Here is a 72,089-nt window from a genome sequence, read left to right on the forward strand (position 1 = left end):
ATTGATCTGATGATTTTAAGCAAAGAACCTAGAATAGTAAAAATAATTTTAAAGGAACAAAATTATAAGACTTAACACTACCTGATTTTAAGACTCAATATAAAATTAGTAAGTTTACTATAGAGCTAGTAATCAAGACAGTGTGATATTGGCATAAGAAAAACATAAATATCAATGGAACAAATAGGGACTCCAGTAATAGGCCAATTCTAATATTGATTTTTGACAGTGTAACAGTAACTCAATGTGAAAAGATCATCTTTTCAACAAATGGTACTGGAATAACCGAATACCTGTATGGTTAAAAAAAAAGAAAAGAAAAGAAAACTTGACATTTATCTCAACACCATTAACAAAAAATATAAGCGGATGGTAGACTTAAATGTAAGAGTTAAATAATGAAAGTTCTAGAAGAAAAATAAGAGAAAATCTTTTTGATCTTGGGTTAGGCAAAATTGTATACATTTACCAAAACTCACAAATTTTAAAATGAGTACATTTTATTGTATATAAGTTATACTGCAATAGGTTTGTTTTAAAAAGTACCATCGCATTCTTAATATTCAGAATTAGATACAAGATGCTTTTATTCTGCAGTAAGCATGGCAATACATACAAGTTCATTTACTTGAAGAAAAATGTATATAAAACACGTATCAAGCACTGTGCTGCAGTGGAACAAGAACAGGTCTTTTAATCCAGATACATCTGGGAACAAAACTTAGTTCCTCTATTTTTGATCGGACTAATAGCTGATCCTCTATTTCCTCATCTCTAAGGCATATTTTGTGGTATGGCCTTGTGAGTCCCAGGGGAAGCACAGTTACAAAGCACCTGACATTATCCTCTATGTAGTCACATAATTACCGTGAGGTTTCCTAGAAATACTCATATGGAAGCAATATTTTGCATAGTCAGCTTACTGGGTAAAGACACAGTTTATGGATTATTATTCTTCAGATGTGCCATCAGAAACCCAGATTGTTCTTCAGTAGTCATTCAGTTTATCTCTCTGGCAAAATTAAAGATAACTTTGCAATGGCATCATTAGGACCCCATTTGACAAAAAAAAAAAAATCCTCTCTGATGAATAGCCTTTAGCTCATGAGTATTTAAGAAGACAGAATATGATTACCTGAATATGATTACCTGTATCTACTAATGCCAATACTAATTACATAACATTGTCATCTAACCAACCACTGATGGCCCTACTAGCCTCAATTCATTACCACTCCCTGTATTCACAGCCTTTGTTATATGACTTTTGACCTCTTCTTATCAAAAGGTATATCTTCCCACTTTTTGAGTCTGAGCATGACCATGTGACTTCCTTTGGTCAATGAAAGTCTAGAAGACATTATATTTAAAAGCAGTACCTCATTCTGCTTTTCTGCTTCTGCTATCATCATAAAAGCCTCAGTGAACCTACAGATGGATGAGAAATACCTAAGAGTTCATTTCCACTGCTATTCCATCCTGGCGGGTCTCGATCAGCTGACAGGCAGCTGACGCCCCAGTGTGCAAACACAATCCTGACCAATGAAGGTCCCCAGCCAACAACTCTACACATTGTGAAAACCATACAAGGTGGTTGTGTGCCATTGAGGTTTCATGAGTGTTTGTTACCTGGAAACTATCCAAATGTCCATCAACAGGTAAATCATAAACAAAATGTGGTATATTGATACAATGAAATCCTATTCAGCAATAAAAGGGAATAAGGGGAAGGGATTAAAAAGTACAAGCTTCCCCCCCAAAAGTAGTGAGTCATTGCTTTTTTCGTACTTAAGATTAACCTGAACACAGTCAACTTGAAGCTTTTTCCAAAAATATTCTTTCATCCCTGAAGTGTGTCCCATCTTAATTTTGTTTTGAGAAAATAAAATTAATCTTTATCAATAAGAAATAATGGCCCACATTTATTAATAAAGGCATTTGAAATTAACACTGAAGAAGAACAAATTAATAGGTCACTGATAACAGTCAATTCTTGCCTTTCTGTCTTTTTAGGCAGTTTTATAATACTTTGTGGTTCAAAACCGCTTTGTTTTTCAACATTGTAAGGTTGCCTGGTATATTCTAGATGAATTTAGAACTGCCATTATGTTCTGATACTTATTTTTCCTGTGCATTTTATGCTTTGGGGTTTGTTCAATTTTAAGATAGGTTTGAGAAGAATTTAAGACTGTAGCAAATGAAGGAAGAAATGTGGCCTAAAAACCCAGCTAATGAGATACTAGTCATGGGTGAAAAAAGGTTCCCTGTTCTGAGATGTAAGACTCTCCCAAGAAAGAATTAACATTTCCACACTCACTCTTGCAGTGCACTTTCCTTACCTCTGGCCTTTTTCTCACACCATCTCACAAAGGTAGACCTGTCTCCTCTTTTCAAAGAAATACATTGTAAAGTTTTGTCACATACAAAATAGTCACACCCAGATTACACAGATGCTTGGGAAACAGCAGGCATAAGAATCTAGAATTGGACTTCCTAAATTTAAAATCCAAGCTCTGTCACTTACTAGTTATATGAATCACTTGCTAGTTGTATGAACTTGGACATGTCATTTAACCTCTTTCAACTACAAAGAAATAACCTGTAAAAAGAGAAAATAATCATAAAATCATATTGTTAGCTTCATCAGGTTGTTGGGGGAATTAACTTTATGCAAAATTCTTAGGATAGTGTCGAGTTCATCACAAACTGTGATAGGTGTCAGCTTCCGCTCTGATAATTGCACAGTGCTCTGCCAAAGCTTTTGCTCTCTATCTTTCACAAGCATGTGGCAAGACAGGGCTATTTACTTTGCAGGAAAGCAATTAGGTAATATGCAAAAAAAATTTAAGTGCATATATTATGTATGCACATACACAATAGTGCATTCTATAGTAGTTTTTTAGGATATACCCTAAAAGAACAGCAATAAGGATTGTTTAAACAAATAATGATATGTCAATTTGATGGAATAATATGCACCCATCTAAAATTAAATTGTAAGGAGTTATATATTTTAGAAACTCTCCACCTCAGATCACTTGATGACTTATGTTATTAAATAGTATGAAGAGAACAATTCCATTTCAATATGTATATAGGAAAATGACTGGAAAGACAAATACTGGTTAATAAGTGGTGAGATCTTTGTACTTCCTGTATTTCCCAGATTTTCAATAATGAACACATATTACTTTTATAATACTGTTATTTATTTACCCATTTATATTTTAAATTTTATTCAAAAGATACCTGCTACAATTTCCCTATACTTCATGTAAAACCAATTACATTCCATTGTACAAATTTTATTTGTCTAGCTTCCAAAAAAATCTTCAAATCATTCTAAAAATATTTTCATTACTAAAAACCTAATAAGTAAAAGATTCACAGATTTTTATGACTTTTACTTCTTTTATGAACAACCAGCACCAAGACTTAGCCCCCAGACCTTCAGGGAGTTAGAAATGTGCTGTGAACACAAGGGTTTATTTTTCAAATTCATGGAGGAGTTGATCAGAGTTCTTTTATTTTATTTCTTAGTTCCAAGATCTAGAATAAATTTTTGTAACATCAGCCATATTATTTTCTCCAATTTATAAATCTTTCAAGTCTTTTATAGACATACAAGAACAATGGGAATTATAAAATTGATCATTATACATAATGACTAAGTCTTTAGGTTGAATAGGGTAAGTAAAGAAATTTGACTGGAAAATTAAGAGGACTGAGAAGATTAAGGAAAGTCAAGGGTCTCACTACGTTACATTGCAATTGGTATGTTATTATTCTGCTATCTCACTATTCTGTGTTGATTAAAGACCAGAAATAAACCAACACCATAATACTGTTCTCACGTATTTTCTGTTTGAGCAGAAGTGCTAGAAGACTTCTGAGAAGACTCAAGCATTCAAGATTTATAACTCAATTCCTCCAACTGGGGAAGTTTAAGTAAATAGTCAAACTTGTATTTGTTTCTTTCAGCTATAATGGAGAACTGTACCACCTCAGATCAAGCATAGTAATAAGCCAGTTAAGTGATATCACTGCAGACAATTTTATCAAGCTTCTGCCCTATTCAAACAGCTATAGATCAAGGTTCATATCGCATTGCAAAAAGCACCTGACCATAATGAATGCTGCAAGTGAAAAGAAAACAGCCAGGCAAGGTTAGAAATTCTGTGTTTGTCATCTTGTAGCAATTAGTGATAAATCACAGGCGATAAATCCTCTCTTAGAACTGTTACTAAGAAAAATTTCTGCTGGCTGTTTACTGATCTTATTTTTATTTTGTTCATTATTTTTTAAGTTGGTTTGATTACTGCTAGAGTGGCAACTCATCAGGACAGTAATATATATTGTATTCTGCTGCTTCTCTGCATGCACACCTCACTAATGGCTTCCTAAATCCACAGGGATAAAGGAGGTAAATGGAGGATAAAAGTAATTTTTTTCCTAATTTATAGCCCTTAGCTAGCAGAGGCTGAGCTCCATTGATCTTCCTTAATCGCTTGGGAAGAATGCTCAATAAAAACTTACCCTCCTCTTTACTTAAATAATAACAATTGCTTTAATTAGCAAACATTGTAAGTACTCTTCTATTTATTTATCAGATACTCATACCCTCTCTGATTCCCACAAATTTGGTATTGATAGATAACCTGCGCAATGTTTAATGATCTCAGTTATCCTAGTAAAAAGGGTCAAATACAAAAATCTTCTGCATCTTAATGACATGTTAAATTAAATGGGATATTGCTCCCAGAAATAGAATTATATACATTCTGTACTCTAAGTACTAAACTCACACTCTGAAAATGATAACTGTTACAGACATTCCGTCTCTCTCCTTTAGACAAATGTTTGTTTTTAAGGGAAAACAACTGGACACTTAAGTATTCTGCTTCAATAAGACTCGTGACACTTTGTAAAAGCTAATTTGAAATGGTGGGGAAAATATTGCCTCAGTTTTCATCTATTCACTGTCTGTGTGACAATGTACAAGTCCCTTAACCTCACTGGGTCTCAATTTCTGCATCTCATTATTTGCTTAAAGGTAGCAGGACAGACTAAATGATGGTATCTTGAGGTATCATCTAACTCTAGAAGTCCTAGTATACAAACCCTGAGATTGTAATTCAGGGTCAAGAGAATAATAAAGTGACCTATAAATTTGTGCAATCATTTCCAGAGCAGTATCATTTTTATCTCATTTGAACCTCACAACCTCCTATGTGACAAACAAGCTACTTTAGCCAGATAAAGAAACTGAGCTTCAAAGAGATTAATGCCTTCAACAAGATCAGAGCCCTAATAATATGAGCCAATACAAACAACTGGGTCTTCTGACTTATCGCCTAATGCTCTTTCCCCTGTACCACAACCCAAATTTCTGAAATTGCATTTTTAAGTGAACTGTTAGCTTTTGGAAAAAGCATCTCTTTCTAATTTTATTTGGCAGACTTGAGTCTATAAACCTTAAAATGAAATTGAATGGTACAGGAATATGAAACTGGGTTTATGAGAGATGTCAAAGAAAAATTTCCCCAGATTTCATATATCTCTTTAAATAATCCACAAATACAGAAGGTCCTTATGCAGGTAACTGAAAGTAAGGTGCATAAATTGAAGTACAAAGTTAAAGCTTTAAAATCCTCTTCTCTTTGCCACCTTTGGTCTCTATTATCTGGAAAGATGCTTCATGGGTATAGCAATACTATAAGAAGAGCCAGCTGGCCAATTTCAAACCAGTTAAGACATCTGGTGCCGAAGGGAGGAACTAGTCCAAGAAATAACCAACTAAAATAAATATGTAAGAAAATAATATGGAATGTAGATAAGAAGTCATCTGTTTTTTACTGCCCAGTTCAAATCTTATGTCCTTACATATTCTCATGGCTTCTCAAGCTTTCATTAGACTCCTTCCCCTCGGGCCTCTCCACTGTGTACTGTCTCTCCTACACAGGGTGAAACCTGACTACCTTTGAACTGCCCTAACTGTGAACAACACCTGGCTTTGGAAGGTGTTCCTTCCAAAATGAGCTTACTTGCATGGTTCTCATTTTTCCCCTTGCTACCAGAGATATATCCCAGCATCTGTGCTAAATTAAGAGGAAAATGGGTTTCTACCACCCAATTAGAATTTAGGACTATCTTCTCCCAGTAGCATTTAAATTCTATGGCAGCTTTAACCCAACTAATTATAACAGTTAACTAGCTTTTCGAGACTGGATTATTATGGCCATACAATATCTTTTTCCATGAGGAAAAGCATTCTCATGACTATCTCTCAAATAATCTTGAAACATACACTATTTATAAACTAGAAGCAGTCCACATTCCAACTTGCACTGTTCACTAAAATTAGATCATCCCTAATCACACTGTAACAATCCATTTGGGCATGAGAACTACTGCTCTATTCTACTAAGCTTTCCACAATGCTTATCCAAGTCCTGAGTCTACAGCATATACTCAAAAAAATGCTGCTGATTGATCAAAAAGCAAAGTTCTGGCAAATATAAATAGGGACATAGGGACTAGTTTCCGTCATTGAAAGGGGCTCAGCAGGGAGAAGATTAAAGATGACAGGGTGAGAGGTGAGACAGAGGCTGCCTCCTAAAACCATATATAATATGAAAACATAATTAATATGACTAATCCTGAAAGAGCAACAGGAAAGAGGACTGCGTCAAACTGCATATACCTGGAGAAAAGAATAAACCTCATGGAACAGGGTAATGTTCCAAATCCGTAGCCCAGCAAGAACCAAGACCTTCCCCACACCAGCTCAGTGGCAGGAGGAAGAGAAATGGAGTGGGGAGGGAGGTGGAGGCCTGGGACTGCTGAATACCTAACTCCGGAGATCTGCTCTGGAAGCACAAACCTACAATTCATGGTGCTTTCATGGTACTCTCGTGATTGGGGGTTGAAAAGCTAAAACAGGCAGAATACCTAGAAAGACAGAAATTCCAGCTGCTTGTGGAAAGCAGGGATCCATATCTGGCTGCTCTGGGACAAAAGAAAGGCAGGGAGTCTGAGAGACTTCCTAACAGCAAGAGGGTGGCTAAAGGGGCAAGGATTGCATAGAGCTTACTGCTTAGGAAAAAGGACAGGTAGGCAAAATTGTCCAGATGCACTCTGTCCTGCAGGGTGGGAACTTTCTCCATCTTCAGGCACTCCAGCTCTCTAGCTGGCTACACAGCATAAGACCCCCTCCGTGATATGCAGCCTACAGCACCTTTCTCCCGACCAGCCCCACCTGGCTCACAAAATGGCAAACGCTACCCTGGCATTAGGCCAGCCAGAGGGAAGCCCTGTCTGCAGCAACTACAAACACAAAACATAGAGGCTTATACCTGTGTGCTCAACCCAATGATTCTAACAGTGGGGGCAGACATAGCAGCTAGGAAGGAGGAAACAGCTCTTTCCTTCCCCCAGGCACCAATGCCACTCCCCTGCAACCCCCAACATTGCTTCAGGGCCCAAGCAGCTCCAGAGAGTAGAGCGTCTGGTCACTAGAGGGCACAATATACAAATATGAAACACCAAAGAAACCTGGTTTAAAGTAAAATTATGAATACACCTGAGAAAGATACAAATGAAATCAACCTCATGAATCTTCCTAAAAGGGACTTCAAAATAAAAATCATTAACATGCTCATGGGGGTACAGAAAAATATTCAAGATCTCAGGAATGAATTCTGGTCGCAGATGCAATCGTTGAAGAGCACAGTGGAGGGTATTAAAAGCAGATTGGATACGGTGGAAGAGATGATAAATAAATAGAAATTAGAAAAGAGGAATACAAAGAAGATGAGGCACAGAGAGAAAAAGGATCTCTAAGAATGAAAGAACTGTGTGACCAATGCAAAAGGAACAATATTCACATTATAAGGATACCAGAAGAAGAAGAGAAAAAAGGAAAAGTGTCTTTGAGGAGGTAATTGCTGAAAATTTCCCCAATCTGGGGAAGGAGATAGTCTCTCAGGCCATGGAGGTGCACAGATCTGCCAACACAAGGGACCCAAGGAAGACAACACCAAGACATATAGTAATTAAAATGGCAAAGATCAAAGATAAGGACAGACTATTAAAAGCAGCCAGAGAGAGTAATAAGATCACATACAAAGAAAAGCCCATCAGGCTATCATCAGACTTCTAAACAGAAACCTTCTAGGCCAGAAGGGAGTGGCATGATATCTTTAATGCAGTGAAGCAGAAGGGCCTCAAACTGAGAATATTTTATCTGGCAAGGTTATCATTTAAATTGAAGGAGAGATTAAATAATTTCCAGATAAGCAGAAACTGAGAGAATTTACCTCCCATAAACCATCTCTACAGTGTATTTTGGAGGAACTGCTATAGATGGAAGTGTTCTTAAGGTATAATAATTGTCACCAGAACTGCAGTAAAGAAAGTAGAACAGTTAATTACTGAGCAAATGCAAAATTAAATGAACTATCCATAAAGTCAGTCAAGGGACAAAGAGTACAGAATATGATACCTAATATATAAAGAATGGAGGAGGAAGAAAAAGGAGGGGAAAAAAAGAACCTTCAGATTGTGTTTGTAATAGCATGTTAAGTGAGTTAAGTTAGAATCTTAGATAGTAAGGAAGTTAACCTGGAACCTTTGGTAACCATGAATCTAAAGCCTGCAATGGCAATAAGTAAATATCTATCAATAATCACCCTAAATATAAATGGTCTGAATGTACCAATCAAAAGACATAGTCACTGAATGGATAAAAAAACAAGACCCATCTTTATGCTGCCTACAAGAGTCTCACTTAAAACCCAAAGACATACACAGACTAAAACTGAAGGGATGGAAAAAGTTATTTCATGCAACTAATAGGGAAAAAAGCAGGAGTTGGAGTACTTGTATCAGAAAAAATGGACTCCAAAACAAAAAAAGTCACAAGAGACAAAGAAGGATATTATGTAATGATAAAGCAGTCAATCCAACAGAAAGATATAACCATTATAAATATCTATGCACCAGACACAGGATCACCTGTACATGTGAAACAAATACAACCAGAATTAAAAGGGTAAATAGAATGCAATGCATTCATCTTAGGAGATGTCAACACTCCACTCACTCCAAAGGACAGATCGACCAGACAGAAGATAAGTAAGGAGACAGAACACATTAGAACAGTTGGACCTAACAGACATCTACAGAACTCTACATCCAAAAGCAGTAGAATACACATTCTTCTCAACTTCACATGGAACTTTTTCAAGAATAGATCATACACTAGGCCACAAAAAGAGCCTTGGTAAATTCAAAAAGATTGAAATTGTACCAACCAGTTTCTCAGACCAAAAAAGTATGAAACTAGAAATAAATTATGCAAAGAAAATGAAAAATCCCACAAACACATGGAGGCTTCACAACATGCTCCTAAATAACCAATGGATCAATGGCCAAATAAAAACAGAGATCAAGCAATGTGTGGAGATAAACGACAATAATAATTCAAAACCTCAAAATCTGTGGGCTGCAGCAAAGGCCGTGCTAAGAGGAAAGTATATTGCAATACAGGGCTACCTCAGGAAAGAAGAACAATACCATATGAACAGTCTAAACTCACAGTTAACATAAGTAGAAAAAGAAGAACAAATAAGGCCAAAAGTCAGTAGAAAGAGGGACATAATAAAGATTAGAACAGAAATAAATAAACTCGAGAAGAATAAAACAATAGAGAGAATCATTTAAAGCAAGAGCTAGTTCTTTGAGAAAATAAAAAAAATAGATAAACCTCTAGCCAGACTTATCAAGAAAAAAAGAGAGTCTACACACATAAACAGAATCAGAAATGAGAAAAGAAAAATCACTACGGACACCACAGAAATAAAATTATAAGACAATACTATGAAAAATTACATGCCAACAAACTGGATAACCTGGAAGATATGAACAACTTTCTAGAAAAATACAACCTTCCAAAGCTGACCCAGAAAGAAACAGAAAATCTAAAGAGACCAATTATTAGCAACAAAACTGTATTGGTAATCAAAAAACTACCTGAGAAAAAACACCTGGACCAGCTTACTTCACCACTGAATTTTATCAAACATTTAGTGAAGACCTTATACCCATCTTCCTTAAAATTTTCCAAAGAGTAGAAGAAGAGGGAATATTTCCAAACTCATTCTATGAGGCCAGCATCACACTAATAACAAAACCAGGCAAAGACCCCAACAAAAATAGAAAATTACAGACCAATATCCCTGATGAACATAGATGCAAAAATACTCAACAAAATAATAGCAGACCAAATTCAAAATCACATCAAAAGGATCATCCATCATGATCAAGCAGGATTTATTCCAGGGACATAAGGATGGTACAACAATCCACCACATCAACAAAGAGGACAAAAACCACATGATCATCTCCATAGATGCTGACAAAGAATATGACAAAATTGAACATCCATTCACGACAAAAACTCTCAACAAAATGGGTATAGAGGGCAAGTAACTCAATATAATAAAGGCCATATATGACAAATGCACAACCAACATTATACTTAACAGCAAGAAGCTGAAAGTGTTTCCTTTAAGATCAGGAACAAGACAAGAATGCCCACTCTCCCCACTTCTATTCAACATAGTACTGGAGGTCCTAGCCACAGCAATTAGACAACACAAAGAAATAAAAGGCATCCAGATTGGCAAGGAATAAGTTAAAATGTCCCTGTTTGCAGATGACATGATATTGTACATAAAAAACCCTAAAGAATCCACTCCAAAACTACTAGTTCTAATATCTGAATTCAGCAAAGTTTCAGGATACAAAATTAATACACAAAAATCTGTGGCATTCCTATACACTAATGATGAACTAGCAGACAGAGAAATCAGGAAAATAATTCCATTCACAATTGCATCAAAAAGAATAAAATACCTAGGAATAAACCTAACCAAGGAAGTAAAAGACCTATACTCTGAAAACTACAAGACACTCATGAGAGAAATTAAAGAAGATATCAATAAATGGAAACACATCCCGTGCTCATGGATAGGAAGAATTAATATTGTCAAAATGGCCATCCTGCCTAAGGCAATCCACAAATTGAATGCAGTTCTATTAAAATACTAACAGCATTCTTCAATGAATTAGAGCAAATCATTCTAAAATTCATATGGAACCACAAAAGATCCCAAATAGCCAAAGCAATCCTGAGAAGGAAGAATAAAGCTGGGGGGATTATGTTCCCCAACTTGAAGCTCTACTAAAAAGCCACAGTAATCAAGACAATTCAGCATTGGCACAAGAACAGACCCATAGACCAATGGAACAGACTAGAGAGCCCTGATATAAGCCCAACCACATATGGTAAATTAGTATATGATAAAGGAGAAATGAACATACAATGGGGAAATGACAGCCTCTTCAACAACTGGTGTTGGCAAAACTGGACAGCTACATGCAAGAGAATGAAACTGGATTATTGTTTAACCCCATACACAAAAGTAAACTCAAAATGGATCAAAGACTTGAATATGAGTCATGAAACCATAAAACTCTTAGAAGACAACATAGACAAAAATCTCCTGTATATAAGCATGAACAACTTCTTCCCGAACACAACTTCTTCCTTGATCAATGGAAACAAAAGCAAAAATGAACACATGGGACTACATCAAACAAAAGTTTCTGTATGGCAAAGTACACCATCAACAAAACAAAAGGGCATCCTACAGTATGGGAGAATATATTTGTAAATGACATATCCAACAAGGGATTAACATCCAAAATAAATAAAGAACTCACATGCCTCAACACCCAAAAAGCAAATAACCCAATTAAAAAATGGGCAGAGAATATGAAGAGACAGTTCTCCAAAGAAGAAATTCAGATGCCCAACAGACTCATGAAAAGATGCTCCACATCACTAATCATCAGGGAAATGCAAATTCAAACCACAACGAGATGTCACCTCACACTCGTAAGGATGGCCAACATCGAAAAGACTAAGAACAACAAATGCTGGCAAGGATGCAGAGAAAGGGGAACCCTCCTACACTGGTGGTGGGAATGTAAGCTAGTTCAACCATTGTGGAAAGCAATATGGAGGTTCCTCAAAAAACTAAAAATAGAAATACCATTTGACCCAGGAATCCTACTCCTTGGAATTTACCAATGAATACAACTTCTCAGATTCAAAAAGACATTGCACCCTATGTTTATTGCAGCACTATTCACAATAGCCAAATATGGAAGCAACCTAAGTGTCCATCAGTAGATGAATGGATAAAGAAGAGGTGGTACATATACACAAAGGAATACTCTTCAGCCATAAGAAAGAAAGAAATCCTACCATTTGCAACAACACGGATGGAGCTGGAGGATATTAAGCTCAGTGAAATAAGCCAGGCAGAGAAAGACAAGTGCCAAATGATTTCTCTCATTTGTGGAGTATAACAATGAAGCAAAACTGAAGGAACAAATAGCAGCAGACTCAGAGACTCCAAGAATGAACTAGTGGTTTCCAAAGGGGAGGGGTGTGGGAGAGTGGGTCGGGAGGGAGGAAGATGGGGATTGAGGGTATTATGTTTAGTACACATGGTGTGGGGGATCATAGGAAAAACAGTGTAACACAGAGAAGAAAGCAGTGAATCTGTGGCATCTTACTATGCTGATGGACAGTGACTGTATTGTGGTATTGGCAGGGACTTGATAATATGGTTAAATGTAGTAACCACATTGTTTCTTCATGGGAAACCATAAGGTTATATCAATAATACCTTAAATAAACAAACAAACAAATAAATAAATAGGGACATAGGACAAACATAAATTACAACTGTCCAAAATCATCAATTATACCAGTATATGCTGAAACTCAAGTTATGTAAAATATTTCAAAATACTCTGCTATATATGTTGAGGTCTTGGACTTACTGTTTTAGGAAAGTAAGCAGAAAGGCAAAATGGCATTGAACATATGAAGAAGTAGAAGGATACAAAAGAGAAAAAGAGAGGGAGATAGAAAAAAACGGAGACCTAGAATGACATATGCAGGGAAGACAGAAAAGAAAGGAGAGAAAGCAGTAGGATATTCAGGGACACAGAAAAGTAGAGGGAAACTGGCATTAAAACAAAGCTGAAATCAGTGGTATAAAGGTCGTATCAAAGTGTGGGCAAAGGGTTTGTTTATGTTTATACAGAGGATCAAAGCCTAATTTGGCTACCCAGAAAATGAATTAAGATAACGATATGAAGAAGAACTTCCAACATCAACATCCTCTGGAAGAGTCATTCCAGAAGATGATCATCAAAAAACTTCAACAAAGATCCTGGCACTGTTGCAGTTGTAGCTGCAGTCATCCCACCGGTTCCTGGACTTGCCATTGGAATGCAGAAGGAGATATCTAAGCTGGCCTGTGCATACAGTAAAACAACAAATTTGACTGGATCTATATTGTCGGAACTCAACCAAGAATTAGGAGAAGTGCAAGTTGCAGTGCTCCAAAATCGTGCGACTATAGACTATCTACTATTAAAAGAACATATGGGATGTGAACAGTTCCCAGGAATGTGTTGTTTTAATTTGTCTGATTTTTCTCAAACTATTCAAATTAAGTTAGACAATATCCATCATATTATTGATAAGTTTTCACAAATGCCTAGGGTGCCTAACTGGTTTTCTTGGTTTCACTGGATATGGCTGGTAATTATAGGTCTGCTTTTGTTATGTATCTGTACTCCTATTCTGTTAATGTGTGTATACCATTTAATTAGTAGTTTGTTAAAACCTATACATGCTTATGTTACTCTACAAGAAGTTATGTCAAAGAAATAATCAATCTTCCCATGTTTTCTTCCATCTGCTACTTTTATAGCTTTTCTTCTTCCTTCCTAATTACAGCCCTTTAGTAGAATTCGTGCCTCATATAGAAAATTAACGAGTATCATAATTCTTCCAAGTGGTAAAGATACCTCAAGACAAATGCTGGGCATAGAAGCCACAGGGCATAAATCTGCAAAGTAGTAAAAAGCTAACCTTTTCAAAGAATATTGCTTCTCTCTCACCAACTTTTCATTTCCCTGTATGGCCCCGGAAGATGGCTGGTTAGCCAGAGATGGGTAAGATTCCTCAAGGAAGGAACAACCTAAGACAGGCACAGTCGCAGGGGGGCCATCAGGTGAGAAATTGGGGATCAATAGAGGTAAGGCTTGGAACCTCAACCCCCTGTTTTGAGAGAAATCTTCTGCATCCATGGGTGTTTTGTTGCCCTTGTCTAGCTTGGATTAATACTTAGTCTATAGGCACAGACCTGATAACTACATTTGCCCTCTTACAGCACTAAACTATGTTTTCTACCTTTATCTTGCATCTACCTACCACTTCAGCATTTTATTTAAAAAAAAAATAAGGGAGAAATGTGGGATTCACATATAAATCAAGTATAAAAATCAAACGAATAATCATAATTGACTTGATTGTTTATAGTTCATGATGCATGATAAAAACCGAAAGTTTCTGTGATATGACTGCCCTTGCACTGTTCACCATGTAAGAACTTATTCACTATGTAAGAACTTGTTCACCATGTAAGAACTTGTTTGTTATGCTTCAGAAGATTGGGGACTGTTGAGAATTAGGCTTGGGGTTGATTAATGATTGTGCATTGAGTCCCCTATACAGAATTTTATTGTTGTTAACAACCATTTGATCAATAAATATGAGAGATGCCCTCTCAAATAAATAAATAAATAAATAAAGCTGAAATGCTATGAATAAAAATTACCCAAAGGTAGGCAGTTATTAATTACTCAAAGGAAAATAATCAATTATTTTTTTCAAGTTTTCTGTTTCTAGACATTCTTATTTCAGTTTCCACATTAAAGGGAAAGGAAAGGGGAATAGAGACATATAATTGAGTAAACCTATTTAAAGTGGATTTCTAAAATGTATTTCTCTGGGAAAACAATTAAATAGATCAAGTTGGTATCTATTTCCCCAAACTTCCAGTTAAGTATCCCTTCCACCTTCTTAGAGTCTATGCCTCCACCTCATCTGACATTTTAATGAAATAAAATTATTTTTAGGAAAGGTTATAGATAGCATTCACACTGAAGTGTAAAAGACTAAACCTAGTGTCCAGGGAAAATCATTAGCAATAGTGTATCCAAATAATTTCTTGCCAAAACAGGAACAATTCTGAGAGCAAAAGGAGGTACTATTAATGACTATCTCAGGGAAGCAAATATAAGGCAGGATGGTCTGGAAGAAAGGATACATATGATCATTCCCAAATAGGAGAGAGATTTGGGAAAAAGAGTCCTTCCCTGAGTCTCTAAAACATGAAAGGGTACTGCTTCATGCCTATGGTAAAGTCAACTGTACACCAGAGTCTCATCTGTACCAAATTACTGCACTAATGTATTTTGTCTGTTCTCAGGGAAATCTGGAAGCCACATGACATATATCACTTCAAGTTATGATCCTATCATAATCATTCTAATATGTTCTGTCTCCCTGAATACCTAATGCAATAATCTACAAGGGTGTTGGCATGTAAAGCTACAAATATCTGCCAATTAATTAGTAGTGCAATGGGAAATGCTAACAATTGCCTAATTTGCATTCATATGTGGTTTTTGGTAATCTAAGTCAAGACCTCTTTTATTTTTCCCAATTATATGAAATTAATTTTAGAACTCAAAATATTAATTCTTAAACATAAATATTTCTGGCAAATAGAATTTATGCACTAATATACACACACACACACACACACACAACTCATTATATCTTTGAATGTTAAGTCCACAAACCAACTACATAATCAGCTTGCCAGAAAACAATTTGTTGATAATAAAAATTGGCAAAAAATGTACAATAGAATTAATAATATGATTTACTGAAAATTCAAACTTTATAAAATGTCCATTCCATTCAGTGTACAATTTTCTAAAGTTGTTCCACCCCTCATTTCTTTAGCCCCTTCTGCCCAGAATCACCCACAAAGAAAAGATGAAGTTAGGGCAAAAAACATCCTCTTCTTTCTAGTCATTCATACATGGTGTTCTCTTATTTTAGAGCACAGACTGAAATATTCTCTGTAAACTTTCTCTAAATAAAGAAAGTTACAGGCAATTAATCAAAAAGTCACTATAAAGTATTCTAAATGTCATTGCCAAATGTTCTGTGCATGTCCAACTAGTCCTAGTTTAGGTGTAAAAAATCATCACATTTTATATTTTGAAGAAATTTAGTAGTGATAATATTAAAAATTTTATTAATAGTCAATAACTGATTATTTATTGGAAATATACTCAATGTAGTGACACTGTTATAGGATCTGGGCATATCAGAATGAACTAGACAGCAAAATCCTTCTTCCAGTAGAGTTTATACTGCAACAGGGAAAAAGTTAGAAAGAATTAAGGTGAACATAGTACTGTTCACACTTCTCTGCTGTGCCAAATAGAGAAAAATTTAAGCCATTCTCAATCTATTTAAATCAAGTGATGTAAAATGTCTAGCATGTAATATGGGTAAGTGAATAAGTGAAGAATAATATAAGTGAACAATCATACCTGCTTATATGGATAAGCAAAGGTGGGCAATTGCTCTATTACTGAGATTACAAAGCCACCTGCTTGGATTCACAAGTGTTAAGAGGGGCTCTTCTTAATCTGTGGGGTTTAAGGGGAAACCTAACCTTTTAACACTGAGCTCTTACAATATGCCATGATGCTGTTAAAAACATAATACTTCTGCTAGGCTTTCACAATAAGAAAAGCAATATAAACTACAGAGCATATATATTATTTATCAAATAGCATAAAGATAATAATGCATTCCATACCTATCACTCATTAAGAAACACTCAGATTGTTTAATGCTCTTTGCTTACTCACAATTTCCATCCACACCTATCCCAGAGAACTCATGAAGTAGCACTAAGTTGCGCTCTCAAGACATGGAGTTCTCTTAAGCATTATGTGAGAGAACTTGCATATTGAAATGAGTCCTGAGACATGTCATTAGCAGAGTAGTTTTATAAATTGAGAATCTTTATGAAAATAGGAGCAGTATTCTCTTTAAAGCTAAAAACTAAGTGGATATTATTATAAAGTCACAAATTGAATTTCATTTCATCTTCAAGTGCCAGAGCTATGGCCTAAAGTTGTATATTTTGCTTAGGGCACAAAGGGATCTGGCAGAGGGTATGAATGCAACTGAAATTCAGTCAATGCTCTCTCCTCACTAAACCTCACACTCTGGTGTAGGACTTCATCAAACTCCAGGAAAAGGGTGCCTCTTTTTAATTCATCTTCCTAGAAAAGCTCCCTTTTTATATAATTCTCCCAAAGATTCTGTATAGGGCAAGGGCTACTAGCACTACAGCCTATCAAACAACAGAAGCCAGCAACAACTACACAAAGATTGAACAGACCAAGACTTTTTCTTGCCAATCAAGCAGGGTTAATTTTGAAAATAAAAGTTGAAATTCAGAATTCGTTTCCATAACTGTAAGACTATCAAGAACAACAAATTATTAAAGGTGAAAATGCTCTTTGTAAGAGGAGATGACGGTACTGATCACTTTTGTCATATGTTTTAGAGGAGTTTTCCATATAGCAGCAATGATGGACCACAGAGCCCTCACACATAGTCTATCACCAAGTTCCACTTACGACCAGCAACAGAGAATAGTGTATGACTAAATGGACTGAAAGAATTAAACCATTTATCCTGACCTCAGCAATACTGTGATCTAAACTTTGAACTAATCTAACACCTTTTCCAGTTAGATACGCCTGAAGATATCCTGTTGTTGGTAGCCCTTGTGGGCCTGGGCTCTTAATGACCCTTCTCTGTCCCTGCTCCCAGCAAAATACTGTGCACATTGATTCAATAAATGTTAGTTGAACAAATAAGAGACATTTAGAAATAGACATTTAGTGGTTGTTTATATCCATATAGTAAGCTCAACAGTAAAGGTAATTAAAATCCTATCTGCTGTGGAACATAAACTCATTTTCTCTGATTAGGCTCTCGATTCAGTTCTATAAATATATATTGAATACCTATTAGGTGTAAGGAACTGTGGAATACCATGATAGGTTCATATAGAGTTGCTGCTTTTAAGGTGATGATCGTTTCATGAAGATGATAGAGGTACAAAGGCAGTGTGTATCAACCAGCATGTTGCTATTTTCTACTAATAGGTCAAGAAACCCACAGACAATGGAATCCATTTCAGAATCACCTTAGGAATTTGAGCTGAGCTGCCACAGCATTGAACCAGTGTGAACAGAAAAAGTTTAACATTGGTAAGTGGATTTTTTGAACATTTTTATCCCAGTTTTCCCAAGATCCCAATACCCAATTGTTCTTCCAGAAAAAGGGAGTAAATGCTGTCAGAGTGTCCAAGAAGGAAGTGATGATGGAGACTGATAAAAATGAAAGCTCTTGCAGCAGCAAGCTGAACAAAAAAAACTAGTCAGGGAACCCAGCCTACCGCTCAATAGAACCTGAAGTGCATTACATCCTTCCTGCACCCTGAGTCCTTCCTGTGACCCAGGCCTACTGCCACCCCCATGAGGATTTAAGTACTTTATGCCCAGAAATTGACACTTAACGTTCTAAAACTCAAAAGTATTGTCCTTGTACATCTTATGCCTTTTAGGATGGGTGGGAAGGGAGGGACAAGGGCGGGGAAAAAGAAAGGGGGCATTCCGATTAACATGTATAGTGTGGGGGGGGCACGGGGAGGGCTGTGCAATACAGAGAAGACAAGTAGTGATTTTACTGCATCTTACTACGCTGATGAACAGTGACTGTGAAGGGGTATGTGGGGGGACTTGGTGAAGGGGGAAGCCTAGTAATCATAATGTTCTTCGTGTAATTGTAGATTAATGATACCAAAATTTAAAAAATAAAATAAATTATGTAATGGCCCAATGACATGTCAATATTATGATATGTTTTGAAAAGAAATGAAATAATTTTGAGTAGGAATTGGTTTCAATTTGCCCCTTGTCCAATTTGAATAACAATCATTTAATGAGAACAGTTTATATTATGATATTGGCATATCTCACTATAATCTTGTTTTAATGTGAAAATTGCATTGTGAGATTGATGTTGCCTTTGAATTATACATTCTTAGAATTGTGCATTTGGGTTATCTAACTCTTTGAAACATAAATCAGAATACTACTTAGTCAAACTGAATGAGGCAGTTGGCCAACACTACAATATAGACCAAAAAAAAAAATCAAAGTGTTACTACATTCAGCCATCATTCATAAAATGTAATAGGCATTTCACAGTCTCATATTCTCATCCCAGCAAATGTAATGAAAAAGAAAATGTCACATGATTTATCATTTCTCCTGACAAAAAGTTTAATAGGAAAGAGAGAATGCTGTATTACAATGTAAATCAGTCATTATGTCCTTAGTGCTGTAATTCCATGGCAATCTCACACTGCTGGGTTTAAGATAGCCCAAATCTCCCTTCTCCATAGGCATCTGGCTGGTTTTGAGACAGCCCCAAGAATATGACAAAGCTCAGGAATACAAAAAAGATTTAGAAAAATGACTAGTACAACAAACAACTTGCTTTTAATGATAAATTCTTTAAAGAATAGCTTTTCATAAATTGAAGCCCTGATAGAAAAACTAACTTCCCAAATATCAAGGACAGGCAACACATTGTTTTTTCCTTTAAAATATACAATCCTTAGGATTATAACAATAAAAACAAAATAGAATTGGAAACAATGTGAAGAAAAAACAGTTCACTGTTAAATGAAATGACCTAACAACAGGATACACTCTAAGTTCACTAGGCAGAAGACAGTTCTCACTAGTAGGAAGAAAAGAAGCTCCTCTTGAAAGAGAGAGATCAGAATGCTTTGTCAGTTTTAGACCCTAAAGCTAATAGATCTAGTTTGCTCTCTAACTGGAAGCAGAATAAAGGAAAAATAGTGAGCAACTATAAAAATCAATAAAATAACAGAAAAGATAAAAAATCAAAGAAGTATTGGGCTGTATTTAGGACAGGAATAAAACTGATTAGAAAATGAAATTTATGCTAAAAACATATTCCTAAATTTAATCTTCTTAATTACTTGGGAATTTCAAGATGAAAAATAACATAATGCAATTCAGTTCTTTTAATAGAGGCCCCTAATATAGGAGGCATTAAGCTAACATGATGGCAGCCTCTTCCAAAATGCACGTCAAGAACTGAAAGAGTAAAGCATAATTAATTTGGCTTTCTTCCGCTCCATAAATCCAAGTGTGAACATATGCCTAAGTAACACAAAGACAAAAGACAACTGCTATTCCCAGAGAGATTTACCCTTGATTTGAAGAAATATCTGCAAAGGCATAGAAGACAGCAGGTCTAGTACAAAAGTGGGTGGTAATGAACAGCAATGGGAGAAACAATCATAAGAAATATCCTCAAGACATTCCAATTGTTTTGATTCCTGAACTAACCACTTGATTATGAAAAGAAATGATGATAATCCATTATGTCTCAGGCTTAAAAGTAAAAATATTATACAAAATATAAATCTATACATTCAAAGAAGGAAGTTTTTGAAGGATTTTAAGAACATAAAACTTAACATGTTTTAGGATCAATTACATAAATGGGAACACCAAAACCATAGAAACAAAATAGCATAAACGGTAGGAAAAGAAGAAAGCAGGAAGTTCCCAGCCAGGGATTTGTGGCAGCTGAGAGCCATGTGCTGTGATGTGCAGCAGGGCTGTGGGATTAGGCACAGCTCCTGCAGGGCTGCTGTAAATTATAAACCAGCATATGTGCAAGGGGAAGAAGAAGCTCATTAGTAAACCTTTCAAATATAGATGGGCTCCCAAGAGGTTAGTTTGTACATTATTCACAGAAATAACTTTGACTACACAAAGATTTGTGGAGCATTTCAATTGCCCTGAGATAATTAAGAATTTGTTCAGTGAACAAAAATGGAAACCTTAAAATCATAGTAGCTGAACAAATTATTCCAAAATGGCATCATTTATTTGATAGTAAAATAGGTTTGGACAAAAATTAACAGAAGATTCGATTGTGGTCACTCAAACTGTCTGAAGGAACACAAAATAAAGCACAGGGCCATTGAGTTGTTGTGTTCAATCTAACAAGTACCATATCTGACCAAAATGTGCATTTCTTGGCCTGTAACTTGGAAAATTTCTCACAGTAGGACCCCTATAACTGGTATGATTAGTATTGGCATAATCTGCTAAAATGTTCAATAAGGCAGTTGCATCTGGGCTGTAAGCAGCATACAATTTTATTTATTTATTTATTTCTGTACATGCTTATTTTTATTTTGGTTCATAGTGGTGAAATGCTCTGAGAGATTTCTGGATTCTGTATCTCTCACTTAACATAATTCCATTAGTTTTTTCCCCATATGATAACTTTTTTATTAAGATATCATTGATATACAATCTTACAAAGGTTTCACATGAGCAACATCAAGGTTACAATATTCACCCATATTATCAAGCGCCATCCACAACCCATTGCAGTTACTGGCCATCAGCGTAGTGAGAAGCAGCATACAATTTTAATTTCTGCTCTGTGAACAGAGAGTGGCTAACTCTGGCAAAAATTCTTCTTGTTAAATGTAGCTTTGAGTAAGAAAGTGTCCTTTAAAAGAAGAATGCTGGATGTATGAAATAAAGAATGGCTTTCACTTAAAGCTAGTTCCATTAATGCATCTTAAGTGTATTATTCCTGTGCTGGTGAGGGAAATATTCTTGATGCAGCATCCAGAGAATCCACTTTCACATATATTTAAAGGAGATACACCAAACTCACACACGCAGAGTATTCTATTATGCCAAAGTGCAGCTATATACATGTCAAGAAAAAAAGGAACTTAAGTAGCCAGGACAAGCACACAACTGAAAATCGAATAGGATCAGAAAAGTCAGAGAGCAAATGGTCAGGAGTGAAGTTTTCACATATTCACTTTAAACACTCTCTTACTTTTTTACCCAATCTCTTTAACACTTTTCAATTTTTATTCTGGGAAACGCTTTCAGTAACAAATATACTAATACTATCTCTGAATAAGCCTATTTTTATATCATGATTACTAATTACATTAGCAGGTCATTCTTCTTTCCTCCCAAGGTTTTTTTTTCCCCCGCTTAACCATGTTTCATTTCAGGAGCCAAAGAAGATGTTAGGGGAAAATTCCTGGGGTTAGAGCTCAGATCATTACTCTTCTTCTGACTTCTTTTAGTACCACAAGTGAATTAATCACTGATAGAACCAACATAAGAATTGAGAATAGCACTGGCATTTGATTTCTAAGCCTAAAACCCTATCTGCTTGACTCTAATAACAAATCATCAATGGTATTGATTTTTATAACAGCCACTTGATTACATTCCAAAAATTCCCAAAAGTCCCTTGCTCACTCACATCTAAGGCTAAGTAAGGGTCATTTTGTTAGCATAGTTTGTCATGAACCAAGCAGATCCTAACAAAGTCATTATGGCTTACATTTCAAAAGCTTCTTATATTACTAGTAAGTTCTTTTATGTATCCAAACATAAAAAAATAGTTAAACATATCCTGGAATTTTTCTAGCATGTGCCAATCATAATAACATACTTTCTCCACTTCCTTTCAGTTTAAGATGCATAAATATTCTATTCTAAATGGTGATAAGGCTTAGACCAGCTCAAGGAGGCCCACATTTAATTCCCATAGCTGCAAAGATAATCTCTATTCTTATTCCTCAAAAATATATCTGTGTAATAATTCGCAGTCACAATATAGGTTGGTCACAGGACGGCAGTACAGCACAGAGAATAAATTGTTCTGTGATATCTCACTACATTGATAGATAGTGACCACATAGAGGGGGTGAGGATTTAATAATATGGGTAACTGTTGAACTACTATGTTGTATATTTGAAACCAACTTAAGATTGTATATCAGTGATACTTTAATAAAAAAAACTGCTATGAAAGATTCTAAATATATATAATTTATATTATTTATAATATATATTTATATTATATATATATTTACATGTGTGTGTGTGTGTGTGTGTGTGTGTGTGTGTGTGTGTGTGTAAACAACCCTGATCCCTCACCTGTATTCAAGTCATGTATTTCCAATTGCCAGTTGGTCATCACCAACTACTGTTCCATTTCCTCCAACTCTAGATTCTATTTCCAAATGTATTACCTTCCTTCTTTGAAATGACTACTTCTAAATTAAATAATATATGAAAGTGGGTAGCACAGTTCTGGCATATTAGCCGCTGCTTCCTAAGTGTTAGCTTCTTTTCCTCAAATTCCCTATTTCTATTAGTACCCCACAACTCTGCTAGTCCCTAAGTGTAATATCTCTTACCTTAAACCATTCCCTCTCCTCTATTGTCTATCAAGTCACTATTAAGTCATTTTCCAATTCCTGTATCTATTCTTGACCAGGTTACTTCATACCTGCATTACTGCATTAGCATTCTATAATTTATCTGTATCTAAATTCACTTACTCCCATTCTGTTCCCCAACACCTGCAATTCAACGTTTCTTAGTTCTCAGATTAATCTTGATAAACACCTACATTCGGCCTATTGCTCCCTTTCACAAAACCTACAGCAGATTTGTATGCTATAGAAGTCTCAGTATGCATTCAGAGACAAGACATGTAAATTGAAAGGCATTAGTATTTGCATGAAGGAATTCCTTTCTGGAATTTTTTGGGAAACAAGTTTTGCCAAATCCCAATAAAAATTAGTCAAAAAATCAGAAATATGGAGAAAGTACTACAATTTGCCTGCCAAAATTAAAGTTTAACAATTACATAGAGATATTACTGGTTAGAGGGAAGCACAGCTGTCAAGTTGAAAACAAGACAGAAAATGCTGACACACGGGGAGAAGATTAAGGTCTACATTTCCAGGAACCAGGGCAGGGTCAAGTAGAAGTGTGCATGATCTGTTCAGTCTTGCTTGTAGCTGTTTCCTTGTTAGAAGTGTGTATTCACGGTCCTGTCTACTGCTAATGGTTGGATATTTTGTCAAATAAAATAAATATAAATGATTATAAACAAATCCTATGAGTGAAGTTATAAGTAGTATCAGGTAATGGAAGTAAAATAAGTCCTTAAATTGTCCATTTTGACAGGCGATTCTCAGTACTATAGTTAATATTGCTGAGATCCAAATATTGAACTACTTGATCACTACTTAATAATGTTGGCTGGCATTTTCCAGTGTTTGACTATTTACTATTTTCCTTGTAAATACTCTGACATTAATATTTCTTATTTACTGCACAGCTTTTTAAGAAATTCATAACTATAGAAAAAATATGAAGTATTTTAATAGCTTAGAACTTCAGGAATTCCCAAACATTCCTGAGAATTTCAATTATTTATTCCTGAATCCCAAAGATGAATATCTTTCAGGAATTTAGAAAGACCAAGTAATACATAAACACAATTCTAATAAGTTCAAAGAAAGGAAAAAACAACACAGTAAGACCAAGAAAGTGGCACTACAGTTTGGTTATAAATATTAAAGTGTAAAAGGTTGTATAAATATAGGGGAAGGAGTTAGATGCAGAAAGAAGAGATGCAGCACCATGGCAGTGTAAAACCACAACCTTATCTGGAGAGCAGTGAGTCAAGTCAGATTTGGTTACTGTGTGGAGTACAAAGACAGACTATGGTAGATAAGACTAGAGCAGAAAAAATGTCAAAGGTACATTTTGAAGGATGTTGAATGCTTAAAAACCAAGTGCACTTGGAGCTACAAGATATTATGCTCAGTGAAATAAGTCATGCAGAGAAAGACAAATACCAAATGGTTTCCCTCATTTGTGGAGTATAACAATGAAGCAAAACTGAACGAACAAAATAGCAGCAGAGTCAAGACTCCAAGAAGGGACTAGCAGTTACCCAAGGGGAGGAGTAGGGGAGGGGAGATGGGGAGGGAGGGTGAAGGGATTGAGGGGTATTATGATTAGTTCACGTGGTGTGGGAGGGGGCATCAGGGGAAAACAGTGTTGCACAGAGAAGACAAGTAATGATTCTGTGGGATCTTACTACACTGATGGACAGTGACTGCAATGGGGTATGGTACTCGATAATATGGGTGAATGTAGTAACCACATTGTTTTTCTCGTGAAACCTTCATAAGAGTGTATATCAATGATACCTTAAAAAAAGAACTGTACTTATTTGAAATTGTTTCAGCAAATAGTTGTTGAATGTTTCCTCTTTCCTCCATGATGTCTTTCCCACCGATTTTCATACCTCCATGTTTGAACTTCTATAGAATTTAACCTTTTCACCAGACAATTAAACAGCTGTGAGCCTGTGAGAATCTCAGGGATAGGTTTCAGTGCTCCTTGATGTTATTACCACCTGGGACCAGAAACTTTCTTTCCTGTGGGATTCCTAGGGGAGCCTTATGCACTAAGGAAAACAGCAGGATAGAACTCAAAGTACTATTGTATTTATAGCTGAGCAAGTAGCAGAAAGCCCTCATACATAACTGAATCTAACCTATATCACAGGGACTGGAAGCAAGTTCAGGGGCATCTAAAAAGAGGAAACATAAGTGAACAAGAAACTCAGAGGAGACCCTAGAGAAAGAAAAGAAGAAAAAGAAAGGGAGATTTGTCCACAAGGACATAGGTCCTGCCAAAGTCTATTATTGTGACAAAAAGCACAAGACAACACACAGAACAGAGTCATGCCTCAAAGGCATAAAATTCTGCTCAGTAGCAAACCTGGGTCCACTAATGTTCTGGGCTCTGACCAATTTTGACTCTTCTTCTGTGGGGGACAGAAGCATCTAGTAGAAGAAGGCAGATGATGGGCATATCTATTCTCTGTTAACTTGAAACAAGATTTCTTTACAGCAGCACTAGCACTATTAACATTTTGAAGTCAGATAATTCTTGTGGTAGGGGCTCTCCTGTGCATTGTAGGGTATTTCAGCATCTCTGACTTCTACCTACTTGATGCCAGCAGCATCCCCCGAGTTGTGATGACCAAAAATGTTTCCAGACATAGCCCTAGAGGGCCAAAAATCCCATTTAGTTCAGAACCATTACCTTAAAACAGCCACCACTTAGTCTCAATGACATGACTGCTGGTCACATGTTGGGGGGTCAGCTGACCTGGTGGTTCTGCTTGAACTTGCAGATTCCACTGGGATTGTCTGTTCTCTGTAGCTGGGCTCAGATCTGCATCAGGTAAGTTCATTCTGGTGCCCACACTGAAAGAACAGCAGCTGGATGAGGGAAACTTCATGCGATGGGGCAAAAACACAAGAAGGGAAGCCCAGCCATGCAACCACATTTTAAGTCTTTGCTTGTTTCACATCTGCTGACATCCCATTTTCCAAAGCGAAGCACCAGATCAAGCTTCAACTTAAGGATGGGGAGGTACACTTAGTTAGCAGGGGGAGAGCTTCCATTTACATAGCAATGGCACTGTTACAAGGAGAGGTGAAGAATTAGATGTGGTATCTGGTAATTTACCATGGTGGACCTGCTGAGAAGAGAAGGTCTCTTCCCCACAAGGGCCAGGCCTTAGAATAATTTTCTTGTTCTTCATGACATCAGGCCTGCCAGCTGTTACAAGTGTCTAAATAAAGAGATACATGTTTGTCTATTTCATCCTCAGTGTGTGTCTCCAAGGTTCACACCGCATCAGATGTGAAATGATTCAAAAAGAAAACCATCAGCCATTTTAGCCAAAAAGGATATGACCTGTGTCACAGTGCAGCTGACATAGCCCTGCAGCCCAGTGCAAGCTCTACTGTGGCTCAGACCCCATTTGGACATAACTCTCTGTTGGGAGCCACACAAAGACAACAAGATGGCCACAGTTCATGAGGTTCCTGCTTCACTTCCTGGAGATTAGCTGCGAGCCCGCGCGCGCCAACAAGAAAGCCCGCGCGCGCCAAGAGATACTCTTCTCCCCCTCCTTCCCCATTATCATATACCAATCAGAATGTAACTCGCTGCGCCATCCCTGCTATGCAGCCAATCCCCTGCTTACAAGTATCCTATGGCCCACTCTGCCCCTGAACACTGGTGTATATCTACCCCCGTCTTACAATAAAATTTGAGGGCTTGATCAGAATACTGTCTTGCCTTCGCTCTTCTCTCGTCCCCATTTTCTTTCAGGTCGGATCCCCCTCGTCCCCACAAATAACTAGGTCCCGCTGGACGGGACAAGTGGCGCCCAACGTGGGGCTCGAGGCGCGGATCCTTCACAGGCGGACCCCCGAGTAAGATATCGTCTGGCCAGACCCCTTCTTGATGAAACAATAGGAGACGCCTTTCGCCGCTCACGGAGGTCGTCGTCCCTGGTGAGTACCGGCCGCCTTACAAGAAAATGGGAACTAGATTAAGTAAAAGAAGCGGTCTTCATAAGAGACCTAAAAAGTTCACTTAGGGAGAGAGGAGTTCGAGTTAAAAAGAAAGACTTGGTAAAGTTTTTTATTTTTGTTGATGAAGTCTGTCCGTGGTTTATCATTAATGGCCCCGAAATTCATCCTAAAAAATGGCAGAAAGTAGGTAGAGATTTAAATGATTATCTTATCAAAAACGGCCCTGACTCTGTTCCTGTTTCAGTATTTTCCTATTGGGGTCTCATCAGAGATATTGTTGAAAATACTGACCCTGATAAACGTCAACTCTTGTCAGTGGCAGAATATTGCCTCCGCCCCCTATCTCGGGCGGCCTCAAAATCGTCTCTTTCGAGTGATCCCCCTGCCCCAAAATCGGCTAAATCCCCCTCCCCTAGCCCGACACCATCTTTGCTCGGTGCCCTCCATGATACCCCTCCCAAATGTTGCATTTATCCGCCTCTCCCTCGAGATTCGGACTTTGTCGATACACAAAAGGTTTTTCCAGTCGTGACTAAGAGCCAAAATGGCGAGCCTTTAGATCCGGGAGACGCGGCTGAACTAGAAGACGAAGCGGCCAAGTATCACAACCCAGATTGGCCCCTTGCCGCCCCGTCGCTTAACCCCCCTTCTTACACACCCCCAGTTTTGAAAAGAGCCTCTTACACTCCCTCTATTCAGCCTCCCAATGTTTGCGCCCCGGCCTTTTTGCCCCCGTCGGCCCCTCCGCTACCCCCTCCGGCTCCCGGTCCTGTTAGCCCCCCTACCAGCACTAAAGACCTAATAGCACAGATAGTAGAACAAAGAATAACTTGCCATCTCCAAAAATTAGTTGTCTCCCAACCAGTTCGTCCCGCATTATATTCGCAAAGGGGCCTCTCTAAGAAACCGCTTACAGCCACAAAACCTAAAAAACAACCTAAAAAACTGCTCTTTCCTGTTCTTACCCGGGCCTCCGCCCGCTCTGGCCCCACCTCCACAACACATAGTCCGGAAGAGGGCGATCTTGAAAGCGACGGCGAAGACGCCCCTGCTGCTCAGGAAATAGAAAGTGAGGGAGAGGAGCAGGCTGAGCCAGAGCCGGCCGAGCCTGCTGATGGCCCTAGAGAATTTCACAAAATCCATTTCAAAAGCTTAAAAGAGCTGAACGCGGCCGTTAAAGCTTATGGCCCCAATGCCCCTTTTACCCTTTCTGTTCTTGATTCGCTGTCTCGAAGAGGACATTTACTCCCAGGTGAATGGCTGCGTATAGTCCAGGCTGTGCTTACCCGTGGTCAGTTTTTAACTTGGAAGGCAGATTTTGCTGACCGCTGTCAGACCATCGCTGCTGCCAATGTAAAAGACCCTCATTCCCCAACAGCGTCCTAGACTTTTGATAAGCTTACGGGACAGGGCAGATATATCTCTGAAACCAGGCAGCAGCGCCTTCCCCTTGGTCTTTTATCTCAAGTGAAAGATGCCGCTTTGGGCGCTTGGATATCACTCCCTGCTTCCAGGACTGCTAACACTCCTCTAACTAAGATCACTCAAAGCTCGCAAGAAGACTATAGCGAATTTGTTAGCAGACTGTTAGAGGCCGCCGAAAGGACCCTTGGTTCCGCGGCTGCCAATGATAAGATTGTAAAACAGCTAGCCTATGAAAACGCCAATTCGGCATGTCGAGCCGTCCTCCGCGGTAAGACTCGAGACAAAACTCTTGATGAAATGCTGAGAATGTGTAGAGATGTCGATCCTTTTACATCCAAAGTCCAAGCCCTTTTAGCTGTAGGTGCCGCTGTTCAAACTCCCCCGGCTTCTTATCCTCCTTCCTTCCCCAAGGGCGCACCGCCTATGCGTAACTGCTTTAAATGTGGACAGCCAGGCCATTTCGCTCGCCAATGCCCTACCACAGCTCCTCCTCCTAGAGTTGGGTCAGTCCCCGGTATTTGCCCTCGCTGCCATAAGGGGCGGCACTGGGCCAAAGAGTGCCGTAACAATCCAACAAATCCTTTTTACAGTACCACAAATCCTTTCACCCCCCCTTTTCAGGGAAACGAGCTGAGGGGCCAGCCCCGGGCCCCCCAGCCAATTCCATTTCAGCCGGCCTCGGGGAACAGCCTAGCTGTAGCACTCCCGCCCTCTATCGGGCCACACCCGGGAGTGCAGGACTTGACCTCTGTGCCTCCTCCTCAACAATATTAACGCCTGAAGAGGGAATTACAATTATTTCCACAGGAATTTATGGCCCACCTCCCAAAGATACTTATTTTCTAATTTTAGGGCGAGCTTCCACCACAATAAACGGCCTTATTGTCCACCCTTCCTTAGTTGACAATGACTATACTGGAGAAATAAAAATTCTTGCTAGTGCCCCCCAGTGCCCTGTCAGCATTATGAAAGGTCAGCGCCTTGCGCAGGCGCTCCCCCTCCCTTTAAGTACATCTCACCCTGCTATTCATAAGCAGCGAGGCTCCTCTACCCCAGGTTCTTCAGACTTATATTGGATCCAAGCTATTACTAAAGAACGCCCCACTCTTAAACTTAAGATCCAAGGAAAAGTATTTGAAGGAATTTTAGATTCGGGGGCCGACTCTACGGTCATATCTCAGGCTTCATGGCCCTCCAGCTGGCCCTTACACGCTTCCTTGACCCATCTACAAGGAATTGGGCAGTCAAGAAACACCTTACAGAGCTCACAGTTATTAAACTGGGAAGATGAAGAAGGAAATACCGGATTCATTCAACCCTTCATAGTTCCTGGGTTGCCGGTAAATCTTTGGGGAAGAGATATCCTTTCTCAAATGAAGGTCATCATGTGTAGCCCTAATGAAGTTGTAACACAGCAGATGCTTTCACAGGGTTACCTCCCTGGTCAGGGGTTGGGCAAACTAAAACAGGGAGATCCCAACCCGATACTGGCCACGCCTAAGATAGACCGCTCAGGTTTAGGGTTTGAAAAACATTTTTCGTAAGGGCCGTTGCTCCTCCTGCACTCCAGGCAGACAAGATTACTTGGAAAAGTGATGTTCCTGTCTGGATCGATCAATGGCCCCTTACCACTATAAAATTAAATGCAGCCATAGAGTTAGTGCAAGAACAGCTGGCTGCTGGACATATTGAACCTTCTACATCCCCTTGGAACACCCCAATCTTTGTAATCCAAAAGAAATCAGGCAAGTGGAGGCTCCTACAAGACCTCAGGGCGGTTAATAAGACTATGGTCTCTATGGGCGCATTACAACCGGGAATTCCCTCTCCAATAGCCATCCCTAAAGGGTATGTCAAATTAGTAATTGATCTAAAAGATTGCTTTTTCTCCATACCTTTGCATCCTGATGATTGCAAACGTTTTGCCTTTAGTATACCCATTACCAATTGTGTAAGGCCTTCTCCCCGGTTTCAGTGGAGAGTTCTCCCACAAGGAATGGCCAACAGCCCCACTCTTTGCCAAAAGTTTTTAGCCCAGACTATAGACCCCTTTAGGTTGCTCTTCCCCACTTTGTATATTATCCATTATATAGATGATATTCTTCTTGCCGGTCCTGACCAGCAACAGCTCTATGCGGCCAGTCAACAGCTAGTCACTGCCCTCCGAGATCGAGGACTACAAATTTCCCCAGAAAAAGTCCAGGTCCACCCCCCCCAACTTTTTTTAGGCTTTGAATTATTTTCTAATAAAATCCTCACTCAAAAAATTCAGTTAAAGAGAAGCTCCTTAAACACTCTTAATGATTTTCAGCGTCTGCTAGGAGACATCAACTGGCTCAGGCCTTATTTAAAGCTGACCACCGGAGAGTTAAAGCCCTTGTTTGATGTCCTACGTGGAGACCCTGATCCTTCCTCCCCCCGCTCGCTTTCATCAGAAGCACAAAGGGCATTAACCATTGTAGAGCGGGCTATTTCTGAACAGACCATTAGCTACTTCTCTCCACATCTAAGTTTGTGGCTGCTCATTTTCCCTACCCCCTTCTCCCCTACAGGAGTCCTTTGGCAAAACCATCCACTATTTTGGGTTCATTTGCCAGCCTCCCCCCCTAGAGTCTTAGCTACCTATCCTCAATTAGTTGCTGCCCTCTTACGTTTAGGCCGAGAGGCAGCTCTCAAGTTGTTTGGGAGAGACCCTGAAGTTATAACCCTCCCATACAATACATCTCAATTACAATGGCTTATTCAACATGATGATGATTGGGCAATTAGCTGCACCTCCTTCCAGGGGACAATAGACAATCATTACCCTGCAGACAGATTAGTCCAGTTCCTTCAAAAGACCCCGGTTGTCTTTCCCAAGAAGACTAAAACCACGCCAATTGCTGGGGCCGTAATGGTGTTCTCTGATGGGTCCTCCTCCGGTATAGCCGCTTTCAGTATTAATGGGCAAGTTACTCGAATACAGACAGACCTCTCTTCTGCACAACTTGTTGAACTAACTGCAATAATCAAAGTTTTTGAGCTTTTAATAGATGCCCCCTTTAACCTTTACACTGACAGTGCCTATGTAGCAACCTCTGTTCCCCTATTAGAGACAGTGCCTTACATACGTCCCTCTACAAATGCTTCCCCCCTATTCGCAAAATTGCAAAAATTAATTCTAAACCGCGATGCCCCTTTTTTCATCGGGCACATACGCGCTCACACTGGCCTTCCAGGGCCGCTTGCCAAAGGCAATGACAGAGTTGATCTGGCGACTCAATTAGTAGCCTCTGTCACGTCAGACTCACCCTTGGCTGCAGCCCAACGGGCTCATGAACTACATCATCTCAATGCTCATACTCTTAGACTCAAATTTTCAATCACCCGAGAACAGGCCCGCCAAATAGTTCGGCAATGTCAAGGATGTCTAACTCTCCTCCCAGAGCCTCATAACGGAATCAACCCCCGGGGGTTGGTTCCAGGAGAGATATGGCAAATGGATGTCACTCATTACCCTCCCTTTGGTAAATTAAAATATATCCATGTGTCTATTGACACATGTAGTGGTTTCCTATGTGCATCCTTGCAAACGGGAGAGGCAACTAAAAATGTTATTACCCATGTTCTCTCATGCCTGGCATATCTACCACAACCTAAAATCTTAAAAACTGACAATGGGCCTGGATACGCCAGCTCTAGCTTTAAACAGTTCTGTGCGCAGTTAGGTATTAAGCACATAACAGGAATTCCCTATAATCCCCAAGGCCAAGGCATTGTTGAAAGAGCCCACTTAACCCTTAAAAACATGTTATTCAAACTTCAGTCGGGGGGAGAAGTACTCTATCCGAAAACAGGTAATGCAAAGACACTCCTAAATCATGCACTGTTTGTTCTTAATTTCCTTACTTATGACTCCGCGGGTAAAACCGCTGCTGATCGCCTTTGGCATCCCTCCACGGCAGATAATTATGCACAGGCTATGTGGAGAGATCCGATGACCAACACATGGCACGGGCCTGACCCTGTGCTCATATGGGGGAAAGGACATGCTTGTATATATGATGCTAAGGCACAAAATGCCCGATGGCTCCCAGATAGGCTCATTAAACTCCTAGACACAAATAGAGGCAAAAACAATAATAATTCCAGTCCAGGGCATATTAACCCCTGAGAAGCCTTCCCTTTCTGTTTATTTTCAGGAGGCAAAAATGAAGATTTCTACACTATTGACCCTCGTCATGACCTTTCGCCCCGTTTGGACCCATCAGATTTTCAATTTCACCTGGACAGTCACCAGTGAAGCAGGAGACGTCGTTTTCAGTTCTTCTACCTTAGCAAGTTCCCCCCCATGGCCTGTTCTTGCCCCTGACCTCTGTGACTTGGCCGCTGGAGCTTCTGCAGCCTGGGGGACCCCAGACATTTACTTTCCTTTTTCCACCTCCCCTGAGACCTACCCTGAGGGACAATCTACCACCTCTCCTGGGTGTAACAACACCCCTAGGAGAACCTACCTCAGAGAAACAGAATTTTATGTTTGCCCGGGAGCTCATAGAGATCGAGCCCTTAACTATAAATGTGGATATAGAGACTCCTATTTCTGTGACTCCTGGGGGTGTGAGACTACAGGAGATGCTAGTTGGAAGCCTAGCTCCACCTGGGATTATATAACTGTAAGTAGGGCTTGGAATCCCAAGCCTAACTCAACTGTTACCCCAGAATGTCAAAGCACCCAATCCACAAGGGGGCGATGTACACCGCTCTCCATTGCCTTTACTGACAAGGGAAAAAGGGCCCCTATTGATGGATGGCTCAGGGGACATGAATGGGGGCTAAGGCTTTATGTTTCAGGAAAGGACCCTGGGCTCACTTTTAAAATCAAATTAATTCGATCCATTCCAAACGCCAACAAGCACGTTGTCCTTGGCCCTATTGCCCCTAAGGCAAGAGACCCAAGACCTTCTAACCCTTCTCCCCTGTCTACTAGTACTGTTTTCCAGGCCTTGCTCCCCCCAGTTTTACCCTCTACAGGCGAAATCCTTAAAGGCCTGGCTAATGTGACTGCAGAATCCCTTAACTCCACTGGATATAGCGAGTGCTGGTTATGTTTCTCCCCCGTTCCCCCGTTTTACGAAGGGATAGCAGTTTTAGTAAACACCTCAGCAGACCTCATACTTACCAATGACTCCAGCAAGACTCGCTGGTCAGACCCCTCCCGTTTTTCAGAGACCTCTCCGGGTCTCACATTGACGCAGCTTTCGGGAATAGGCCTCTGTATACATAGCCCCCTCTTGCGTCTACCCCCTCAGCTAATACCCATTTGTAACAGCTCCTTCTCACCCCCGCTGTCCTATGAATTCCTTGTCGCGCCCAACGGTACTTATTTTGCTTGCTCCTTTGGCATAACGCCCTCTGTTAACCCGCGCTTGCTAATATCTAACAATGAATATTGTGTTTTAGTCATGCTCATGCCCAAGATTTCCATACATCCCACCGAAGACCTCCTTCCATATTACTCGGGCTCTACTCGCACTAAGCGTGAGCCAGTAACCGCCATTACCTTATCTGTGATATTAAGATTAAGAGCAGCTGGGGCTGGAACAGGCATTGTCTCCATAATTACTTCTAAACAACAATATTATGCTCTTAGTCAGGCTATTGATAAAGACATACAAAATCTGCAAGAAGGTTTAGACAGCCTGAAAGAATCTGTTGTCTCTCTCTCTGAGGTAGTGCTCCAAAATCGCCGAGGGTTAGACCTCCTTTTCCTGAAAGAAGGAGGCCTCTGCGCTGCTCTTAAAGAAGAATGTTGCTTCTATAAAGACAAAACAGGGTTAGTGCAAGATAGCATTGATAAAGTTAAGAAAAACCTAGAAGCCAGGCAAAAACAAAGAGAAAAGGATGAGGCCTGGTATAAAAACTGGACCTCTGCCACCCCTTGGTTAACTACTCTGATCCCCACCATCCTTGGACCCTTGGCAGGATTCTTCCTTTTAGTGTCTCTTGGCCCTTGGGCCTTAAGAAAACTGACAGTTTTTATTCGAGAGCAGGTTGACCAGCTCGTCAAGCCAGCGGTTGCTGTTCATTATCACAGACTTACAGCCTGTGATGAAGAGTCCGACACCGAGCCAACCAATGCTCCCGGTCTCCGGTTCTCAACTTTACAGGCGCCTCAACCATGGTACCATCGATTCTGGCACCGTACTTAATGTGGCCCATATGCTGGTCGGCCAGAACCAGACATACCCCTAACTATGAGGGTATGGGCATCGAGATGAGTGCGAGACAAAGTACCGCAAGGGAGGGTTCTTCCTAGAACCTCTCTGGTCCTCCCTGAGAATACGCCTGGCTTGCATAGAGGTTGGTATCCATATGTACATAAAGCCTTGATATATTAAGATCAATTTGGCTTTCAGCTCTGCCTCTCCTCCCTAAAAGATACCGAGAGCATTTGCGAAATGTTACCCTGCTGGAGGAGCCAGGCCTCTATTCCCTCACTCGATTAAGGCCCACCTTTCTGAAATAAATAGAAAGGGAGGAGATGTTGGGAGCCACACAAAGACAACAAGATGGCCACAGTTCATGAGGTTCCTGCTTCACTTCCTGGAGATTAGCTGCGAGCCCGCGCGCGCCAACAAGAAAGCCCGCGCGCGCCAAGAGATACTCTTCTCCCCCTCCTTCCCCATTATCATATACCAATCAGAATGTAACTCGCTGCGCCATCCCTGCTATGCAGCCAATCCCCTGCTTACAAGTATCCTATGGCCCACTCTGCCCCTGAACACTGGTGTATATCTACCCCCGTCTTACAATAAAATTTGAGGGCTTGATCAGAATACTGTCTTGCCTTCGCTCTTCTCTCGCCCCCATTTTCTTTCAGGTCGGATCCCCCTCGTCCCCACAAATAACTAGGTCCCGCTGGACGGGACAACTCTCTCATCAGGACAGAGTACAACCTCTCCAATCACCATATCAGAGATAATTCAGGACACACCCTGAAAAACTCCAAGCACATAGATATCAGAGAAAGATAAAGAGATGTAGAGTCACAAAAAAGAAGATAACTAAGAGCGTTTGTACCAATTCGTTAGTGGGACCAAACCTCCTTTGTAGTCTAGTCAGTAAAGACCACATGAGTAAAGACGGATATTTTTTTCTGCAAAGAATAATAAGGGTTCTAATGCAAGCAAAATCTTGGCTCAGATCACCAAAGGGCTTAGAAGATAAGAACAAAAAGAAAAAGAAAAAAAGAAGAGTCTATACACAGCAAAAACAACCTAGTCTCTTCCTCTTTAGACTTTTCTCCTTTTTAATGAGAAAAAATTAGCAGGCTTTACACCAGAGTTCTCAATATCATTTATAGTTTACTGGATATAGTACCACTAAAGTTTACCTATGGAGAAAACTGCAGTGTATTCACTTATTCCCTATTCATTCCTCCATGGTCTTCAAGATGCCTAAACTAAAGAATTCATCCAGGTTTTATTTAAAATGGATCTCTAGATTAGCCAAACTACACACGATTATTTTGGTTATGTGGCAATTGCTGTCTGAGCTTCCTACACATTTCGGCTATTTAATGCCTCTTCTATAGGATTCTCTTGCTCCATACCCTAACATCATCTGATCCCTCTTCTCATCTATAGAACAAAGAGGTGTCTGATCACAAAATACACAGTTGCAAAGGTCCATTTAGGCATTGATTTTACCACTATATTTATTTATTTATTTAGTTTTACATAATTATTTTTTAATGAAGGGTAGTTGACACACAGTATTACATTCGTTTCAGGTGTACAACACAGTGATTCAACATTTATATACATGATAATTCTAGGTACCAGCTATCACCATATCAAGCTGTTACAATATTTTGACTATATTCCTTATGCTATACATTACATCCCGGTTACTTATTTATTTTACAATTGGAAGTGTGTACTTTTTTTTTTTTTTTTGTGAGGGCATCTCTCATATTTATTGATCAAATGGTTGTTAACAACAATAAAATTCTGTATAGGGGAGTCAATGCTCAATGCACAATCATTAATCCACCCCAAGCCTAATTTTCGTCAGTCTCCTATCTTCTGAAGCATAACGAACAAGTTCTTACATGGAGAACAAATTCTTACATAGTGAATAAGTTACATGGTGAACAGTACAAGGACCGTCATCACAGAAACTTTCGGTTTTGCTCATACATTATGAACTATAAACAGTTCAAATATGAATACTCATTTGATTTTTATACTTGATTTATACGTGGATACCACATTTCTCTCTTTATTATTATTATTTTTAATAAAATGTTGAAGTGGTAGGTAGATACAAGATAAAGGTAGAAACCATAGTTTAGTGTTGTAAGAGAGCAAATGTAGATGATCAGGTGTGTGCCTGTAGACTAAGTGTTAATCCAAGCTAGACAAGGGCAGTAAAACATCCACGGATGCAAAAGATTTCTCTCAAAACAGGGGGGGTGAGGTTCTAAGCCTCACCTCTGTTGATCCCCAATTTCTCACCTGATGGGCCCTCTGTGACTGTGCCTGTCTTAGGTTGTTCCTCCCTTGAGGAATCTTACCCGTCTCTGGCTAACCAGTCATCTTCCGGGGCCATACAGGGAAATGTAAAGTTGGTAAGTGAGAGAGAAGCCTTATTGTTTAAAAAGGTTAGCTTTTTACTTTTTTGCATATTAATGCCCTGTGGCTTCTATGCCCAGCATTAGTCTTGAGGTATCTTTATCACTTGGAAGAATTATGATACTCGGTAAATTCGATATGAGGCACGAATTCTATTTAAGGGTTGTAATTAGGAAGGAAGAAGAAAAGCTACAGAAGTAGCAGGCAGAAGAAAACATGAGAAGATTGATTATTTCTTTGACATATCTTCTTGTAGAGTAACTTCAGCATGGATAGGTTTTAAACTACTAATTAAATTGTGCACACACATTAACATAATAGGAATATAGTTACCTAACCAAAGCATACCTGTAATTACCAGCCATCTCCAGTGAAACCAAGAAAACCAGTTAGGCACCTTAGGCATTTGTGAAAACTTATCTATGATATGGTGGATATTGTCCAACTGAACTTGAACAGTCTGAGAGAAATCAGACAAATTAAAACAACCCATTCCTGGGGACTGTTCACATTCCATATGTTCTTTTAACAGTAAATAGTCTGTAGTTGTAAGATTTTGGAGCACTACAATTTGCACTTCTCCTAATTCTTGGTTGAGTTCCGACAGTATAGATCCAGTTATATTTGTTGTTTTACTGTATGCACAGGCCAGCTTAGATATCTCCTTCTTCATTCCCATGGCAAGTCCAGGAACTGGTGGGATGAGTGCATCTACACCTGTAGCAGTGCGTGGATCTTTGTTGGGGTTTTTTGATGATCATCTTCTGGCATGAGTCTTCCCGAGAGTGCTGATGTTGGAAGTTCTTTTTCATATCGTATCTTAGTCCATTTTTGGGGTAGCCAAATTAGGCTTTGATCCTCTGTATAAACACAAACAGACCCTTTGCCTACACTTTTATATGCCCTTTATATCATTGTGTAGAACTCATTGGAGGTCACCACACAGGAAATGCTTTTTTTTTTTTTATAATTAATCTACACTTACGTGACGAATATTTTGTTTACTAGGCTCTCCCCTAAACCAGGTCCCCCCTATATACCCCTTTACAGTCACTGTCCATCAGCATAGCAAGATGTTGTAGAATCATTACTTGTCTTCTCTGTGTTGTACAGCCCTCCACTTTCTCCCACCCCCGATGCATGCTAATCTTAATACCCCCCTTCTTCTTCCCCCCCATCCCTCCCTACCCACCCATCCTCCCCAGTCCCTTTCCCTTTGGTACCTGTTAGTCCATTCTTGAGTTCTGTGATTCTGCTGCTGTTTTGTTCCTTCAGTTTTTCCTTTGTTCTTATATTCCACAGATGAGTGAAATCATTTGGTATTTCTCTTTCTCTGCTTGGCTTGTTTCACTGAGCATAATACCCTCCAGCTCCATCCATGTTGCTGCAAATGGTAGGATTTGCCCTTTTCTTATGGCTGAGTAGTATTCCATTGTGTATATGTACCACATCTTCTTTATCCATTCATCTATTGATGGACATTTAGGTTGCTTCCAATTCTTGGCTATTGTAAATAGTGCTGCGATAAACATAGAGGTGCATTGGTCTTTCTCATACTTGATTGCTGAATTCTTAGGGTAAATTCCTAGGAGTGCAATTCCTGGGTCAAATGGTAAGTCTGTTTTGAGCATTTTAATGTACCTCCATACTGCTTTCCACAATGGTTGAACTAATTTACATTTCCACCAGCAGTGTAGGAGGGTTCCCCTTTCTCCACAGCCTCACCAACATTTGTTGTTGTTTGTCTTTTGGATGACAGCCATCCTTACTGGTGTGAGGTGATACCTCATTGTAGTTTTAATTTGCATTTCTCTGATAATTAGTGATGTGGAGCATCTTTTCATGTGTCTGTTGGCCATCTGTATTTCTTTTTTGGAGAACTGTCTGTTCAGTTCCTCTGCCCATTTTTTAACTGGGTTATTTGTTTTCTGTTTGTTGAGGCGTGTGAGCTCTTTATATATTCTGGACGTCAAGCCTTTATCGGATGTGTCATTTTCAAATATATTCTCCCATACTGTACGTTTCCTTTTTGTTCTATTGATGGTGTCTTTTGCTGTACAGAAGCTTTTCAGCTTAATATAGTCCCACTTGTTCATTTTTGCTGTTGTTTTCCTTGCCCGGGGAGATATGTTCAAGAAGAGGTCACTCATGTTTATGTCTAAGAGGTTTTTGCCTATGTTTTTTTCCAATAGTTTAATGGTTTCATGACTTACATTCAGGTCTTTGATCCATTTTGAGTTTACTTTTGTATATGGGGTTAGACAATGGTCCAGTTTCATTCTCCTACAAGTGGCTGTCCAGTTTTGCCAGCACCATCTGTTGAAGAGACTGTCATTTCACCATTGTATGTCCATGGCTCCTTTATCAAATATTAATTGACCATATATGTCTGGGTTAATGTCTGGATTCTCTAGTCTGTTCCATTGGTCTGTGGCTCTGTTCTTGTGTCAGTACCAAATTGTCTTGATTACTATGGCTTTATAGTAGAGCTTGAAGTTGGGGAGCGAGATCCCCCCTACTTTATTCTTCTTTCTCAGGATTGCTTTGGCTATTCGGGGTCTTTGGTGTTTCCATATGAATTTTTGAATTATTTGTTCCAGTTCATTGAAGAATGTTGCTGGTAGTTTCATAGGGATTGCATCAAATCTGTATATTGCTTTGGGCAGGATGGCCATTTTGACGATATTAATTCTTCATAGCCACGAGCATGGGATGAGTTTCCATCTGTTAAGTGTCCCCTTTAATTTCTCTTAAGAATGACTTGTAGTTTTCAGAGTATAAGTCTTTCACTTCTTTGGTTAGGTTTATTCCTAGGTATTTTATTTTTTTGATGCAATTGTGAATGGAGTTGTTTTCCTGATTTCTCTTTCTGTTGGTTCATTGTTAGTGTATAGGAAAGCCACAGATTTCAGTGTGTTGATTTTGTATCCTGCAACTTTGCTGTATTCTGATATCAGTTCTAGTAGTTTTGGGGTGGAGTCTTTAGGGTTTTTTATGTACAGTATCATGTCATCTGCAAATAGTGACAGTTTAACTTCTTCTTTACCAATATGGATTCCTTGTATTTTTTTGTTTTGTCTGACTGCCGTGGCTAGGACCTCCAGTACTATGTTAAATAACAGTGGGGAGAGTGGGCATCCCTGTCTAGTTCCCGATCTCAGAGGAAATGCTTTCAGCTTCTCGCTGTTCAATATAATGTTGGCTGTGGGTTTATCATAGATGGCCTTTATTATGTTGAGGTACTTGCCCTCTATTCCCATTTTGCTGAGAGTTTTTATCATGAATGGATGTTGAACTTTGTCGAATGCTTTTTCAGCATCTATGGAGATGATCATGTGGTTTTTGTCTTTCTTTTTTTTGGTGTGGTGGATGATGTTGATGGACTTTCGAATGTTGTACCATCCTTGCATCCCTGGGATGAATCCCCCTTGGTCATGGTGTACGATCCTTTTGATGTATTTTTGGATTCGGTTTGCTAATATTTTGTTGAGTATTTTTGCGTCTACGTTCATCAGGGATATTGGTCTGTAGTTTTCTTTTTTGGCGGGGTCTTTGTCTGGTTTTGGTATTAGGGAGATGTTAGCTTCATAGAATGAGTTTGGGAGTATCCCCTCCTCTTCTATTTTTTGGAATACTTTAAGGAGAATGGGTATTATGTCTTCCCTGTATGTCTGATAAAATTCCGAGGTAAATCCATCTGGCCCGGGTGTTTCGTTCTTTGGTAGTTTTTTGATTACTGCTTCAATTTCGTTGCCGGTATTTGGTCTGTTTAGATTTTCTGTTTCTTTCTGCGTCAGTCTTGGAAGGTTGTATTTTTCTAGGAAGTTGTCCATTTCTCCTAGGTTTCCCAGCTTGTTAGCATATAGATTTTCATAGTATTCTCTAATAATTCTTTGTATTTCTGTGGAGTCCGTTGTGATTTTTCCTTTCTCGTTTCTGATACTGTTGATTTGTGTTGACTCTCTTTTCCTCTTAATAAGTCTGGCTAGAGGCTTATCTATTTTCTTTATTTTCTCAATGAATCAGCTCTTGGTTTCATTGATTTTTGCTATTGTTTTATTCTTCTCAATTTTATGTATTTCTTCTCTGATCTTTATTATGTCCCTCCTTCTGCTGACCTTATGCCTCATTTGTTCTTCTTTTTCCAATTTTGATAATTGTGACATTAGACCATTCATTTGGGCTTTTTCTTCCTTTTTTAGATATGCTTGGATTGCTATATACTTTCCTCTTAAGACTGCTTTTGCTGTGTCCCACAGAAGTTGGGGCTTAGTGTTGTTGTTGTCATTTGTTTCCATATATTGCTGGATCTCCATTTTGATTTGGTCATTGATCCATTGATTATTTAGGAGCATGTTGTTTAGCCTCCATGTGTTTGTGAGCCTTTTTGCTTTCTTTGAACAGTTTATTTCTAGTTTAATGCCTTTGTGGTCTGAAAAGTTGGTTGGTAGGGTTTCAATCTTTTGGAATTTACTGAGGCTCTTTTTGTGTCCTAGTATGTGGTCTATTCTGGAGAATGTTCCATGTGCACTTGAGAAGAATGTGTATCCTGTTGCTTTTGGATGTAGAGTTCTGTAGATGTCTATTAGGTCCATCTATTCTAGTGTGTTGTTCAGTGCCTCTGTGTCCTTACTTATTTTCTGTCTGGTGGATCTGTCCTTTGGAGTGAGTGGTGTGTTGAATTCTCCTAGAATGAATGCATTGCATTCTATTTCCTCCTTTAGTTCTGTTAGTATTTGTTTCAGGTATGTTGGTGCTACTGTATTGGGTGCATATAAGTTTATAATGGTTATATCCTCTTGTTGGACTGAGCCCTTTATCATTATGTAATGTCCTTCTTTGTCTTTTGTTACTTTCTTTATTTTGAAGTCTGTTTTGTCTGATACCAGAATTGCAACACTTGCTTTCTTCTCTCTGTTGTTTGCATGAAATATGTTTTTCCATCCCTTGACTTTAAGTCTGTGCATGTCTTCAGGTTTGAGGTGAGTCTCTTGTAAGCAGCATATGGATGGATCTTGATTTTTTATCCATTCTATTACTCTGTGTCTTTTGATTGGTTCATTCAGTCCATTTACATTTAGGGTGATTATTGAAAGGTATGAACTTATTGCCATTGCAGGCTTTAAGTTTGTGGTTACCAAAGGTTCAGGGTTAGCTTCTTTACTATCTTTCTGTCTAACTTAACTCACTTGTTGAGCTATTATAAACGCAGTCTGATGATTCTTTATTTCTCTCCCTTCTTATTCCTCCTCCTCCCTTCTTCATATGTTGGGTGTTTTGTTCTGTGCTCTTTTTAGGAGTGCTCCCATCTAGAGCAGTCCCTGTAGGATGCCTTGTAGAGGTGGTTTGTGGGAGGCAAATTCCTTCAACTTTTGCTTGTCTGGGAATTGCTTAATCCCTCCTTCATATTTAAATGATATTCATGCTGGATACAGTAGTCTTGGTTCAAGGCCCTTCTGTTTCATTGCATTAAGTATATCATGCCATTCTGTTCTGGCCTGTAGGGTTTCTGTTGAGAAGTCTGATGATAGCCTGATAGGTTTTCCTTTGTAGGTAACCTTTTTTTTCTATCTGGCTGCCTTTAATACTTTGTCCTTGTTTTTGATCTTTGCCATTTTAATTATTATGTGTCTTGGTGTTGCCCTCCTTGGATCCCTTGTCATGGGAGTTCTGTGTACCTCTTTGGTCTGAGAGGCCATTTCTTCCCCTAGTTTGGGGACGTTTTCGGCAATTATTTCTTCAAAGACACTTTCTATCCCTTTTTCTCTCTCTTCTTCTTCTTGTACCCCTATAATGCGGATATTGTTCCGTGTCGAATGGTCACTCAGCTCTCTTAAAATTCTTTCATTCCTGGAAATCCTTTTATCTCTCTCTGCATCAGCTTCTCTGCGTTCCTGTTCTCTGTTTTCTAGTCCATTAATGGTCTCTTGCATCTCGTCTATTCTGCTTTGAAGTCCTTCCAGAGACTGTTTTATTTCTGTATTCTCCTTCCTTAGTTCTTGCATATTTCTCTGCAAGCCCATCAGCATGGTTATGACTTTTGTTTTGAATTCTTTTTCAGGAAGACTGGTTAAATCTATCTCCCCAGGTTCCTTCTCAGGGGAAGATATAGCAGATGCCGAAGCTGTCTGGGTTAGTCTTGTCTGGTTCATATTTTTTTGCCTTTTCATGTTGACAGGTGCTATTGACTGTCAGCTGGGAGGGCCAAACTTTCCACTTGCTACTGGCCTTTCTTTACTGGGACAAGTGCGACCCCTAGTGGCTTGTGTTGGGTAATTGCGTTTAGGCTGGTTCTTTGTGTCTTGCCCGGCTGAATTTGAGGAATTTCCCTTTCTGTGGCCGTGGTTTGCCTTAGGCTGTTTCTCTGCTTTCGCAATGCCCGGAGGTGTAATGGACAGGGGGGCTGTTTGGCTGTTTACCTCCATGAGGGGTCTCAGAGCTGTTGCCCAGGGGGTTAGTGCACCCGGTTTTCCCTGTAATTTCCAGCCACTGGGCTGTGACCTGTGTTGTTTCCGTCTAGCTGTTAAGTCCCTGTCCCTTTAAGACTTTCAAAAAGCACTCGCTTTTCTTTGTCACATGGGCATCAGCTTCGGCACCCGCTCAGAGGTCTTGCTTCCCTATTTCCCTAGTTTCCAGCCCTCCATGCATGCACTGTGTCTGCGCTCTGGTGCGGGTGGCTGGGGCTGGTTGTTTAGCAGTCCTGGGCTCCCTCTCCATCCCACCGGGAGCTGGGGGGAGGCGTACTCGGGTCCCACCTGGCTGGGGGTTGTATCTTACCCCTTTCACCAGGCACTGGGCTCTCTCACGTGTGGATGTAGTCAGACTGTTGTCCTGTGTCTTCTGGTCTCTCTTTTAGGATTAGTTCTATTTGTTGTATTTTCAAAAATATATCTTTTTGGGAGGAGATTCCCACTTTCCTACTCACGCCGCCATGTTGGCTCAGCCCCTACCACTATATTTATGAAGCCCCTAGATAAACTGGTTTTCAACTGGATGGAAAGTCTACAATGCCTACCCTGCAGACAGTAGGGTCTAGGAAGGGACAGTGATACATAAACAAATAAATTACAGGACAATGTAAAGAAGGCATCAACAAAACAAAAGCTTCTGTGCCATCTGGGTAAGAAATGATCACAATAAAAATGGTTAACTCATCATTTTAGAAGCATCAGGAAGGGTTTCATACAAGACTTCAATTCAATATGATGTGGAACACAATTCTCCCATTAGAAACCTAAAGAATTAAGGTGACTTTATCTCTTTTATATAAACATGTTTTTTAAACTCTGAGTTTTCCATTTAGTGTTGAATATATTACAAAGGGGAGTGTTAAAATATTATTGAGCTGTCCTTAACCTTCAAAAGAATTTCAAGCATGTGCAGTAGCTATAAACTATATCCCAGGATCTTCATCTTTTCACTATATCTTCCTAGTGTTTTTATAAGTTATAGATTCTAGATAAAATGTTGCCTATGATTAAACAACATTCCATATGATTGATCTTTGTGACCTCATCCTTCCTTTGCTAGAGTACTGTCATTACCTCATAAAAGAAAAAGTGAAGTTATAGATGACAAAAACATTTGCTGAATTTCCCTCTCATCCAGGCTATCACCTGAAATCTCTGAGTCCTCAACCTTTTTCTAAAGCTATTAATATTATTGCTATGTTGACCTTTGCTGCTGTTTGCCATTTTGAAATTTACAGATCAGCAAGCAACAGTAAATCTTGTCAGAATTAATGCAAATGCAAGACATAGTCATTACCATCTCCTCATGGTAAAGAATAGCTTGCTACAATGTTATTACTGAGACACAATTTATCCCGATTGCCAGAAAGATGAGACACTCTGAACGCAGGCAGTACACTCGCTCTGAGAAATAAATTCCCCTGGCGTTGCCCACACAGAAGTTTCCTCCTGCCAATGAATGCTGTCAGTGCAGCAAGAGGCAGAGTGATTGATTCACTCCTGAGCATCTCCCATCAACCCCTGTTGGAAAATGAAAGTTAATTTACTCTCATTCATTCTCTTCACCACACTAGATGTTTTTAGAGGTTGAACTCAGAAAATGAAGACAGGTAAATAACGGTCCAGATGACTCCTTCTTTTTTCCCTCCCAGGCACTGACTGTGTCTTCATATTTCAGCCCTGCACATTTCTTTCATAGGGCTCCCTAGGATTAATACACCAATGAATTCCAAGCCTAACATAAAGCACTCTTTGCTCTGTTGAATGTGCCTATGTTTCTGATATATGAATAAGTGATTTCATAATAGAGTTGGCAATATATACGTACCAGAATTCCTTTTTATGATAATTCCACCCCCTCAGTGCACTTTTAAATCTCAATGATGAATTCTTGTGATGATGTCTATTGAAGAATTTTAATGCAGCAACCTTCTTAGAGGAAGAGTGTGAATAAATGAGTAAACTCTGGAAAATAAAGCTAAGGAAGAGATGCTTTTTATGTTTTCAGAAAATAGCTAGCTGAAATGTGGGTGTTTACTGACCCTTGAGGAAAGGAGGAGCACTCAAAAGAGACTCTAAATACATGGAAAGAAACAGATAAATAAGCAAAAGGGAATGTGGACATGAAATGGACTCCTGCTCTTTTTTTGCTCACAGTCTCTTTTTGGCTTACAGAAACTGAGTACCTCAAACTTCAAAGAACAAGATAAGTCACAACCAGAAATGCCACAAAGGGATATTCTCAAGAGCAACTACCATGGGGCAAAACTGTCCAGATTAAGACAATAAGAGCAAATTTATAACAGAAGCATTCAAAGGAAAAAAGAAAAAAATTAAAACAAGAAGCAAAAATATTTTTAAAATATATGAAATAATCCATTTTAGAATTTTTATAATCCTCCAAAGAAATTAGAAATTAGAAATCTCTTAAAATATCATCTCTTCATATCTAATTTAATTTGAAGAGTAAGAAGATAAAATAAAACAACATAGGCTCTAAACCCTAAATAGGTTCCATTATTCACAAGAATATATCTACTAAACAATCGAAATTATACTAAAATGTATAACATATAGCTATATGTATAAACAGAAGCACCCTAGAGAGTGGGATTTATAACAAAGGATTGACATATGATTTAGAAACTTTAAGACCAATAATTTAATCCTTTAAATATTTATTGAGTACTTCCCACATTTCAAACACATCTCTCGGTGCTGAAGATAAAAAACAGCTCTCTTTAAGAAGCTTATGATCTAAGAAGAGGGTCAAATAATATGGATCTTAAGTTGTTATCTATACATGGTAAAAAGATTGAGTGAATTTTCTTTTCTCAACAAACTGAAGTCCCAGAAAATGGTAAGTAAAAATACTTTCACTTTCTGCTAAGAAGGTAACTGATCCATAAAGAAATTCTTTTTATTAAGTTCTTTCAGCTATTAGGAAAACTGAAAATTGAATATGAATTACCAATGTTAATAATAGCTGATCAGCAAAAATGACCTGTTTTCTCTGAAGTTAAATTTTAAAAAGTTAAAGTGGAATTTTATTGCTTTTAACCAATGAAGATTTTAAGACTTCTAAGTAGATTAGAAGATTACCAAACTTTAAGAAGTGATATCACCAAGACGGTGACACAGGTCATTGCCAACTTCACTCCCCCTCACAAAATAACAACTGACAATTATTCATGGACAAGACACCCCTGAGAAAATCCTAGAATGAAGGAGTGAGGCTCTACCATAGAGAACAAGACAGACCCACTGGAAGGGTCAGAGAAGCAGCTACACACTAACTGAATTGTCCCTCCCTCCACTGCCCCTGAGCCAACAGTTCCTCCAGTGGAAGATAACCCAGGGTAGATATATCCAGCTCCCTCAGCATTGTGAGTGGCTTCTTAGGAGTCCCCACTCCAGTCTAACCTCACAGAGATCATGGGGGAGTCTGTGGGGATTGACCACTGGGAATCTGATTTTGATGGAGAAGGAAGGAGGGGCTTGTAACAACCAAAACTAGGAGCTTGGTGGACTGAATTCCTAACTTCAGCACCCAAGCAGTGCTTTCAACCAGAGCTGCTGATTATCTGCAGAGCTGAGAAGGTGGCCCAGTCTAACCAAGGAACTCAGCAGGGCACAGACATGCTTGAGTCATGTCCTCAAACAAAGAGCCTTACCAACTCATGAGCCTTATCTGCTTTCCCCAACCACTGCCAAAGCAGGGGAGCTGAGTCATAGCCCTGCACATTGCTGAGTATAGGCCCCAGCCTCACTCAACCAGAAAGCCTGGTGGAAACACCTGGAAGCTGCATAGCCCAGCAAGGCTTGAGCAGAGAGCATGGCAGGGAGAGTTGATCATCCAAAGAGCAAAGCCATTGGTACCATTCAGCCAGGGAACTTAGGGTAAAAGTCAGCTTGAAACAATTCCACAAACAAAGAGCCAAGTCATTTTGCCTACACCTCCTGGGCAGGGAAACTAATTTATAGTCCATTCCATAGCTGAATACAGCCTTCAGCCTGCCCCACCAGGAAACAGCCAGAGTATGTGGGAGGCTTCAAAGACTGTCCAATAGCCCTGCTCATAGTGTCACCTGAACAGAGAGCATAGCCTGTAACTTTACTCATCTGCAGAGCCAAACCAGTGACCCTGTCTGGACAGAAAATCAAGGTACCATCTTGCCTGATTCAAGTCCCCAAAGAGCTATACAGGCTTTGGGGTCTATTCAACTGCCCTGCCAGCGTACGGAAGCTAATTCATAGCCTCATCTTTGATGAATATAGCACCCAGTCCCAAGGGTATTTTCCTGTCTAGAAAGCATGACCAGAGAATGCAGGCAACCCTGTGGCCCATCCTACAGCCTTGCTTGAGCAGGGAATCAAGGCAACAGTCCTATCCAACTGTTCTCAGCCAGCAACATTGCCCCACCTCAAAGTTTAGCAATGGCTTGCCCCCAAAATAGATTCTAATTTCTAGCTTACCTGCCCAACAACACTACCAGAACACTTGTCCAGAAACCAAAACTGAGCTGACTGGTGAAGAACCATCTCTGCCAAAGAGGATCTGTAAAGTCTGGAAGAGGAGACTGCTCACTCAAATGTACAGGTATCAACATAATGGATCAAGGATTATGAAAAAGTAGGTAAATATGACACCACCAAAGTAAATTACTAAAACTCTAATAATTGAACCTAAAGAAATGGAGAACTATGAACTGTCAAAGAATTCAGAATAACCCTTTTGAAGAAGTTTAATGAACTACAAGAAGACATAGTCAACTAAACAAAATTAGTAAAATGCACAAACCAAATGAGCTCAACAAAGACATAGAAACCATTAAAAAAAAGACCCTAAAGCTGAAAAATACAATGACTGAACTGAAGAATTCAATAGATTCAAAAGTACACTTGACCATATAGAAGAATCACTGACCTAAAAGACAGGACATTTGAAATTATCCAGTCAGAGGTACAAAAAGAAAAAAAAGAGTACAAAAGAGTGAGGAAAGCCTATGGAACTTATGGAACACAATCAAAGATACAAATTCACATTATGTTAATTCTAGAAGAGGAAGGAAAGGAGACAGAAAGTATATTTAAAGCAATCATGGCTGAAAACTTCTCAAACCAGGGCTGATAAATGGACATCCAAATCCATGATGTCCAAAGGACTCCAAATGGAATGAACCCAAATAAGGCCACACTGAGACTATACACACTATAATTGAATTGCCAAAAGTCAAAGACAAAGAAGAAATATCAAAAACAAGAGAAAAGATGCAAATTACATACAAGGGAATCTCCACAAGACTTTGGACAGGTTTCTCCAGAACCTTTTCAGGCCAGTAGAGAATGGGATGATATATTTTAAATTATTGAAGGACAGAAACTATCAAGTAAGAATTCTATGCTCTGCAAAACTATCCTTCAGAAATGGAAAGAAAAAAGACTTTGCTGAACAAACAAAAGCTAAGAGAGTTCATCAACACTAGACCTACCCTACAAAAAATGCTAAAGGGAATTATTTGAGTAGAGGTAAAAAGATGCTAATTAACATCATAAAAACATAAGTCATAGTGTAAAACTCACTGGTAATAGTAAATATATAGTCAAAGTTTGATTCTGTAATATGGCTACGGTGGTGAGCAATTTACTTCCAGCTCCAGTTTAAAGTTTAAAAAAATGTGAAAATAACCATAACTAAAAAATCTGGTATTAGACACACAATATAAAAATATATGTCACTGTAACATCAATAACTTAAAATGTGAGGAGGAAAAAATGTAAAATTATAAAGTGTAGGAATGCTATTGAAGGTAAGTGGTTATTAATTTAAAATGGGGTATTATAATGTTAAGATATTTTATGTAACCCTCATGGTAACCACAAGGGAAACACCTGTGGTAATTACACAAAGAATATGATAAAGAAGTTAGAGCACTCCGGTATCCAAAGAGACACAGAAACAGGAAAACAGACAGCAAGATAACAAGTAAGGAATGATGTATCTAGAAAACAACAAAATGGCAACATAAGTCCTTACTTATCAATAATTACTTTAAACAAAAATGGATTAAATTCTTCAATCAAAAGAGAGAAGGACTGAATGGATTAAAAAACAACATACAACTATATACTGCCTACAAAGTCTCACTATAGCCTTAAAGACACACATAGACAGAGGATGGAAAAAGACAGTTAAAGAATTGGTAACCAAAAAAAAAAAGCAGAGGTTAGTTATACTTACATCAGATAGACAGACATTAAACTAAAAATGGTAAAAAAAAAAACAAAAAAAGATGAAGAAAGACATTATATAATGATAAAAGGTTCAACCCACCATAGAAATATAATTGTAAATATGAACCCAACATAGTAGCACTTAAAAGCATATAAATCAAAAACTAACAGAGCTAAAGGGAGAAATAAACAGCAATGTAACAGTACTTGAGGACTTTAATACTCAATTCTCAACAATAGGTAGATCACCCAGATACAGTGTCAATAGGAAACTGTGGATTTAAACAGCACTATAGACCAAATGGATCTAGCAGATATATATAGAACATTTATCCACAACAGCAGAATACACATTCTTCTCAAGTGCACATGCAAAATTTTCTGGAACACACTCTGTATTAGACCACAAAACAAGTCTTAGCAAATTCAACAAGACTAAAATCACACCAAGAATCTTCTCTGATGACAATGGTACATAATTTTAAACTGATCACAGGAGGAAGAGTGGAAAACTGACAAAGACATGGAAATTAAACAACGCTCTCCTGAACATCCAATGAACTAAAGGAGAAATTAAGGGTAAATAAAAGAGTATCCTGAGATAACTGAAATGGAAACACAATATACCAAAACATATGGGATGCAGCAAAAGTGGTTCTAAGAGGGAAGTTTATGGCAATAAATGCCTACATTAAGAACAACAAAGTTCTCAAATTAACAACCTAATGCTATGCCTCAAGGAAGTAGAACAAGCTAAGCACAAAGTTTGCATAAGAAAGAAACATTAGAGCAGAAGTAAATGAAATAGAGAACAGGAAAACAATAAAGAAGATTAACAAAACTATTTGAAAAGATAAACAAAGCTGACAAACCTTTAATTAGACTAACCAGTAAAAAAAAAAAAACAAACAAAGTATATCACAATCAACCAAATTATAAATGAAAGGAGATATTACAAAATCTGATGCCAGAGAAATACAAATGATCATAAAAAGCTACTATGCCAACAAACTGGACAACCTAGAAAAAACAGAAAATTTCTTATTATCAAAGAACCTACCAAGACTGAATCAGGTAGAAATAGAAAATCTGAACAGACCAATTATTAGTAAAGAGATTGAATCAGTAATCAAATTCTCTCAATGAAGAAAATCCCAGGAAAAAACGGCTTCCCTGTTGAATTTTATCAAACATTTAAAGAATTAATTTTAATCCCTCTCAAATTCTTCCAAAAAATTGAAGAGGAAGGAACACTCCCAAATTCACTTTTTGAGGCCAGCACTTCTCTGACACCAAAGCCAGAAAAGGACATTACAAGAAAAGAAAACTACAGGCCAATATTGCTGATGAATACAGATGCAAAAAAAACTCAATAAAATACTAGTAGACCAAATTACAACATATTAAAAGGATCCTTCACAATGATTAAGTTGAATTATCCCTGGGATGAAAGGATGGTTCAGCTTATAGAAGTCAATAAATGTGCTATATCCCACTAATAAAATGTGAGAAAAAATCATACAATCAGCTCAATAGATGCAGAAAAGGCATTTGACAAAATTCACATCCATTAATGATAAAAATCTTAACAAATTAGGTATAGAAGGAATGCACCTCAACATAAAAAAAAGCACATATGAGAAGCCCACAGCTAACATCATAGTCAGTGGTGAAATATCAGAAACAGATCTGATCTTTCCTTTAAGATCAGGAAAAAAAAAACAACAACATATGTGACATAGTACCAGGAATTATAGCCGGAGCAATCAAGCAAGAATAAAAAAGCATCATAATTGGAAAAGAAGAAATAACATTGTCTCTATTTGCAGATGACATAATTTTATATAAAGAAAATATACAGGCTGTATAAAAAACTGGTAGATCTAATAAAAAAGTCAGTCAATTTGCAGGATACAAAATTAGCATACAAAAACCATTAATGTTTCTATACACTAACAAAAAATTATCTGTAAAAGAAATAAAGTAATCCCATTTACAACAGTAGCAAAACAATGAAGTACTAAAGAACACATTTAACCAACAAGGTGAAAGATCTCTTCACTAAAAACTACAAACCCTGATGAAAGAAATAGAACATACAATTAAAAGAAAGGTATCCTATGCTTGTGGGCTGGATGAATTAATATTGTTAAAACATCCATACTACCCAAAGCCCTCTATATTGAATGCAATCCCTATCAAGATTCCAATAACATTTTTTACAGAATAGAAAAAAATCCTAAAATGTATATGGAACTACAGAAGCCTCTCAATAGCCAAAGCAATCCTGAGAAAGAAGAACAAAGTGAAAGGCATCATACTTCCTGATTTCAAGTTATGTTATAAAGCAGAGGAAGCAAAGCAGTATGTATGGTGCTGGCATAAAAAATAAACAAAGACACAAAATGGACACATAGACCAATGGAAAAGAATCAAGAGCCCAAAAATAAACCCATGTATCTATGGTCAACTAATATTTGAAGAGAACCAACAACACTCAATGGAAAAAAGACACTTTTTTCAATAAATGGTACTGGAAAAATTGGATATTCAAGTGTGAAAAAATGAAACTAGACCCCTATCTTACGTAACATACCAAAACTAACTTGAAATGGATTAAAGACTTAAATATAAGATGAGAAAACATAAAATTTCTACAAGAAAACATAAAAAGAGCTCCTTGCCATGGGTCTTGGCAATATTTTGGATATGACACCTAAAGCAAAATCAATATAATAAAAAATAAACAAGTAGGACTACATCAAACTAAAAAGTTTCAGCACAGCAAAAGAAATGATCAACCAAACAAAAAAACAACCTATAAATTTGCAAATCATTTATCTGATAAGGAGTTAATATCTAAAATATATACAGAACTCAAAACTCAATAGCAAAAAAAAAAAAGCCAAATAATCCAATTAAAAAATGGGCATGGGACATAAATAGACATTTCTCCAAAGAAGATATATAAATGGCCAGCAGGTACATGAAAAAGTGATCAACATCACTAAACATAAAGGAAATGTAAATCAAAACCATAAAGCGATATCACCTCATGTCGATTAGAATGGCTGTCATCCAAAAGACAAGAAATAACAAATGCTGATAAGGATGTGGGAGAAAGGAAACTGTGTGCACTGTTGGTGGGATTGTAAATTACTGTAGCCACTCTATGGAAGACAGTGTGGAGGAGGTTCCTCAAAAAATTTAAAATGAACTACCATATGATCCAGAAATTCCACTATTGTGAATATGTACAACAGAAACAAAAACACTATGCTAAAGAGATATCTACACTCCCATTTTCATAGCAGCATTATTTATAATAGCCAAGACATGGTAACAAACCAAACGTTCATCTACAAATGAATGGATAGGGATTATATATATCATACTTATAATATATGTTATGTATGTGGTATGTATGTGAGGTGTGTGTGTATGTGTATATATCTGAAACAACATGGATGGACCTTGAGGGAATTATGTACATGAAATAAGCCAGGCCGAGAAAGACAAATACAATATGATCTCACTTATATGTGTAAGCTAAAAAACAAAGCAAAGCAAAAACAAACAAACAGAAAGCTACACTCAGAAAAAGAGATCAGATTTGTGGTTACCAAAGGCAAGGGGTGAGGAGTAAGGGGATTGAATGAAGGTTGCCCAAAGGTACAAACTTCCAGTTACAAGATATTAAATAAGTACTGGGAATGTAATGTACAAAATGACAATTATAGTTAACACTGCTGTATGATTTGTATGAAAGTTGTTAGGAAAGTATATCCTAAGAGTTCTCATTACAAGGAAAAAAACTTTCTTTTTTTGTATGTATATGAAATGATGGATGTTAACTAAACTGTTTTTGGTAAGTCAAGTCATTATTCCATATACCTTGAATTTATACAGTGCTGTATGCCAGTTAAATCTCAATAAAACTAGGGAAAAATGATTATAAGATTTTAAAAATCACTTTCATTTTAATAAAGTATCACCTTGAGAATAAATTATAAATAGGGGCAACAAAATGCTAGCATGTGTCTGCTTATAAAGATAGGGAACATTTCAGAACTTATTTTATAAATGAAAAGGCAATTTAACCAACATACCATTATGCTGTTTTAACTGCAACAAGAAAAATAACTTTAAGTTAAAATTTGGAAACAGCCACGCAAAACAGAAACCAAAGATATGTACTTCTAATGTCAGCAACAAAAAATGATTCACAAACTGGGCATAGGGCTCCATGGTGGAGATGTTTCATGAAAAAAAAAATAAAACAATCCAAGTCATTACTTTGTGAGTTATTCTGTCTTCTTGTACAAATAATAACAATGCTTGTTCCTTTTCTAAAATACAGGAGGATGCCAACTTTATTTCCTTGAGGGCATTAACTTCAAGGCTTTAAAAAGATAAAATTATGGAATGTGCCCCTTTATTTTGTTTCACTGTACTTTTGTTTGTTGTAACCCATGTCAAAGATTTTTGGGAATGAAGCAGGATGACCGAATAATAAATAAGTAAAAATAACAGGTAGAGATCTTTAAGACTGGTTCTAATTTCTCCCATCTTAAGAGAGAAAAATCCTGCTGACTATCCTTTCTTCCCAGGTAATGTCCCATGTTTTTCATTTCCCTTTCCAACAGAACGCCCCTCATCAGATTTCCCACTCCACCCCCCATGCCCCGCTATAGACCACGCCAAAGGCTGCTTTTGCCCAAAAGTAACATGGCCTCCATACTGCTAAAAACTAGAGAGCCTTTATTCTACTCAATCTATAGTAGAGTCTGACAGAGCTGAGCACTCCCTCTTAGATACGCTTTCTTTACCTGATTTCCAGGGTATCTCACTCTTTGGTTTTCTTTCTACCTAACCTGTCATTCCTTTTCAGTGTTCTCTGCTCATTTCCCCTCTTCTCCCATAATGTTTAAATTTGAAATGCCCCAGGAATTCCCTGTTGGTCCTATGCCTTTTTCTTTCTAAATATGGTGTGTGTGTATCTATATATGATCTTCCTCATCTCCCTCCAAAAGAAGTACATCCTTCTCCATTGTACTGAATGCTAATTTTGTCCTTCCGGTTGCTAAAGCTATCAAACTTCACATTATCTTTGAATCAGCTCCTTTGTTCATATTCCATATGTGATCAATAAGCAAATTCTTTTGGTGATATATTCAAAATATACTCAGAATCTGACCAGTCTGAGCCAATATCTTTCTGTTTGATCCTCATCCTCCTTTAGTCTATTATCATCATATCTGCAAATATGAAAGATGAATGTCAAATTGTGACACTTATCTGCATAAAATACCATTTAACTTGTAATAAAAAAGATGTCCTTAAAATGACAGAGACAGGCCTCTGTGACATGGCCACTTCCAGACTTCATCTCTCACTACTCTTGTTCACCCTAATCTAGCAACATTGTCTCCTTACTATTGTCCACATATGACAAGGATGCACTTGCCTTAGGACCCTTACAACTGTCCTCCCTTCCTGAAGAGCTCTTTCCCCAGACACCCAAAGGCTGACTTTCTTATCCTTTTCAAGTCTGTGTCCACATGCCAAATTGTCAGTGGTACTTAAAGCCAGCACTTCAGTCTCTGCTACCTTCCTCTCTGTTTCCCATAGCATCTATCACTTTCTAACATACTATGTAATTTACATATTTATTATATTCAGTCTTTTGCCCTGAGAGAATGAAGGCTCCAAAAGTGTGGGACTTTGACCTGCTCATAGATATATCTACCCAAGCATCCATAGAATGCCTGGAAATAAAGATTAATAAGTATTTTGAGACTAATGACTATTGCTCTAATATGAAACCTCAAGCAAAAAGAAAACATAAGGAAAATAAAAGATATCGGTAGGATTCTCTGACCCCTACCTCACCCAAAAGAAAGTTCATTGAAAATAAAAAGCCACCAGTTCAAGTTAGCACTAGGAAGGATTTTGTAGCACAGTTGGGATAATAACCTGGGATTTCTCATATTAAAGCAATGTCCCTTGAATAATAGTATACTGCATACCACGTGCCATCTGCCCTCCATATAAGGAGAGGGATTGTCTTATAAATAGATTTCTGTTAGGTTTCAATGAAGTCTAAGTAAAATGAATATGGATATAAATCTATTATAATCATCATTCATTTTCTCATAATCCCTCATAAAAAAGTATGTCTAAAAAGTCTAACTTCAGGAATATAGACTATGATAGAAAAAGGCTAGTAAGGCTATAAAAGACTTGAGCAACACTATCAACAATTTGGCCTAATCGACTGGTAAGAAAGTTATATCCATTTGCCTGCAGAATACATTCATTTCAAGTACACATATAATGGTCATCATGATAAACCATACCATAAATTCATGATAAGTTTTAAGACATTGAAATAAAAAAAATATGTTCTCTGATCATAACAGGATTACATTTAAATCAATACAAATATCTATAAAATCTTCAAATATTTATAAATTAAGCAACATCTTGTAACTAGCAGATCAAAGAAGAAATCACTAAGCAAATTAGAAAATATTTTTAACTTAATGAAGCACAATATATAAAAATGAAAGGGCAGCTGAAGTGGTGTTTTAGTGAATCTATAGCTTGAAACACATACTTGAAAGAAGGAAAGCTTGTGCTCGGTGATCTAAGTTTCCATTTTAAGAGGCTAGAAAAGGATAAGGAAATTGAATAGAAAGTAAATATGTAGAAAATAATAGAAATACTAAGTTATGAGCAGACACTGAAAATTTTTAAAAATAGACAAGAAATTAATAATCAAAAGTTAATTATCTGAACAGATTAATAAAATTGGTAAATTTCTAGAACAAATAAATGAGGAAAAAGGAGAAAACATTAATAATCAATATTAGGAATGGAAAAAACAACATAACTAGAGATCTTACAGACATGAAAAAGCAAATAAGTAAACAGTATGCCAATAAATTTGTAAAAATAGACTAAAAGAACAAATTTCTTCAAAGATACAATTTAAAAAGTCATAAAGAAAGAGTAGGAAATTTAGGTTTACTCTATGTTAAAGAAATAAAATCATAATTATCTTCCCACAATGAAAACTACAGGCCCAAATGATTTCACTGATTAAAGTTTACCAAACATTTAAGAAAGAAAAAGAATCTTACTAAAACTCTTTCAGAAGGAGGAGGGATCATTTAACAATTTGTTTTAAGACAACGCCTAGTCCTGCTACCAAATGTCACACACACACAAAATATATATATATATATGGAAGAAAGTATTATAAACAATACCTCCATGAATGTAGATACCCAACTTATTAACACAACAGAATGAAACCAAATCCAGAAATATTTAAAACAGAGACTGCATCATATAACTAAGTAGAGTTGACATTAAAAAATAAATCAATACATTTGATCTTACTGAAATAATAAAGAAGAAAATACATCTGACAAAATTCTGGGCCAATTAATGATAAAAACTTACAAATCAAAAATAGTAAAGCAACTCCTTATTCTAATAAAGGGCATCTATGAAAACCTACAGCAAATATTATATTTACTGGTGAAATGTCAAATAATACCCTTGTCCTACAAGTTCAGGAATCCTAGTATGATAAGAAACAAAAAGAAATAAAAGGTATAAAAAGTAGAAAGGAAGTATCAAAATATTTTTACTCATAAAAATGGTATGTATTTATTTTATGTAATATACTAGAATAGACAAATTTAACAAGATTGTAGAATAAGAGGGTAATAAAAAATGGTACTTGTGTATATTAGTGATAAATAATTGAAAATGAAATTTAAAAATAATTTCATTTGCAATTTAAAAAACAGCAAAATACCTGCAAATTGAAATTATAATACATTTTAAAATACTAATAAAGATCTAAATAAATGAAGATATATACCATGTTCATGGATTGGAAGAACCAACACTGAAACAATGTAAATTATTCCCAAATCATCTAGAGATTCAACACAATTCTGATCAAAATCCTAGTAGGTTGTCTTATATAAATTTACAAGTCTAAAATATGTAAGACATCCCTAAGAACTTGAGAGAGCAAATATATAAATATTTTTAAAGAAGAGCCAAGTTGCAGGACTTAAACCTGACTTCGAAGCTTACTGTAAAGTTACAGTAATCAAAATGGTGTGACATTGGCATAAGGATAGAAAAATAGATCAGTGGAAAAGAATAGGGATTCCAGAAATATACCAATACATACGTGGTCAGTTAAGAAAGGGGAGTCTTTTCAATAAATGGTGATCGAACAACTGACCAAATGCAGCTACTCCAATCCATAAAAAAACTTAAATCAAGACAGAGCATTGGCTTAAAGGTAAAAGCTAAAACTATAAATCTATAAGAAAGCATGGGAGAATGTGTTCACAAATCCTAGGGGAGGCAGTAATTCTTAGATAGTACACAAAAAGCACTAACCATAAAAGAAACAAAATGATAAACTGCACTTGATCAAAATTTAAAATGTCTGTGCTTCTAAAGATATGTTTAAAATGTGAGAAGTCAAACCACAAACACACACACAAACACCACACACAGTGTCCAGAAAACATAAAAAACTACCACAAATTAATAATAAAAATACAATCCAATTTTTTAAGTGGGGAAAAAGGCAATAAAAAGCATATTAAAAAGTATTCAGAATCTTTAGTCATTGGGAAATTGTCAATTAAAGCCACAGCGACAATATTCCTTCACACTCACTAAAATAGTTAAAAGTAAAAAGACTGGCAACTTAAATGCTGTTGAAAATGAGGATGTGAAAGCCCCTGGATTTTGCATAACATTGCTGGTGAAATTATAAAATGTTACAGCTACTTTAGAAAACTGCTTGACAGTTTCCAAATAAGGTTCAATATATATATATATATATATACACTGTAACCAAGCATTTTCATTCCCAGGTGCTTATTCAGGAATGAAAACATGAAAACATCCTTGCAAAGACTTGTGTAAAATGTTTTCTAGCAGCTTTATTCATAGCAGCCAAAAATTGGAAACAGCCCAAATATCCAATAGGAACACAGATAAATATTTTGGTACAAAAATAAGGCACAGAAAGAGGGGGACAAACTACTGATAAAAGCAACTGGACACCTTTCAAAACCATATGCATTGGAAAGAACCAGACAGAAAACAGTACAAATCATATTAAATTGTATATCATGCAAACTAGTCTATAAAGATAGAAATCAGAAATCAGAACAGTGGTCACCTATGTGGTTGTGGTATATACAGGGAACCTTCTGAAGAGACTGAAATATTCTATGTTTGAATTGAGATGTGTCTTTACATACTTTATTATGGGCACCAGTACCTGAGTTCTGCAAAAGGACCATCCAAATTACATTACCAGGTTATTTGGGACTAAAACTATAGTTCAGGAATCCAAAGTGTTGTACTAGCATAAAGCAAACAGAAGAGAGTGTGGAAATCATAAAACATGTGGTCCATATGTTTGGTATTCTATGATGACCAAGTGTGAAGTTTCTAGGAAATACAAAACATATTTCAATTTTCTGAGCTTTATGCATATAAAAATAGTATCCTCTTTTTTTCAGCATTTCCATTAAGTAAATGGCAACAGATGCTTCAATTTGTTTCACAGGTAGAAATATTTTTACCCAGGGAAATTAAATGCATAATTATTCAATGCCAGTGTGAGTAATTTAAAGGGGAACTTTTCTAACAATCAATCACCTGATTGTCTTGATTGTTAAAAATCAGACAACTAATAAAATTTATCTTTAATTAAGACCATTTTTAAAATAAGCATCACAATCTGCTCTCCCAATATTAAGTGATCAAGCAATGGAAGAAAAACTTTAAACCAACTTCTGGTCTGAAGTATTCCTTCCAGTTAATAATAGCTCCTTACAAACAGAGGACAAAATAAAAGTGAGTTAATTATAAAAACCTGTGTTAGTATTGGCACTAGGTTTCTGAATGAATAGTGTATCTGAATTTTCCTTATCTCTAGGAATTACAAGAGCATATTCAATTCATTGTTGGAATATACCACTTTCTCTTACAAAAGCTTTTCTTATTTGCTGACTTAGATTTTTTTTCACCTTTTAAAAATATATTTCATTCCAAGGAAATTCAGAACATACTCTCTCTTTTCAGGTTCATCTCTTTCCCTTGTACAGTAGTTCCCAATCTTGTTCTTGTCACAGACACTTTTGTTAATTGGAAGAACACAACTATGGATTCGTTCTTCAGAAAAAAATGAACATATGCCCACAGACATAAAATTTTGCAAGTAATTTTCAGAGAACCATGAACTTGTGATTAAGAAACCCTGCTCTAAAAGAGCCGTATTTGAAGCTCACAGTGATTCTCTTAATGGCCAATTTAATTGTAACTACTATTCAACATACTGCATAGGGAAGTGGTTCACAACTAGGAGTATGAAAAACTCTTTTTTAGATTTACATGTAAAATATTCATTTGTGACACTTTGAGAATATATTTTTAAAAGTGCATAATAGAAAACAAATTTGCCATGATTTCATTTTAGTTTTAAATAAATTTAATCACACCTGCTGCTATATTTAAAAATAATGGTCCACAAATGTGAAAAACAAGTTATTCCCTGTAGCAACAATGCTTGGTGTACAGATCTATTTGCAGACCCTTGATAATAACTCCAAGAGCCACCCCCACTCCCACCACAGTCCAGAGGTTTGAAGATAATAATTCATTGGGAAAAACAGATAAAATGTTTCTAAGGGAAAGTATTTTAATTTAAATACAGAAGGATATCCTCTCACAGAGAGACTATTAAGGAAAACAAAAGTTTATTGTATACAACCTCTATAATTATATTGCCCTGATCTTTCAAAAAGCTTTAGTTTGTTTCAGTGTTATTTGCATTTTGGTTCAGAAAGATTTCTTAACAGCAAATTGTTCCACTTTCATTTGTAACCTGTGGTGACACAAAGTGATCCAGGTTCCATAAATTACCACGGAAAATAGTGAGCCAACAATTTGGCAGAACAAAGCCCTGAGGATATAACAAGCAAGAGGAGAATATGGTGTTTGCAAATGCAGACTAAATTGAAGAAAAACACCTGAATTGCAAATACCATATTAAAAGTGAACACTGCTCTTGACTGCTCTATTTAATAGCTTTGTAAGCCTGAGGTGAGAAAGAAAAAATGGGTTGCTCTATTTACTACCATTGAATACTTGGAGTACTTTGGTATCCTCATGTCCACTACAGTTATCTAGTTCTCCCCTAGAAACACACATTCTGGTCATTTCCCCTCAATTGCTTTGGGCCAGTAAATATTTTTTAGGAGCTTTAAAGCTTTTCTTTTGGCAGAGTCATGATCAGATGGCTTAATAAAGCCACTTTGAGTAGTACCATGACTAAGTTTTGCTGTGTTTACAGACATTTTGTCTCAGAATCAAAGTTAACTTTTTTTTTTAATTCTCTTTGCACAGAGGAATCCAGACATGCTCTATTTGCAAACCGACTGCATGAAACGAAAAGCACAGTAATTCTGAAGCTGTTGGCTTGGATAAAATGAGAATGTAATTAAAAAGAAAAAGGTTAAAGAACATGCTGGGAATTGAAAATAAAAATCTGAAATGATGTCCCAGCCTGCCCATCAGGTCTTTTTCACAGTGTAGAAAGCTATCTCAAATGCTCTACTTGTCCCAGAGTCCATGTTCGTTCCTTGCTGTTTTCTATTCTCGCATTTTCGGTTTTTAACAGTCTCCACAAATAATCAAAATCATTTACATTCATAATTTTTGCTATTACTCAGATGCTAATAATTACTTCAAAGTATTTGTCCATTTTCATATTGGAAAGAAAAAAAAGATTTTTCGAGCTCTACGATATCGTCCCCTTAATTCTAAATTCCTTGTCACTAGCTCCTCTCCCAGCACCAGCTATTTCCGCCATACATATTACCGATATCCCCAAGAAAATTCCAGCATCATATTTTAAGCTAAATTGGTTCTTGGGAATACAAATACACTTGAAAAGAAGGAAAGTCTTTTTTACTTAATTTCTCCATACACCAATAGTATACAAAACACAGAAGATTTTTAAACACATTTTATAGGGTTCACTGACTTAGAACAAAAGGGGATCTTGGAGATCCTCTAGTGAAACACTCTCATTTTGCACATAAAGCAGCCTTTATGATTTACTAAGGATGACCCAGTTAGTGGCAGAGCTAGTGCCAGATAATTTCCAGGTTCATAAACCAAAAGCCCTGGTGATGCTAAATGTGTGTACTGGAATCAAAATCCTCCCAGTTGAAAAGGAGTAACTTCATTCTTCCATTTTCTATTTTCACTACGACTGCTCTGGTTTAGGTTTTAATCTCTATTTTGTATTACTTAAACTCTCATTTTTCCAATTATCTGATACTTCAGGGCTACACTAATCTTTGAATGGGTTTCCTTTTGTCTACTTTGACAAAACCAGCCCTATTTTTCCATAGGTCTCTTTAGAAAATTATTGCAACCAAAATTCACACTCATCTGAAGTCTGATATCCAGGACAATTTTCCCCCACTGGGGGAAATGATTCATTTGATCAGTTTCAATGACTGAGGAGAGGAAGACACAAGAGGGAATGCAGGATCCACTAGGAAAAGAACACAACTTTGATTTTGGGCACATTTTGTCATGGCAATCAAACTTTCAGAATTAAGAGAGACCTGGATATTAGGCACAATTAACTATTTCCCAGAAAGGTCTCCTTGGAACTCTGGAGGCACAGGACAGGAGTGCTAATGCTTTTGTGGCCAGGTAGATTTTGGAAATTACACAGTTATACCATGTTAAATAGATTTCTTTCCTGTAAAATGCCATGGTCTTTTATATTAACAGGCTTAGTGACACATCAAGACAAAGATTATAGGCAATATGCCCCAAATTTATTTGAGCAAGAAATCTTTTAAAGATCCCACAAAATTGTAGTTTTTGAGGGCTACCACTGGGGAAAAACCTGATCTAGAACAAGTGGACAGATTGTAACTTACTGCTGGCATCAGAGAAAAGAACCAGCTCTCTTTATTTTCAATCTAGTGTTTATTAGCAGAAACATCTGTGTTTGTTTTCTTAGGCTTTTTGGGTTATATCAAATAAGAAGGAAATGAGAGTGAAGAGACAAACAGGGAGCTTCATCCAGGGTGAGCTGATCATGGGACTCAAGAACTGCCCTCAGAGGAAGCATGGAAGTGCTATCTCCAACACAATACCCAAATTTAAAAGTTTAATTCTTAGGTGAATAATAATAAGCATTGAAGAACTCATTGCATGTGTAAAGCATTAAAATTATTTAAATTTAAACAAAATCACACTCAGAAACTCTCATGACATGTATTAAGGGTACTTTTAAAAAATATGTTTACAATTTTGTAGCTAAACTCCTACTAACCAAAAACAGAATACTTTGGACAATAATAATAGTAACTGCAATTGACTGAAAACTTCATATTATGTTTAAATCAATCAGTTCACTAATATATATATATATTTGCAGGACATTTTTAGAGAACACTAGGGAAAAGAATTAAATTTAATTTTTCCTATACAAACTAAACTGGAGGTAACCAAATAGTTGATGATGAGAAACTTCTCTTCACAGAAGTTTTCCAACTAATAAATGAAGAAAGAATGATAGAATTATGATGTCACCCTAATGAAATAATGGACCTAGGCAATTATCACCAAGGCCCCGAAATCAAAAAGAGAGGCACCCAGAATGTTCACCTGCTTCCTGATGCATCCTCTTACAAGGTATTCTTGTCCTAAAATTGAACATGCGTTTTATCAACCCTCTATTTCCAAATACCTTTTAGAGTAAATACAGGAGACAGAGAAGTGTGTTAAATGACACCTGTATGGTGCAATCAGCAAAAATTAACAATGTGGGAAACTCTATAGAGCAAATACTCTGGTTTCTTTGACAAATATTTCATGGGGGATAAAGAGAGACAGGGAAATTATAGATTTAAGAGACATAACAATTTCAAATATATGTCCTTTATTTGGATCCTGACAACCTTATTTTTAGGTGTGATAATGTTACTAACTTTTTGAGTAGTTACATTTAGAGATACATACAGGCACTATTTACAGGCACCTGATTTAAAATATCCAGTGTTGGTTGGGGGCTTTATGAAATGAAATACAGTGACTCTGAGTTGATAATTGTTGATGCTGGGTGATGGCTACACAAAGGGTTCATTATATTATTCTGTCTACTTTTGTATGTTTGAAATTATCCTGTTTAAAAAGGCTTTTTACTGTTTGTTGCTGAAGCACTACAAGTTTTTATACCACATCAGATTAAATTTAAGCCAAAAGAAGATAACCAATGCTTGATTTTAAGATGATCAAAGTTGCCATATATATCTGAATATAAAATTAATCTTTATTCTTCAAATATTCTTTTTCTATCTACAGTTTTCAATGTTTTCTACTGAAAAATATCATTAGTAATGATAACTAATGTTTATTGAATATATTAAGAAATTAATACAAAAAACAAGATGTGAAACTGATTTATTATGTTCATTATGTTATTTTGAATCTTTATGACAAAATCTAAAATCACACGTCATAAAATGTAGAAGACAAATACTACTTAACTCTTTCCCAGGTTAACTGCATTTCATGATAGTATGTTTTCTGCTGCATTCACTGTGCCTTCATGTATAAAATCTGTAGTTACTTCACCAGCTATTTCATGAATGTACTTATGCCCCCAATCTATTATATTGTAAATAACCCAAGGGTATGGTCTTTGTAAATTATTTGGAAAAAAACTCAAGGTTGGAATAAACCACACTGAATAAATGAAAGAGAAAAGTTATTGTATGTTTTTAACATACAGGTTTTTCTTCTAATATGAACATTCTTTAATTTTTTTCAGTAAATTAAGTTTAAATTTTTGGTCTTATTGAGAAGATATGTAAAGCCCAAGCTCTGCCACTAATATTGTGATCTTAGACTAATCATTTAATAACATGGAAGAAGCTTAAAACGCTCAGAAAAAATAATAATACAAATAATAAAATAGATAAATAACATTCCCACAGGGAAGATTTTATGCTAGAGATCAGTAAGCGTTCTCTATGAACGGTCAGATAGTAAATATCTTAGACTTTGCATATTATATAATCTCTGTTGTAACTATTCAGCTCTGCTGATGTAGCACAAGAGCAACCACAGACAATGTGAAAACAAATGAAAGTGGTTGCATTCCATATAATCTTTATATATGACACTGAAATTTAAGTTTTATGCCATTTTTATATGCCACTAAATATTCTTATTTTGATGTTTTTTCAACCATTTGGAAATGTAAAATCCATAGTTAGGCCCAAGCCATACAGAAACAGACAGTGGGCTAGATTTGACCAACGAGCTATATAGTTTGCCAACCCCTGATTTATACATGCCTTTTCCCAATTCTGGTCAATAACCAGAATTTTATTTTATTTTATTTTATTTTTTTGAAGCAGAGTAAAAGTTTTATTTAAAGTAACTTAAAGAGAGAAGAAGTGCAGCAGGCAACCTCAGCAAGGAGAGGCGCCCTGAAAGGTTTGGGGAAAGAAAGGTTAAGATTAAAAGGTTACACACTTAGAAACTGCAGGCGACCTCAGAGAGAGGAACACCAATAACCAGAATTTTACACTAGTTTCTTAGAGTGCTAGAGAAACAGGCATCTTTATTTATACCTTTAGTACTTAGTAGAAGCACGTTTGCATGTTTGCAACATGACTGCAACATCAGAATACATGACTTTAATGTGAAGGATCTTCAATATATTTGTTTGAAAAAAGTTTTTAATGTATTTTAAATATTCAGATGAAAATAAACCTGGCACTTTTAAAAGTATCTAGCAAGAGCTAAGTTATAAAACAGCTGGAAGAATTAGAGGCTATTAAAAAGGTAGTCTTAAGTGACTGAACAATTACTACTTACACCAGTGCAGGTGACATTGATCTGGAGAGAGTGAGTTTAACGCAGGGACACTAAATGCAAAGGAGGGCTTGGTTAGAAAGAGACCATGAGGAAGAGAAGTTGTCAGTCTACTGTGTGAGTAGGATATGGGGTGGGTGTTACAGGTTTGTATTAAGTTCTCAGATAAAGGATGAAGAAAAAAAAATCAGAACCTTTTGTGCAATGATTACAACAGCACAGAGAAAATCAAAGTGCAACAATATGCAATTCTCTCTAGTAAAAAGTAGATTAAAAATCAAGGGGTAGAATATGACCATGGAGATAATGAGTGTGCAAAATGCAACTTACTGCCTTCTCTTTGCAAATTTATATGCAAGTAATTTGAAGATTCAGTAAACCATCTCTGCCAAATGCCTGAATCCTTAAGTATCTGAGTCAAGAAAAGAGGTGTGTATGGAACTCCCAACAGAAGGGACCCAAGGAGGACAACACCAAGACACATAATAATTAAAACGGCAAAGATCAAGGACAAGGACAGAGTTTTAAAGGCAGCTAGACAGAGGAAACAGGTTACCTACAAGGAAAAACCCATCAGGCTATCATCAGACTTCTCAACAGAAACCTTACACGCCAGAAGAGAATGGCATGATATATTTAATACAATGAAACAGAAGGGTGTTGAACCAAGAATACTGTATCCAGCATGATTATCATTTAAAAATGAAGGAAGGATTAAACAATTCCCAGACAAGCAAAAAGTTGAGGGAATTTGCTTCCCACAGACCACCTCTACAGGGCTTCTAGAGGGACTGCTCTAGATGGGAGCACTCCTAAGGCTAAATAGATGTAACCAGAGAAAAAAAAATCACAGCAAAGAAAGCAGACCAACCAAATACTAACTAAAGGCAAAAAATAAAATCAACTACCCACAAAAGCAGTTAAAGGAAACACAAAAGAGCACAGAATAAAACACCCAACATATAAACAATGGAGGAGGAGGAATAAGAAGGGAGAGAAATAATGACCAGACAGTGTTTATAATAGCTCAATAAGTGAGATAAGTTAGACAGTAAGATACTAAAGAAGCTAACCTTGAACCTTTAGTAACCACAAATCTAAAGACTGCAATGGCAATAAGTACATATCTTTCAATGACAACCCTAAATGTAAATGGACTGAATGCACCAATCAAAAGACACAGAGTAATAGAACAGATAAAAAAGCAAGACCCATCTATGTGCTGCTTACAAGAGACTCACCTCAAACCCAAAGACATACACAGACTAAAAGTCAAGGGATAGAAAAGATATTTCATGGAAACAACAGGGAGAAAAAAGCAGGTGTTGCAGTACTAGAATCAGACAAAATAGACTTCAAAACAAAGAAAGTAACAAGAGGTAAAGAAGGGCATTACATAATGATAAAGGGTTCAGTCCAACAAGAGGATATAACCATTATAAATATATATGCACCCAACATAGAAGCACCAGCATACGTAAAACAAATACTAACAGAACTAAAGGAGGAAATAGAATGCAACGCCTTCATTTTAGGAGACTTCAACACACCACTCACTCCAAAGGATAGATCCACTGGGCAGAAAATAAGTAAGGACACGGAGGCACTGAACAACACACTAGAGCAGATGGACCTAATAGACATCTACAGAACTCTACATCCAAAAGCAACAGGATACACATTCTTCTCAAGTGCACATGGAACGTTCTCCAGAATAGACCACATACTAGGCCACAAAAAAGAGCCTCAGTAAATTCCAAAAGATTGAAATTCTACCAACCAACTTTCCAGACCACAAAGGTATAAAACTAGAACTACATTGTATAAAGAAAGCAAAAAGGCCCACAAACACATGGAGGCTTAACAACATGCTTCTAAATAATCAATGGATCAACGACCAAATAAAAATAGAGATCAAGCAAAATATGAAAACAACAGCACAAATCCCAACTCCTTTGGGAAGCAGCAAAAGCAGTCTTAAGAGGAAAGTATATAGCAATCCAGGCATATTTAAAGAAGGAAGAACAATCCCAAATGAATAGTCTAATGTCACAATTATGGAAAAAGGTAAAAAAGAACAAATGAGGCCTAAAGTCAGCAGAAGGAGGGACATAATAAAGATCAGAGAAGAAATAAACAAAATTGAGAAGAATAAAACAATAGAAAAAAATCAATGACACCAAGAGATGGTTCTTCGAGAAAATAAACAAGATAAGCCTCTAGCCAGACTTATTAAGAGAAAAAGAGAATCAACACACATCAACAGAATCAGAACGAAGAAAGGAAAAATCACGACAGACCCCACAGAAATACAAAGAATTATTAGAGAATACTATGAAAACCTATAAGCTAACAAGCTGGAAAACCTAGAAGAAATGGACAACTTCTTAGAAAAATACAACCTTCCAAGATTGACCAAGGATGAAACACAAAAGTTAAACAAACCAAATATGAGCAAAGAAATTGAAGCGGTAATCAAAAAACTACCCAGGAACAAAACCCCCAGGCCAGATAGATTTACCTCGGTATTTTATCAGACATACAGAGAAGACATAATAACCATTCTCCTTAAACTTTTCCAAAAAAATAGAAGAGGAGGGAATACTCCGAAACTCATTCTATGAAGCCAACATCACCCTTATACCAAAACCAGGCAAAGACCCCACCAAAAAAGAAAATTACAGACCAATATCCTTGATGAATGTAGACGCAAAAATACTCAACAAAATATTAGCAAACCGAATTCAAAAATACATCAAGAGAATCATACATTGTGACCAATTGGGATTCATCCCAGGGATGCAAGGATGGTACAACATTCGAAAATCCATCAACATCATCCACCACATCAACAAAAAGAAAGACAAAAACTACATGATCGTCTCCATAGATGTTGAAAAAGCATTCGACAAAATTCAACATCCATTCATGATAAAAACTCTCAACACAATGGGTATAGAGGGCAAGGACCTCAACATAATAAAGGCCATATATGATAAACCCACAGCCAACTGACCAGCGAGAAGCTGAAAGCTTTTCCTCTGAGATCGAGAACAATACAGGGATGCCCACTCTCCCCACTGTTATTCAACATAGAACTGGAGTTCCTAGCCACAGCAATTAGATAAAACAAAGAAATACGAGGAATCCAAACTGGTAAAAAAGAAGTTAAACTGTCACTATTTGCAGATGACATGATATTGTACATAAAAAACCCTAAAGACTCCACTCCAAAACTACTAAAACTGATACCGGAATACAGCAAAGTTGCAGGATACAAAATTAACACACAGAAATCTGTGGCTTTTCTATACACTAACAATGAACTAATAGAAAGAGAAATCAGGAAGACAATTCCATTCACAATAGCATCAAAAAGAATAAAATACCTAGGAATAAACCTAACCAAGGAAGTAAAAGACCTATACCCTGAAAACTATAAGACACTCTTAAGAGAAATTAAGGAGGTCACTAACAAATAGAAACTCATCCCATGCTCTTAGCTAGGAAGAATTAATATCGTCAAAATGGCCATCCTGCCCAAATCAATATACAGATTTGATGCAATCCCTATCAAATTACCAACAGCATTCTTCAATGAACCGGAACAAATAGTTCAAAAATTCATATGGAAACACCAAAAACCCCGAATAGCTAAAGCAATCCTGAGAAGGAAGAATAAAGTGGGGGGGGGATCTCACTCCCCAACTTCAAGCTCTACTACAAAGCCACAGAAATCAAGACATATGGTACTGGCACAAGAACAGACCCACAGACCAGTGGAACAGAATACAGACTCCAGATACTAACCCAAACATATATGGTTAATTAATATATGATAAAGGAGCCATGGACATACAATGGGGAAATGACAGTCTCTTCAACAGATGGTGCTGGCAAAACTGGACAGCTACATGTAAGATAATGAAACTGGATCATTGTCTAACCCCATACACAGAAGTAAATTCGAAATGGTTCAAAGACCTAAAGGTCATGAAACCATAAAATTCTTAGAAAAAAACATAGGCAAAAATCTCTTGGACATAAATATTAGTGACTTCTTCATGAACATATTCCCCCAGGCAAGGGAAACAAAAGCAAAAATGAACAAGTGGGACCATATCAAGCTGAATAGCTTCTGTACAGCAAAGGACACCATCAATAGAACAAAAAGGCATCCTACAGTATGGGAGAATATATTCATAAATGACAGATCTGATAAAGGGTTGACATCCAAAATATATAAAGAGCTCACACACCTCAACAAACAAAAAGCAAATAATCCAATTAAAAAATGGGCAAAGGAGCTGAATAGACAGTTCTCCAAAGAAGAAATTCAGATGGCCAACAGACACATGAAAAGATGCTCCACATCGCTAGTCATCAGAGAAATGCAAATTTAAACCATAATGAGATATCACCTCACACCAGTAAGGATCGCCACCATCCAAAAGACAAACAACAACAAATGTTGGCAAGGTTGTGGAGAAAAGGGAACCCTCCTACACTGCTGGTGGGAACGTAAACTAGTTCAACCATTATGGAAAGCAGTATGGAAGGTCCTCAAAAAGCTCAAAATAGACATACCATTTGACCCAGGGATTCCACTTCTAGGAATTTACCCTAAGAATGCAGCACTCCAGTTTGAAAAAGACAGATGCACCCCTGTGTTTATCGCAGCACTACTTACAATAGCCAAGAAATGGAAGCAACCTACGTGTTCATCAGTAGATGAATGGATAAAGAAGATGTGGTACATATACACAATGGAATATTTTCAGCCGTAAGAAGAAAACAAATCCTACCATTTGCAACAACATGGATGGAGCTAGAGGGTATTATACTCAGTGAAATAAGCCAGGCGGAGAAGGACAAGTACCAAATGATTTCACTCATATGTGGAGCATAAGAACAAAGAAAAACTGAAGGAACTAAACAGCAGCAGAATCACAGAACCCAAGAATGGAATAACAAGTTACCAAAGGAAAAGGGACTGGGAGCATGCGTGGGAAGGGAGGGATAATTGCAGAGAAAAGAAAGGGGGCATTTGATTAGCATGTATAATGTGCGGGGGGCATGGGGAGCACTGTGCAACACAGAGAAGACAAGTAGTGATTGTACAGCATCCTACTATGCTTATGGACAGTAACTGTAATGGGGTGGGGGAGGACTTGGTGAAGGGGGGAGCCTAGTAAACATAATGTTCTTCATGTAATTGTAGATTAATGATAACTAAATATAAAAAAAGAAAAGTGGTGTGTATGAACCTTAGGTGACTTCAATTCTAAGATTCAAAGTGACAATATTTTATTAATCAAGCCTGAATAATAAAGTAGCTATTATTTATCAATTGCTTATCAAGTGCCTGGCAATGTCTCAGATGACACACCACAAAGTTCACATCTTTATAATGAGGGTTGAAGAAATCAATAACTTTCCTAGGGTCACACAACTAGAAAGAGGCCAGGCAGAAATTTGAGCCAAGATTTGGCTTCAAAATTCAAGCTCAAGCTCTTTCCCATTAGTCAGCAAATGGTGGAAGACTTACTTTGGTGTTCCAGAGCTGCCCTTCCATATTCCTTAACATGAAAATTGGCAATGCACTGTGAACATGCCAACAGCTGTGTGGCTGCACACAGACTGAAGGAGCACGAGGCCCAGATTCTGCAGCCCTAACCGTCTGCAGATGCCATTTTCAAGCCCCAGTGTTTATATCAGATAATTAAGGAGTAATCACACAAACAGCAGTTAAAAATCCAGTTAAAACTTGGGCTTCTGACTATGATGTATTTGACTACATTGAATCTCTAAACCATTTCTCTAGAGCTATAATTAAAAGAGTAGAGGGGTAGATAATCCAAATCTATATTTGAGATCTATGATTTTTATTTATAGTTAGATATTTGATTGCAAAGATTTAATTTGCCTTAATGAAAAGAGTTTGGATTCTAATTCACAAAGGAAAAGCCTGAATTGGAGCC

At 37.5% G+C, this 72,089-nt stretch overlaps 1 long non-coding RNA gene across 1 annotated transcript; it reads right to left on the reverse strand.

Moving 5' to 3' along the window:
• Positions 1 to 27,471: 27,471 nt before the first annotated feature.
• On the reverse strand, positions 27,472 to 29,971 carry LOC130679517 (uncharacterized). Its single transcript, XR_008992501.1, has 3 exons — positions 28,601 to 29,971; positions 28,361 to 28,446; positions 27,472 to 27,561 (listed from the first exon to the last, which is right to left on the reverse strand). It is a non-coding gene; the product is annotated as an uncharacterized LOC130679517 (long non-coding RNA).
• Positions 29,972 to 72,089: the final 42,118 nt, after the last annotated feature.

This window comes from Manis pentadactyla, chromosome 11, assembly GCF_030020395.1.
Source record: "Manis pentadactyla isolate mManPen7 chromosome 11, mManPen7.hap1, whole genome shotgun sequence".
Lineage (NCBI taxonomy): Eukaryota > Metazoa > Chordata > Mammalia > Pholidota > Manidae > Manis > Manis pentadactyla.